Raw genomic sequence first — 72,089 nt, forward strand, 5'->3', positions numbered from 1 at the left:
CGATGACAATCATACAATTACTACTATACAATAACAATCATACAAAAACAACCATACAATCACAATCATACAATCACAATCATACAACCACAATCATACAATCACAATCATACAATCACAATCATACAATCACAATCGTACATTCACAATCATACAATCACAATCATACAATCAGAATCATACAATCACAATAATACAATCACAATCATACAATCTCAATCATACAATCGCAATCATACAATCACAATCATACAATCCCAATCATACTATCGCAATCATACAATCACAATCATACAATCACAATCGTACAATCACAATTATACAATCACAATCATTCAATCACAATCATGCAATCACAATCATACAATCACAATCATACAATCACAATCATACAATCACAATCATATAAAAACAATCATACAATCACAATCATACAATCACAATCATACAATCACAATCATACAATCACAATCATACAATCACAATCATACAATCACAATCATACTATCACAATCATACGATCACAATCATACGAAGACAATCATACAATTACTACTATACAATCACAATCATACAAAAACAATCATACAAACACAATCATACGATGGCAAACATACAATTACTACTATACAATCACAATCATACAAAAACAATCATACAATCACAATCACACATTCACAATCATACAATCACAATCATACAATCACAATCACAATAATACAATCACAATCATACAATCTCAATCATACAATCACAATCATACAATCACAATCACACAATCCCAATCATACTATGGCAATCATACAATCGCAATCATACAATCACAATCATACAATCACAATCATACTATCGCAATCATACTATCGCAATGATACAATCACAATCATACAACCACAATCATACAATCACTATCATACAATCACAATCATACTATCGCAATCATACAATCACAATCATACAAAAACGATCATACAATCACAATCATACAATCACAATCATATGATCACAATCAAACAATCACAATGATACAATCACAATCATACAATGACAATCATACAATCACAATCATACAATCACAATCATACAATCACAATAATACAATCACAATCATACAATCTCAATCATACAATCGCAATCATCCAATCACAATCATACAATCCCAATCATACTATCGCAATCATACAATGACAATCATACAATCACAATCATACAATCACAATCATACAAAAACAATCATACAATCACAATCATACAATCATAATCATATAATCACACTCATAAAATTGCAATCATACAATCGCAATCATACAATCACAATAATACCATCACAATCGTACAGGCACAATCATACAATCACAATCATGAAATCACAATCATACAAAAACAATCATGCAATCACAATGATACAATCACAATCATACTATCGCAATCATACAATCACAATCATACAATCACAATCATACAATCACAATCACACATTCACAATCATACAATCACAATCATACAATCACAATCACAATAATACAATCACAATCATACAATCTCAATCATACAATCACAATCATACAATCACAATCACACAATCCCAATCATACTATGGCAATCATACAATCGCAATCATACAATCACAATCATACAATCACAATCATACAATCACAATCATACTATCGCGATGATACAATCACAATCATACAACCACAATCATACGAAGACAATCATACAATTACTACTATACAATCACAATCATACAAAAACAATCATACAATCACAATCATACCATGACAATCCTACAATTACTACTATACAATCACAATCACACAAGAACAATCATACAATCACAATCATACAATCACAATCATACAATCACAATCATACAATCACAATCATACATTCACAATCATACATTCACAATCATACAATCACAATCATACAATCACAATCATACAATCACAATAATACAATCACAATCATACAATCTCAATCATACAATCGCAATCATACAATCGCAATCATACAATCACAATCATGCAATCACAATCATACAAACACAATCATACAATCACAATCATACTATCGCAATCATACAATCACAATCGTACAATCACAATCATACAATCACAATCATTCAATCACAATCATGCAATCACAATCATACAATCACAATCATACAATCACAATCATACGATCACAATCATACGAAGACAATCATACAATTACTACTATACAATCACAATCATATAAAAACAATCATACAATCACAATCATACGATGACAATCATTCAATTACTACTATACAATCACAATCATACAAAAACAATCATACAATCACAATCATACAATCACAATCATACATTCACAATCATACAATCACAATCATACAATCACAATCATACAATCACAATCATACAATCACAATAATACAATCACAATCATACAATCTCAATCATACAATCACAATCATACAATCACAATCATACAATCACAATCATACAATCACAATAATACAATCACAATCATACAATCACAATCATACAATCACAATCATACAATCACAATCATACAGTCACAATCATACAAAAACAATCATACAATCACAATCATACAATCACAATCATACGATCACAATCATACAATCACAATGATACAATCACAATCATACAATCACAATCATACAATCACAATCATACAATCACAATCATACGATCACAATCATACGAAGTCAATCATACAATTACTACTATACAATCACAATCATACAAAAACAATCATACAATCACAATCATACGATGACAATCATACAATTACTACTATACAATCACAATCATACAAAAACAATCATACAATCACAATCATGCAATCACAATGATATGATCACAATCGTACAATCACAATGATACAATCACAATCATACAATCACAATCATACAATCACAATCATACAATCACAATCATACGATCACAATCATACGAAGACAATCATACAATTACTACTATACAATCACAATCATACAATCATAATCATACGATGACAATCATACAATTACTACTATACAATCACAATCATACAAAATAATCATACAATCACAATCATACAATCACAATCATACATTCACAATCATACAATCACAATCATACAATCACAATCATACAATCACAATAATACAATCACAATCATACAATCTCAATCATACAATCACAATCATACAATCACAATCATACAATCACAATCATACAATCACAATCATACTATCGCAATCATACAATCACAATAATACAATCACAATCATACAATCACAATCATACAATCACAATCATACAATCACAATCATACAATCACAATCATACAATCACAATCATACAATCACAATCATACAATCACAATCATACAATCACAATCATACAATCACAATCATACAATCACAATCATACAATCACAATCATACAATCACAATCATACTATCGCAATCATACAATCACAATCATACAATCACAATCATACAATCACAATCATACAATCACAATTATACAATCACAATCATGCAATTACAATCATACGATCATAATCATACAAGAACAATCATACAATCACAATAATAGAACCATAATTATACAACCACAATCAAACGATCACAATCATACAATCACAATCATACGATCACAATCGTACGATCACAATCATACAATCACAATCATACAATAACAATCATACAATCACAATCATACACTCACAATCATACGCTCACAATCATTCAATCACAATGATACAATCACAATCATACAATCACAATCATACGATCACAATCATACGATCACAATCATACGATCACAATCATACGAAGACAATCATACAATTACTACTATACAATCACAATCATACAAAAACAATCATACAATCACAATCATACGATGACAATCATACAATTACTACTATACAATCACAATCATACAAAAACAATCATACAATCTCAATCATACAATCACAATCATACAATCACTATCATACATTCACAATCATACAATAACAATCATACAATCACAATCACACAATCACAATAATACAGTCGCAATCATACAATCTCAATCATACAATCACAATCATACAATCACAAACATACAATCACAATCATGCTATCGCAATCATACAATCACAATCATACAATCACAATCATACAATCGCAATCATGCAATTACAATCATACGATCATAATCATACAAGAACAATCATACAATCACAATCATACAAAAACAATCATGCAATCACAATCATACAATCATAATCATATAATCACACTCATAAAATTGCAATCATACAATCGCAATCATACAATCACAATCATACCATCACAATCATACAGGCACAATCATACAATCACAATCATACAATCACAATCATACTATCGCGATGATACAATCACAATCATACAACCACAATCATACGAAGACAATCATACAATTACTACTATACAATCACAATCATACAAAAACAATCATACAATCACAATCATACCATGACAATCCTACAATTACTACTATACAATCACAATCACACAAGAACAATCATACAATCACAATCATACAATCACAATCATACAATCACAATCATACAATCACAATCATACATTCACAATCATACATTCACAATCATACAATCACAATCATACAATCACAATCATACAATCACAATAATACAATCACAATCATACAATCTCAATCATACAATCGCAATCATACAATCGCAATCATACAATCACAATCATGCAATCACAATCATACAAACACAATCATACAATCACAATCATACTATCGCAATCATACAATCACAATCGTACAATCACAATCATACAATCACAATCATTCAATCACAATCATGCAATCACAATCATACAATCACAATCATACAATCACAATCATACGATCACAATCATACGAAGACAATCATACAATTACTACTATACAATCACAATCATATAAAAACAATCATACAATCACAATCATACGATGACAATCATTCAATTACTACTATACAATCACAATCATACAAAAACAATCATACAATCACAATCATACAATCACAATCATACATTCACAATCATACAATCACAATCATACAATCACAATCATACAATCACAATCATACAATCACAATAATACAATCACAATCATACAATCTCAATCATACAATCACAATCATACAATCACAATCATACAATCACAATCATACAATCACAATAATACAATCACAATCATACAATCACAATCATACAATCACAATCATACAATCACAATCATACAGTCACAATCATACAAAAACAATCATACAATCACAATCATACAATCACAATCATACGATCACAATCATACAATCACAATGATACAATCACAATCATACAATCACAATCATACAATCACAATCATACAATCACAATCATACGATCACAATCATACGAAGTCAATCATACAATTACTACTATACAATCACAATCATACAAAAACAATCATACAATCACAATCATACGATGACAATCATACAATTACTACTATACAATCACAATCATACAAAAACAATCATACAATCACAATCATGCAATCACAATGATATGATCACAATCGTACAATCACAATGATACAATCACAATCATACAATCACAATCATACAATCACAATCATACAATCACAATCATACGATCACAATCATACGAAGACAATCATACAATTACTACTATACAATCACAATCATACAATCATAATCATACGATGACAATCATACAATTACTACTATACAATCACAATCATACAAAATAATCATACAATCACAATCATACAATCACAATCATACATTCACAATCATACAATCACAATCATACAATCACAATCATACAATCACAATAATACAATCACAATCATACAATCTCAATCATACAATCACAATCATACAATCACAATCATACAATCACAATCATACAATCACAATCATACTATCGCAATCATACAATCACAATAATACAATCACAATCATACAATCACAATCATACAATCACAATCATACAATCACAATCATACAATCACAATCATACAATCACAATCATACAATCACAATCATACAATCACAATCATACAATCACAATCATACAATCACAATCATACAATCACAATCATACAATCACAATCATACTATCGCAATCATACAATCACAATCATACAATCACAATCATACAATCACAATCATACAATCACAATTATACAATCACAATCATGCAATTACAATCATACGATCATAATCATACAAGAACAATCATACAATCACAATAATAGAACCATAATTATACAACCACAATCAAACGATCACAATCATACAATCACAATCATACGATCACAATCGTACGATCACAATCATACAATCACAATCATACAATAACAATCATACAATCACAATCATACACTCACAATCATACGCTCACAATCATTCAATCACAATGATACAATCACAATCATACAATCACAATCATACGATCACAATCATACGATCACAATCATACGATCACAATCATACGAAGACAATCATACAATTACTACTATACAATCACAATCATACAAAAACAATCATACAATCACAATCATACGATGACAATCATACAATTACTACTATACAATCACAATCATACAAAAACAATCATACAATCTCAATCATACAATCACAATCATACAATCACTATCATACATTCACAATCATACAATAACAATCATACAATCACAATCACACAATCACAATAATACAGTCGCAATCATACAATCTCAATCATACAATCACAATCATACAATCACAAACATACAATCACAATCATGCTATCGCAATCATACAATCACAATCATACAATCACAATCATACAATCGCAATCATGCAATTACAATCATACGATCATAATCATACAAGAACAATCATACAATCACAATCATACAAAAACAATCATGCAATCACAATCATACAATCATAATCATATAATCACACTCATAAAATTGCAATCATACAATCGCAATCATACAATCACAATCATACCATCACAATCATACAGGCACAATCATACAATCACAATCATACAATCACAATCATACAAAAACAATCATGCAATCACAATCATATAATCACAATCATACAATCACAATGATACAATCACAATCATACAATCACAATCATACAATCACAATCATACAATCACAATCATACAATCACAATCATACAATCACAATCATACAATCACAATCATACAATCACAATCATACAATCACAATCATACAATCACAATCATACTATCGCAATCATACAATCACAATCATACAATCACAATCATACAATCACAATCATACAATCACAATTATACAATCACAATCATGCAATTACAATCATACGATCATAATCATACAAGAACAATCATACAATCACAATAATAGAACCATAATTATACAACCACAATCAAACGATCACAATCATACAATCACAATCATACGATCACAATCGCACGATCACAATCATACAATCACAATCATACAATAACAATCATACAATCACAATCATACACTCACAATCATACGCTCACAATCATTCAATCACAATGATACAATCACAATCATACAATCACAATCATACGATCACAATCATACGATCACAATCATACGAAGACAATCATACAATTACTACTATACAATCACAATCATACAAAAACAATCATACAATCACAATCATACGATGACAATCATACAATTACTACTATACAATCACAATCATACAAAAACAATCATACAATCTCAATCATACAATCACAATCATACAATCACTATCATACATTCACAATCATACAATAACAATCATACAATCACAATCACACAATCACAATAATACAGTCGCAATCATACAATCTCAATCATACAATCACAATCATACAATCACAAACATACAATCACAATCATGCTATCGCAATCATACAATCGCAATCATACAATCACAATCATACAATTACAATCATGCAGTTACAATCATACGATCATAATCATACAAGAACAATCATACAATCACAATCATACAAAAACAATCATGCAATCACAATCATAAAATCATAATCATATAATCACACTCATAAAATTGCAATCATACAATCGCAATCATACAATTACAATCATACCATCACAATCATACAGGCACAATCATACAATCACAATCATACAATCACAATCATACAAAAACAATCATGCAATCACAATCATATAATCACAATCATACAATCACAATGATACAATCACAATCATACAATCACAATCATACAATCACAATCATACAATCACAATCATACAATCACAATCATACAATCACAATCATACAATCACAATCATACAATCACTATCGTACGATCACAATCATACGAAGACAATCATACAATTACTACTATACAATCACAATCATACGATCACAATCATACGAAGACAATCATACGATGACAATCATACAATTACTACTATACAATAACAATCATACAAAAACAACCATACAATCACAATCATACAATCACAACCATACAATCACAATCATACAATCACAATCATACAATCACAATCATACAATCACAATCATACATTCACAATCATACAATCACAATCATACAATCAGAATCATACAATCACAATAATACAATCACAATCATACAATCTCAATCATACAATCGCAATCATACAATCACAATCATACAATCCCAATCATACTATCGCAATCATACAATCACAATCATACAATCACAATCGTACAATCACAATTATACAATCACAATCATTCAATCACAATCATGCAATCACAATCATACAATCACAATCATACAATCACAATCATACAATCACAATCATATAAAAACAATCATACAATCACAATCATACAATCACAATCATACAATCACAATCATACAATCACAATCATACAATCACAATCATACAATCACAATCATACAATCACAATCATACTATCACAATCATACGATCACAATCATACGAAGACAATCATACAATTACTACTATACAATCACAATCATACAAAAACAATCATACAAACACAATCATACGATGGCAAACATACAATTACTACTATACAATCACAATCATACAAAAACAATCATACAATCACAATCACACATTCACAATCATACAATCACAATCATACAATCACAATCATACAATCACAATCACAATAATACAATCACAATCATACAATCTCAATCATACAATCACAATCATACAATCACAATCACACAATCCCAATCATACTATGGCAATCATACAATCGCAATCATACAATCACAATCATACAATCACAATCATACAATCACAATCATACTATCGCAATGATACAATCACAATCATACAACCACAATCATACAATCACTATCATACGATCACAATCATACGAAGACAATCATACAATTACTACTATACAATCACAATCATACAAAAACAATCATACAATCAGAATCACACAACCACTATCATACAATCACAATCATACATTCACAATCATACAATCACAATCATACAACCGCAATCATACAATCACAATAATACAATCACAATCATACAATCTCAATCATACAATCACAATTATACAATCACAATCATACAATCACAATCATACAATCACAATCATACTATCGCAATCATACAATCACAATCATACAATCACAATCATACAATCACAATAATACAATCACAATCATACAATCACAATCATACAATCACTATCATACGATCACAATCATACGAAGACAATCATACAATTACTACTATACAATCACAATCATACAAAAACAATCATACAATCACAATCATACGATGACAATCATACAATTACTACTATACAATCACAATCATACAAAAACAATCATACAATCAGAATCACACAATCACTATCATACAATCACAATCATACATTCACAATCATACAATCACAATCATACAATCACAATCATACAATCACAATAATACAATCACAATCATACAATCTCAATCATAAGATCACAATTATACAATCACAATCATACAATCACAATCATACAATCACAATCATACTATCACAATCATACAATCACAATCATACTATCGCAATCATACAATCACAATCATACAATCACAATCATACAATCACAATCATACAATTACAATCATACAATTACAATCATACAATCACAATCATACAATCACAATCATACAATCACAATCATACAATCACAATCATACAATCACAATCATACAATCACAATCATACGATCACAATCATACGAAGACAATCATACAATTACTACTATACAATCACAATCATGCAAAAACAATCACACAATCACATTCATACGATGACAATCATACAATTACTACTATACAATCACAATCATACAAAAACAATCATACAATCACAATCATACAATCACAATCATATGATCACAATCATACAATCACAATGATACAATCACAATCATACAATCACAATCATACAATCACAATCATACAATCACAATCATACGATCACAATCATACGATCACAATCATACGAAGACAATCATACAATTACTACTATACAATCACAATCATACAATCACAATCATACGATGACAATCATGCAATTACTACTATACAATCACAATCATACAAAAACAATCATACAATCACAATCATACAATCACAATTATACATTCACAATCATACAATCACAATCATACAATCACAATAATACAATCACAATCATACAATCTCAATCATACAATCACAATCATACAATCACAATCATACAATCACAATCATACAATCACAATCATACTATCGCAATCATACAATCACAATAATACAATCACAATCATACAATCACAATCATACAATCACAATCATACAATCACAATCATACAATCACAATCATACAATCACAATCATACAATCACAATCATACAATCACAATCATACTATCGCAATCATACAATCACAACCATACAATCACAATCATACAATCACAATCATACAATCACAATCATACAATCACAATCATGCAATTACAATCATACGATCATAATCATACAAGAACAATCATACAATCACAATAATAGAACAATAATTATACAACCACAATCAAACGATCACAATCATACAATCACAATCATACGATCACAATCGTACGATCACAATCATACAATCACAATCATACAAAAACAATCATTCAATTACAATCATACACTCACAATCATACGCTCACAATCATTCAATCACAATGATACAATCACAATCATACAATCACAATCATACGATCACAATCATACGATCACAATCATACGAAGACAATCATACAATTACTACTATACAATCACAATCATACAAAAACAATCATACAATCACAATCATATGATGACAATCATACAATTACTACTATACAATCACAATCATACGAAAAAAATCATACAATCTCAATCATACAATCACAATCATACAATCACAATCATACATTCACAATCATACAATAACAATCATACAATCACAATCACACAATCACAATAATACAATCACAATCATACAATCTCAATCATACAATCACAATCATACAATCACAAACATACAATCACAATCATGCTATCGCAGTCATACAATCACAATCATACAATCACAATCATACAATCACAATAATACAATCACAATCATACAATCACAATCATACAATCACAATCATACAATCACTATCATACGATCACAATCATACGAAGACAATCATACAATTACTACTATACAACCACAATCATACAAAAACAATCATACAATCACAATCATACGATGACAATCATACAATTGCTACTATACAATCACAATCATACAGAAACAATCATACAATCAGAATCACACAATCACTATCATACAATCACAATCATACATTCACTATCATACAATCACAATCATACAATCACAATCATACAATCACAATAATACAATCACAATCATACAATCTCAATCATACAATCACAATTATACAATCACAATCATACAATCACAATCATACAATCACAATCATACTATCGCAATCATACAATCACAATCATACAATCACAATCATACAATCACAATCATACTATCGCAATCATACAATCACAATCGTACAATCACAATCATACAATCACAATAATACAATCACAATCATACAATCACAATCATACAATCACAATCATACAATCACAATCACACAATCACAATCATACAATCACAATCATACAAAAACAATCATACAATCACAATCATACAATCACAATCATATGATCACAATCAAACAATCACAATGATACAATCACAATCATACAATGACAATCATACAATCACAATCATACAATCACAATCATACAATCACAATAATACAATCACAGTCATACAATCTCAATCATACAATCGCAATCATCCAATCACAATCATACAATCCCAATCATACTATCGCAATCATACAATGACAATCATACAATCACAATCATACATTCACAATCATACAAAAACAATCATACAATCACAATCATACAATCATAATCATATAATCACACTCATAAAATTGCACTCATACAATCGCAATCATACAATCACAATAATACCATCACAATCATACAGGCACAATCATACAATCACAATCATGAAATCACAATCATACAAAAACAATCATGCAATCACAATGATACAATCACAATCATACTATCGCAATCATACAATCACAATCATACAATCACAATCATACAATCACAATCATACAATCACAATCATACTATCGCAATCATACAATCTCAATCATACAATCACAATTATACAATCACAATCATACAATCACAATCATACAATCACAATCATACTATCGCAATCATACAATCACAATCATACAATCACAATCATACAATCACAATCATACTATCGCAATCATACAATCACAATCGTACAATCACAATCATACAATCACAATCATACAATCACAATAATACAATCACAATCATACAATCACAATCATACTATCGCAATGATACAATCACAATCATACAATCACAATCATACAATCACAATCATACTATCGCAATCATACTATCGCAATCATACAATCACAATCATACAATCACAATCATACTATCAGAATCATACAATCACAATCATACAATTAGAATCATACAAAAACAATCATACAATCAAAATCATACAATCACAATCATACAATCACAATCATGCAATCACAATCATACAATCACAATCATATGATCACAATCATACAATCACAATGATACAATCGCAATCATACAATCACAATCATACAATCACAATCATACAATCTCAATCATACAATCGCAATCATACAATCACAATCATACAATCCCAATCATACTATCGCAATCATACAATCACAATCATACAATCACAATCGTACAATCACAATTATACAATCACAATCATTCAATCACAATCATTCAATCACAATCATGCAATCACAATCATACAATCACAATCATACAATCACAATCATACGATCACAATCATACGAAGACAATCATACAATTACTACTATACAATCACAATCATACAAAAACAATCATACAATCACAATCATACGATGACAATCATTCAATTACTACTATGCAATCACAATCATACAAAAACAATCATACAATCACAATCATACAATCACAATCATACATTCACAATCATACAATCACAATCATACAATCACAATCATACAATCACAATAATACAATCACAATCATACAATCTCAATCATACAATCACAATCATACAATCACAATCATACAATCACAATCATACAATCACAATCATACAATCACAATCATACAATCACAATCATACGATCACAATCATACGAAGTCAATCATACAATTACTACTATACAATCACAATCATACAAAAACAATCATACAATCACAATCATACGATGACAATCATACAATTACTACTATACAATCACAATCATACAAAAACAATCATACAATCACAATCATGCAATCACAATAATATGATCACAATCATACAATCACAATGATACAATAACAATCATACAATCACAATCATACAATCACAATCATACAATCACAATCATACGATCACAATCATACGAAGACAATCATACAATTACTACTATACAATCACAATCATACAATCACAATCATACGATGACAATCATACAATTACTACTATACAATCACAATCATACAAAATAATCATACAATCACAATCATACAATCACAATCATACATTCACAATCATACAAACACAATCATACAATCACAATCATACAATCACAATAATACAATCACAATCATACAATCTCAATCATACAATCACAATCATACAATCACAATCATACAATCACAATCATACAATCACAATCATACTATCGCAATCATACAATCACAATAATACAATCACAATCATACAATCACAATCATACAATCACAATCATACAATCACAATCATACAATCACAATCATACAATCACAATCATACAATCACAATCATACAATCACAATCATACAATCACAATCATACAATCACAATCATACTATCGCAATCATACAATCACAATCATACAATCACAATCATACAATCACAATTATACAATCACAATCATGCAATTACAATCATACGATCATAATCATACAAGAACAATCATACAATCACAATCATACAATCACAATCATACAAAAACAATCATACAATCACAATCATACAATCATAATCATATAATCACACTCATAAAATTGCAATCTTACAATCGCAATCATACAATCACAATCATACCATCACAATCATATATTCACAATCATACAATAACAATCATACAATCACAATCACACAATCACAATAATACAGTCGCAATCATACAATCTCAATCATACAATCACAATCATACAATCACAAACATACAATCACAATCATGCTATCGCAATCATACAATCACAATCATACAATCACAATCATACAATCACAATCATGCGATTACAATCATACGATCATAATCATACAAGAACAATCATACAATCACAATCATACAATCACAATCATACAAAAACAATCATACAATCACAATCATACAATCATAATCATATAATCACACTCATAAAATTGCAATCTTACAATCGCAATCATACAATCACAATCATACCATCACAATCATACAGGCACAATCATACAATCACAATCATACAATCACAATCATACAAAAACAATCATGCAATCACAATCATATAATCACAATCATACAATCACAATCATACAATCACAATCATACGATCACAATCATACGAAGACAATAATACAATTACTACTATATAATCACAATCATACAATCACAATCATACTATCGCAATCATACAATCACAATCGTACAATCACAATCATACAATCACAATCGTACAATCACAATCATACAATCGCAATCATTCAATCACAATCATGCAATCACAATCATACAATCACAATCATGCAATCACAATCATACAAAAACAATCATACAATCACAATCATACAAACACAATCATACAATCATAATCATATAATCACACTCATAAAATTGCAATCATACAATCGCAATCATACAATCACAATAATACAATCACAATCATGCAATCTCAATCATACAATCACAATCATACGATCACAATCACACAATCCCAATCATACTATCGCAATCATACAATCACAATCATACAATCACAATCATACAATCACAATCATACTATCGCAATGATACAATCACAATCATACAACCACAATCATACGAAGACAATCATACAATTACTACTATACAATCACAATCATACAAAAACAATCATACAATCACAATCATACGATGACAATCCTACAATTACTACTATACAATCACAATCACACAAAAACAATCATACAATGACAATCATACAATCACAATCATACAATCACAATCATACATTCACAATCATACAATCACAATCATACAATCACAATCATACAATCACAATAATACAATCACAATCATACAATCTCAATCATACAATCCCAATCATACAATCACAATCATACAATCACTATCATACAATCACAATCATACAACCACAATCATACAATCACAATCATACTATCACAATCAAACAATCACAATCATACAATCACAATCATACAATCACAATCATACAAAAACAATCATACAATCAAAATCATACAATCACAATCATACAATCACAATCATGCAATCACAATCATACAATCACAATCATATGATCACAATCAAACAATCACAATGATACAATCACAATCATACAATCACAATCATACGATCACAATCATACGAAGACAATCATACAATTACTACTATACAATCACAATCATACAAAAGCAATCGTACAATCACAATCATACGATGACAATCATACAATTACTACTATACAATCACAATCATACAAAAACAATCATACAATCACAATCATACATCACAATCATACAATCACAAATATACATTCACAATCATACAATCACAATCATACAATCACAATCATACAATCACAATAATACAATCACAATCATACAATCTCAATCATACAATCGCAATCATACAATCACAATCATACAATCACAATCATACAATCACAATCATACAAACACAATCATACAATCACAATCATACTATCGCAATCATACAATCACAATCGTACAATCACAATCATACAATGACAATCATTCAATCACAATCATGCAATCACAATCATACAATCACAATCATACAATCACAATCATACAATCACAATCATGCAATCACAATCATACAATCACAATCATACAATCACAATCATACCATCCCAATCATACAATCACAATCATACAATCACAATCATACAATCACAATCGTACAATCACAATCATACAATCACAATCGTACAATCACAATCATACAATCGCAATCATTCAATCACAATCATGCAATCACAATCATACAATCACAATCATACAATCACAATCATACAAAAACAATCATACAATCACAATCATACATTCACAATCATACAATCACAATCATACAATCACAATCATACAATCACAATCATACAATCACAATAATACAATCACAATCATACAATCTCAATCACACAATCGCAATCATACAATCACAATCATGCAATCACAATCATACAATCACAACCATACAAACACAATCATACAATCACAATCATACTATCGCAATCATACAATCACAATCGTACAATCACAATCATACAATCACAATCATTCAATCACAATCATGCAATCACAATCATACAATCACAATCATACAATCACAATCATACAATCACAATCATGCAATCACAATCATACAATCACAATCATACAATCACAATCATACCATCCCAATCATACAATCACAATCATACAATCACAATCATACAATCACAATCACACAATCGCAATCATAAAATCACAATCATACAAACACAATTATACAATCATAATCATATAATCACACTCATAAAATTGCAATCATACAATCGCAATCATACAATCACAATCATACCATCACAATCATACAACCACAATCACACAATCGCAAACATACAATCACAATCATACAATCACAATCATGCAATTACAATTATACGATCATAATCATACAAGAATAATCATACAATCACAATAATAGAACCATAATTATACAACCACAATCAAACGATAACAATCATACAATCACAATCATACAATCATAATCATATAATCACACTCATAAAATTGCAATCATACAATCGCAATCATACAATCACAATCATACCATCACAATCCTACAGGCACAATCATAAAACCACAATCATAGAATCACAATCATACAAAAACAATCATGCAATCACAATCATGCAATCACAATCATACAATCGCAATCATACAATCACATTCATACAAAAACAATGATACAATCACAATCATACAATCACAATCATGCAATCATAATCATATAATCACACTCATAAAATTTCAATCATACAATCGCAATCATACAATCACAATCATACCATCACAATCATACAGGCACAATCATAAAATCACAATCATAGAATCACAATCATACAAAAACAATCATGCAATCACAATCATGCAATCGCAATCATACAATCGCAATCAAACAATCACAATCATACGATCGCAATCATACAATCGCAATCATACACTCACAATCATTCAATCACAATGATACAATCACAACCATACAATGACAATCATACGATGACAATCATACAATTACTACTATACAATCACAATCATACAAAAACAATCATACAATCACAATCATACAATCACAATCGTACAATCACAATCGTACAATCACAATCATACAATCACAATCATACTATCGCAATCATACAATCACAATCATACAATCACAATCATACAATCACAATCATACAATCACAATCATACAATCACGATCATACTATCGCAATCATACAATCACAATAATACAATCACAATCATACAATCACAATCATACAATCACAATCATACAATCACAATCATACAATCACAATCATACAATCACAATCAATCAATCACAATCATACTATCGCAATCATACAATCACAATCATACAATCACAATCATACAATCACAATCATACAATCACAATCATGCAATTACAATGATACAATCACAATCATACAATCACAATCATACGATCACAATCATACGATCACAATCATACGGAGACAATCATACAATTACTACTATACAATCACAATCATACAAAAACAATCATACAATCACAATCATACAATCACAATCATACAATCACAATGATACAATCACAATCATACAATCACAATCATACAATCACAATCATACAATCACAATCATACGATCATAGCATACGAAGACAATCATACAATTACTACTATACAATCACAATCATACGAAAGCAATCATACAATCAGAATCATATGATGACAATCATACAATTACTACTATACAATCACAATCATACAAAAACAATCATACAATCACAATCATACAATCACAATCATACAATCACAATCATACAATCACAATCATACATCCACAATCATACAATCACAATCATACAATCACAATCATACAATCACAATAATACAATCACAATCATACAATCTCAATCATACAATCGCAATCATACAATCACAATCATACAATCCCAATCATACTATCGCAATGATACAATCACAATCATACAACCACAATCATACGAAGACAATCATACAATTACTACTATACAATCACAATCATACAAAAACAATCATACAAACACAATCATACGATGACAATCGTACAATTACTACTATACAATCACAATCATACAAAAACAATCATACAATCACAATCACACATTCACAATCACACAATCACAATCATACATTCACAATCATACAATCACAATCATACAATCACAATCATACAATCACAATAATACAATCACAATCATGCAATCTCAATCATACAATCAAAATCATACAATCACAATCACACAATCCCAATCATACTATCGCAATCATACAATCACAATCATACAATCACAATCATACCATCACAATCATACTATCGCAATGATACAATCACAATCATACAACCACAATCATACGAAGACAATCTTACAATTACTACTATACAATCACAATCATACAAAAACAATCATACAATCACAATCATACGATGACAATCCTACAATTACTACTATACAATCACAATCACACAAAAACAATCATACAATGACAATCATACAATCACAATCATACAATCACAATCATACATTCACAATCATACAATCACAATCATACAATCACAATCATACAATCACAATAATACAATCACAATCATACAATCTCAATCATACAATCACAATCATACATTCACAATCATACAATCACAATCATACAATCACAAGCATACGATCACAATCATACAATCGCAATCATACAATCACAATCATACAATCACAATCATACAAACACAATCATACAATCACAATCATACTATCGCAATCATACAATCACAATCGTACAATCACAATCATACAATCACAATCATTCAATCACAATCATGCAATCACAATCATACAATCACAATCATACAATCACAATCATACAATCACAATCATGCAATCACAATCATACAATCACAATCATACAGTCACAATCATACCATCCCAATCATACAATCACAATCATACAATCACAATCATACAATCACATTCATACAATCACAATCACACAATCGCAATCATAAAATCACAATCATACAAAAACAATGATACAATCACAATCATACAATCACAATCATACAATCACAATCATACAATCACAATCATACGATCACAATCATACGAAGACAATCATACAATTACTACTATACAATCACAATCATACTATCGCAATCATACAATCACAATCGTACAATCACAATCATACAATCACAATCGTACAATCACAATCATACAATCGCAATCATTCAATCACAATCATGCAATCACAATCATACAATCACAATCATACAATCACAATCATACAAAAACAATCATACAATCACAATCATACATTCACAATCATACAATCACAATCATACAATCACAATCATACAATCACAATAATACAATCACAATCATACAATCTCAATCACACAATCGCAATCATACAATCACAATCATACAATCACAATCATACAATCACAACCATACAAACACAATCATACAATCACAATCATACTATCGCAATCATACAATCACAATCGTACAATCACAATCATACAATCACAATCATTCAATCACAATCATGCTATCACAATCATACAATCACAATCATACAATCACAATCATACAATCACAATCATGCAATCACAATCATACAATCACAATCATACAATCACAATCATACCATCCCAATCATACAATCACAATCATACAATCACAATCATACAATCACAATCACACAATCGCAATCATAAAATCACAATCATACAAAAACAATGATACAATCACAATCATACAATCACAATCATACAATCACAATCATACAATAACAATCATACGATCACAATCATACGAAGACAATCATACAATTACTACTATATAATCACAATCATACAATCACAATCATACTATCGCAATCATACAATCACAATCGTACAATCACAATCATACAATCACAATCGTACAATCACAATCATACAATCGCAATCATTCAATCACAATCATGCAATCACAATCATACAATCACAATCATACAATCACAATCATACAAAAACAATCATACAATCACAATCATACAAACACAATCATACAATCATAATCATATAATCACACTCATAAAATTGCAATCATACAATCGCAATCATACAATCACAATAATACAATCACAATCATGCAATCTCAATCATACAATCACAATCATACAATCACAATCACACAATCCCAATCATACTATCGCAATCATACAATCACAATCATACAATCACAATCATACAATCACAATCATACTATCGCAATGATACAATCACAATCATACAACCACAATCATACGAAGACAATCATACAATTACTACTATACAATCACAATCATACAAAAACAATCATACAATCACATTCATACGATGACAATACTACAATTACTACTATACAATCACAATCACACAAAAACAATCATACAATGACAATCATACAATCACAATCATACAATCACAATCATACATTCACAATCATACAATCACAATCATACAATCACAATCATACAATCACAATAATACAATCACAATCATACAATCTCAATCATACAATCCCAATCATACAATCACAATCATACAATCACTATCATACAATCACAATCATACTATCGCAATGATACAATCACAATCATACAACCACAATCATACGAAGACAATCATACAATTACTACTATATAATCACAATCATACAATCACAATCATACTATCGCAATCATACAATCACAATCGTACAATCACAATCATACAATCACAATCGTACAATCACAATCATACAATCGCAATTATTCAATCACAATCATGCAATCACAATCATACAATCACAATCATACAATCACAATCATACAATCACAATCATACAAAAACAATCATACAATCACAATCATACAAACACAATTATACAATCATAATCATATAATCACACTCATAAAATTGCAATCATACAATCGCAATCATACAATCACAATCATACCATCACAATCATACAACCACAATCACACAATCGCAAACATACAATCACAATCATACAATCACAATCATGCAATTACAATTATACGATCATAATCATACAAGAATAATCATACAATCACAATAATAGAACCATAATTATACAACCACAATCAAACGATAACAATCATACAATCACAATCATACAATCACAATCATGCAATCATAATCATATAATCACACTCATAAAATTTCAATCATACAATCGCAATCATACAATCACAATCATACCATCACAATCATACAGGCACAATCATAAAATCACAATCATAGAATCACAATCATACAAAAACAATCATGCAATCACAATCATGCAATCGCAATCATACAATCGCAATCAAACAATCACAATCATACGATCGCAATCATACAATCGCAATCATACACTCACAATCATTCAATCACAATGATACAATCACAACCATACAATGACAATCATACGATGACAATCATACAATTACTACTATACAATCACAATCATACAAAAACAATCATACAATCACAATCATACAATCACAATCGTACAATCACAATCGTACAATCACAATCATACAATCACAATCATACTATCGCAATCATACAATCACAATCATACAATCACAATCATACAATCACAATCATACAATCACAATCATACAATCACGATCATACTATTGCAATCATACAATCACAATAATACAATCACAATCATACAATCACAATCATACAATCACAATCATACAATCACAATCATACAATCACAATCATACAATCACAATCATACAATCACAATCATACAATCACAATCATACAATCACAATCAATCAATCACAATCATACTATCGCAATCATACAATCACAATCATACAATCACAATCATACAATCACAATCATACAATCACAATCATGCAATTACAATGATACAATCACAATCATACAATCACAATCATACGATCACAATCATACGATCACAATCATACGGAGACAATCATACAATTACTACTATACAATCACAATCATACAAAAACAATCATACAATCACAATCATACAATCACAATCATACAATCACAATGATACAATCACAATCATACAATCACAATCATACAATCACAATCATACAATCACAATCATACGATCACAGCATACGAAGACAATCATACAAATACTACTATACAATCACAATCATACGAAAGCAATCATACAATCAGAATCATATGATGACAATCATACAATTACTACTATACAATCACAATCATACAAAAACAATCATACAATCACAATCATACAATCACAATCATACAATCACAATCATACAATCACAATCATACATCCACAATCATACAATCACAATCATACAATCACAATCATACAATCACAATAATACAATCACAATCATACAATCTCAATCATACAATCGCAATCATACAATCACAATCATACAATCCCAATCATACTATCGCAATGATACAATCACAATCATACAACCACAATCATACGAAGACAATCATACAATTACTACTATACAATCACAATCATACAAAAACAATCATACAAACACAATCATACGATGACAATCGTACAATTACTACTATACAATCACAATCATACAAAAACAATCATACAATCACAATCACACATTCACAATCACACAATCACAATCATACATTCACAATCATACAATCACAATCATACAATCACAATCATACAATCACAATAATACAATCACAATCATGCAATCTCAATCATACAATCAAAATCATACAATCACAATCACACAATCCCAATCATACTATCGCAATCATACAATCACAATCATACAATCACAATCATACCATCACAATCATACTATCGCAATGATACAATCACAATCATACAACCACAATCATACGAAGACAATCATACAATCACTACTATACAATCACAATCATACAAAAACAATCATACAATCACAATCATACGATGACAATCCTACAATTACTACTATACAATCACAATCACACAAAAACAATCATACAATGACAATCATACAATCACAATCATACAATCACAATCATACATTCACAATCATACAATCACAATCATACAATCACAATCATACAATCACAATAATACAATCACAATCATACAATCTCAATCATACAATCACAATCATACATTCACAATCATACAATCACAATCATACAATCACAAGCATACGATCACAATCATACAATCGCAATCATACAATCACAATCATACAATCACAATCATACAAACACAATCATACAATCACAATCATACTATCGCAATCATACAATCACAATCGTACAATCACAATCATACAATCACAATCATTCAATCACAATCATGCAATCACAATCATACAATCACAATCATGCAATCACAATCATACAATCACAATCATACAGTCACAATCATACCATCCCAATCATACAATCACAATCATACAATCACAATCATACAATCACAATCATACAATCACAATCATACAATCACAATCACACAATCGCAATCATAAAATCACAATCATACAAAAACAATGATACAATCACAATCATACAATCACAATCATACAATCACAATCATACAATCACAATCATACGATCACAATCATACGAAGACAATCATACAATTACTACTATACAATCACAATCATACTATCGCAATCATACAATCACAATCGTACAATCACAATCATACAATCACAATCGTACAATCACAATCATACAATCGCAATCATTCAATCACAATCATGCAATCACAATCATACAATCACAATCATACAATCACAATCATACAAAAACAATCATACAATCACAATCATACATTCACAATCATACAATCACAATCATACAATCACAATCATACAATCACAATAATACAATCACAATCATACAATCTCAATCACACAATCGCAATCATACAATCACAATCATACAATCACAATCATACAATCACAACCATACAAACACAATCATACAATCACAATCATACTATCGCAATCATACAATCACAATCGTACAATCACAATCATACAATCACAATCATTCAATCACAATCATGCTATCACAATCATACAATCACAATCATACAATCACAATCATACAATCACAATCATGCAATCACAATCATACAATCACAATCATACAATCACAATCATACCATCCCAATCATACAATCACAATCATACAATCACAATCATACAATCACAATCACACAATCGCAATCATAAAATCACAATCATACAAAAACAATGATACAATCACAATCATACAATCACAATCATACAATCACAATCATACAATAACAATCATACGATCACAATCATACGAAGACAATCATACAATTACTACTATATAATCACAATCATACAATCACAATCATACTATCGCAATCATACAATCACAATCGTACAATCACAATCATACAATCACAATCGTACAATCACAATCATACAATCGCAATCATTCAATCACAATCATGCAATCACAATCATACAATCACAATCATACAATCACAATCATACAAAAACAATCATACAATCACAATCATACAAACACAATCATACAATCATAATCATATAATCACACTCATAAAATTGCAATCATACAATCGCAATCATACAATCACAATAATACAATCACAATCATGCAATCTCAATCATACAATCACAATCATACAATCACAATCACACAATCCCAATCATACTATCGCAATCATACAATCACAATCATACAATCACAATCATACAATCACAATCATACTATCGCAATGATACAATCACAATCATACAACCAAAATCATACGAAGACAATCATACAATTACTACTATACAATCACAATCATACAAAAACAATCATACAATCACATTCATACGATGACAATACTACAATTACTACTATACAATCACAATCACACAAAAACAATCATACAATGACAATCATACAATCACAATCATACAATCACAATCATACATTCACAATCATACAATCACAATCATACAATCACAATCATACAATCACAATAATACAATCACAATCATACAATCTCAATCATACAATCCCAATCATACAATCACAATCATACAATCACTATCATACAATCACAATCATACAATCACAATCATACAAAAACAATCATACAATCAAAATCATACAATCACAATCATACAATCACAATCATGCAATCACAATCATACAATCACAATCATATGATCACAATCAAACAATCACAATGATACAATCACAATCATACAATCACAATCATACAATCGCAATCATACGAAGACAATCATACAATTACTACTATACAATCACAATCATACAAAAGCAATCGTACAATCACAATCATACGATGACAATCATACAATTACTACTATACAATCATAATCATACAAAAACAATCATACAATCACAATCATACAATCACAAATATACATTCACAATCATACAATCACAATCATACAATCACAATCATACATTCACAATAATACAATCACAATCATACAATCTCAATCATACAATGGCAATCATACAATCACAATCATACAATCACAATCATACAATCACAATCATACAAACACAATCATACAATCACAATCATACTATCGCAATCATACAATCACAATCGTACAATCACAATCATACAATCACAATCATTCAATCACAATCATGCAATCACAATCATACAATCACAATCATACAATCACAATCATACAATCACAATCATGCAATCACAATCATACAATCACAATCATACAATCACAATCATACCATCCCAATCATACAATCACAGTCATAAAATCACAATCATACAATCACAATCGTACAATCACAATCATACAATCACAATCGTACAATCACAATCATACAATCGCAATCATTCAATCACAATCATGCAATCACAATCATACAATCACAATCATACAATCACAATCATACAAAAACAATCATACAATCACAATCATACATTCACAATCATACAATCACAATCATACAATCACAATCATACAATCACAATAATACAATCACAATCATACAATCGCAATCACACAATCGCAATCATACAATCACAATCATACAATCACAATCATACAATCACAACCATACAAACACAATCATACAATCACAATCATACTATCGCAATCATACAATCACAATCGTACAATCACAATCATACAATCACAATCATTCAATCACAATCATGCAATCACAATCATACAATCACAATCATACAATCACAATCATACAATCACAATCGTGCAATCACAATCATACAATCACAATCATACAATCACAATCATACCATCCCAATGATACAATCACAATCATACAATCACAATCATACAATCACAATCACACAATCGCAATCATAAAATCACAATCATACAAAAACAATGATACAATCACAATCATACAATCACAATCATACAATCACAATCATACAATCACAATCATACGATCACAATCATACGAAGACAATAATACAATTACTACTATATAATAACAATCATACAATCACAATCATACTATCGCAATCATACAATCACAATCGTACAATCACAATCATACAATCACAATCGTACAATCACAATCATACAATCGCAATCATTCAATCACAATCATGCAATCACAATCATACAATCACAATCATGCAATCACAATCATACAATCACAATCATACAATCACAATCATACCATCCCAATCATACAATCACAATCGTACAATCACAATCATACAATCGCAATCATTCAATCACAATCATGCAATCACAATCATACAATCACAATCATACAATCACAATCATACAAAAACAATCATACAATCACAATCATACATTCACAATCATACAATCACAATCACACAATCACAATCATACAATCACAACCATACAAACACAATCATACAATCACAATCATACTATCGCAATCATACAATCACAATCGTACAATCACAATCATACAATCACAATCATTCAATCACAATCATGCAATCACAATCATACAATCACAATCATACAATCACAATCATACAATCACAATCATGCAATCGTAATCATATAATCACACTCATAAAATTGCAATAATACAATCGCAATGATACAATCACATTCATACAATCACAATCATACAATCACAATCATACAATCACAATCATACGATCACAATCATACGAAGACAATCATACAATTACTACTATACAATCACAATCATACAAAAGCAATCGTACAATCACAATCATACGATGACAATCATACAATTACTACTATACAATCACAATCATACAAAAACAATCATACAATCACAATCATACAATCACAATCATACAATCACAATCATACATTCACAATCATACAATCACAATCATACAATCACAATCATACAATCACAATAATACAATCACAATCATACAATCTCAATCATACAATCGCAATCATACAATCACAATCATACAATCACAATCATACAAACACAATCATACAATCACAATCATACTATCGCAATCATACAATCACAATCGTACAATCACAATCATACAATCACAATCATTCAATCGCAATCATGCAATCACAATCATACAATCACAATCATACAATCACAATCATGCAATCACAATCATACAATCACAATCATACAATCACAATCATACCATCCCAATCATACAATCACAATCATACAATCACAATCATACAATCACAATCATACAATCACAATCACACAATCGCAATCATAAAATCACAATCATACAAAAACAATGATACAATCACAATCATACAATCACAATCATACAATCACAATCATACGATCACAATCATACGAAGACAATCATACAATTACTACTATACAATCACAATCATACAATCACAATCATACTATCGCAATCATACAATCACAATCGTACAATCACAATCATACAATCACAATCGTACAATCACAATCATACAATCGCAATCATTCAATCACAATCATGCAATCACAATCATACAATCACAATCATACAATCACAATCATACAAAAACAATCATACAATCACAATCATACATTCACAATCATACAATCACAATCATACAATCACAATCATACAATCACAATCATACAATCACAATCATACAATCACAATAATACAATCACAATCATACAATCTCAATCACACAATCGCAATCATACAATCACAATCATACAATCACAATCATACAATCACAACCATACAAACACAATCATACAATCACAATCATACTATCGCAATCATACAATCACAATCGTACAATCACAATCATACAATCACAATCATTCAATCACAATCATGCTATCACAATCATACAATCACAATCATACAATCACAATCATACAATCACAATCATGCAATCACAATCATACAATCACAATCATACAATCACAATCATACCATCCCAATCATACAATCACAATCATACAATCACAATCATACAATCACAATCACACAATCGCAATCATAAAATCACAATCATACAAAAACAATGATACAATCACAATCATACAATCACAATCATACAATCACAATCATACAATCACAATCATACGATCACAATCATACGAAGACAATCATACAATTACTACTATATAATCACAATCATACAATCACAATCATACTATCGCAATCATACAATCACAATCGTACAATCACAATCATACAATCGCAATCATTCAATCACAATCATGCAATCACAATCATACAATCACAATCATACAATCACAATCATACAAAAACAATCATACAATCACAATCATACAAACACAATCATACAATCATAATCATATATTCACACTCATAAAATTGCAATCATACAATCGCAATCATACAATCACAATAATACAATCACAATCATGCAATCTCAATCATACAATCACAATCATACAATCACAATCACACAATCCCAATCATACTATCGCAATCATACAATCACAATCATACAATCACAATCATACAATCACAATCATACTATCGCAATGATACAATCACAATCATACAACCACAATCATACGAAGACAATCATACAATTACTACTATACAATCACAGTCATACAAAAACAATCATACAATCACAATCATACGATGACAATACTACAATTACTACTATACAATCACAATCACACAAAAACAATCATACAATGACAATCATACAATCACAATCACACAATCACAATCATACATTCACAATCATACAATCACAATCATACACTCACAATCATACAATCACAATAATACAATCACAATCATACAATCTCAATCATACAATCCCAATCATACAATCACAATCATACAATCACTATCATACAATCACAATCATACAATCACAATCATACAAAAACAATCATACAATCAAAATCATACAATCACAATCATACAATCACAATCATGCAATCACAATCATACAATCACAATCATATGATCACAATCAAACTATCACAATGATACAATCACAATCATACAATCACAATCATACAATCACAATCATACAATCACAATCATACGATCACAATCATACGAAGACAATCATACAATTACTACTATACAATCACAATCATACAAAAGCAATCGTACAATCACAATCATACGATGACAATCATACAATTACTACTATACAATCACAATCATACAAAAACAATCATACAATCACAATCATACAATCACAATCATACAATCACAAATATACATTCACAATCATACAATCACAATCATACTATCGCAATCATACAATCACAATCGTACAATCACAATCATACAATCACAATCGTACAATCACAATCATACAATCGCAATCATACAATCACAATCATGCAATCACAATCATACAATCACAATCATACAATCACAATCATACAAAAACAATCATACAATCACAATCATACATTCACAATCATACAATCACAATCATACAATCACAATCATACAATCACAATCATACAATCACAATAATACAATCACAATCATACAATCTCAATCACACAATCGCAATCATACAATCACAATCATACAATCACAATCATACAATCACAACCATACAAACACAATCATACAATCACAATCATACTATCGCAATCATACAATCACAATCGTACAATCACAATCATACAATCACAATCATTCAATCACAATCATGCTATCACAATCATACAATCACAATCATACAATCACAATCATACAATCACAATCATGCAATCACAATCATACAATCACAATCATACAATCACAATCATACCATCCCAATCATACAATCACAATCATACAATCACAATCATACAATCACAATCACACAATCGCAATCATAAAATCACAATCATACAAAAACAATGATACAATCACAATCATACAATCACAATCATACAATCACAATCATACAATCACAATCATACGATCACAATCATACGAAGACAATCATACAATTACTACTATATAATCACAATCATACAATCACAATCATACTATCGCAATCATACAATCACAATCGTACAATCACAATCATACAATCGCAATCATTCAATCACAATCATGCAATCACAATCATACAATCACAATCATACAATCACAATCATACAAAAACAATCATACAATCACAATCATACAAACACAATCATACAATCATAATCATATATTCACACTCATAAAATTGCAATCATACAATCGCAATCATACAATCACAATAATACAATCACAATCATGCAATCTCAATCATACAATCACAATCATACAATCACAATCACACAATCCCAATCATACTATCGCAATCATACAATCACAATCATACAATCACAATCATACAATCACAATCATACTATCGCAATGATACAATCACAATCATACAACCACAATCATACGAAGACAATCATACAATTACTACTATACAATCACAATCATACAAAAACAATCATACAATCACAATCATACGATGACAATACTACAATTACTACTATACAATCACAATCACACAAAAACAATCATACAATGACAATCATACAATCACAATCATACAATCACAATCATACATTCACAATCATACAATCACAATCATACAATCACAATCATACAATCACAATAATACAATCACAATCATACAATCTCAATCATACAATCCCAATCATACAATCACAATCATACAATCACTATCATACAATCACAATCATACAATCACAATCATACAAAAACAATCATACAATCAAAATCATACAATCACAATCATACAATCACAATCATGCAATCACAATCATACAATCACAATCATATGATCACAATCAAACAATCACAATGATACAATCACAATCATACAATCACAATCATGCAATCACAATCATACAATCACAATCATACATTCACAATCATACGATCACAATCATACGAAGACAATCATACAATTACTACTATACAATCACAATCATACAAAAGCAATCGTACAATCACAATCATACGATGACAATCATACAATTACTACTATACAATCACAATCATACAAAAACAATCATACAATCACAATCATACAATCACAATCATACAATCACAAATATACATTCACAATCATACAATCACAATCATACAATCACAATCATACAATCACAATCATACAATCACAATAATACAATCACAATCATACAATCTCAATCATACAATCGCAATCATACAATCACAATCATACAATCACAATCATACAAACACAATCATACAATCACAATCATACTATCGCAATCATACAATCACAATCGTACAATCACAATCATACAATCACAATCATTCAATCACAATCATGCAATCACAATCATACAATCACAATCATACAATCACAATCATACAATCACAATCATGCAATCACAATCATACAATCACAATCATACAATCACAATCATACCATCCCAATCATACAATCACAGTCATACAATCACAATCATACAATCACAATCGTACAATCACAATCATACAATCACAATCGTACAATCACAATCATACAATCGCAATCATTCAATCACAATCATGCAATCACAATCATACAATCACAATCATACAATCACAATCATACAAAAACAATCATACAATCACAATCATACATTCACAATCATACAATCACAATCATACCATCACAATCATACAATCACAATCATACGATCACAATCATACGAAGACAATAATACAATTACTACTATACAATCACAATCAAACAAAAGCAATCATACAATCACAATCATACGATGACAATCATACAATTACTACTATACAATCACAATCATACAAAAACAATCATACAATCACAATCATACAATCACAATCATACAATCACAATCATACATTCACAATCATACAATCACAATCATACAATCTCAATCATACAATCGCAATCATACAATCACAATCATACAATCCCAATCATACTATCGCAATCATACAATCACAATCATACAATCACGATCGTACAATCACAATTATACAATCACAATCATACAATCACAATCATACAATCACAATCATACAATCACAATCATACAATCACAATCATACATTCACAATCATACAATCACAATCATACAATCACAATCATACAATCACAATAATGCAATCACAATCATACAATCACAATCACACATTCACAATCATACAATCACAATCATACTTTCACAATCATACAATCACAATCATACAATCACAATCATACAATCACAATCATACAATCACAATAATACAATCACAATCATGCAATCTCGATCATACAACCACAATCATACAATCACAATCACACAATCCCAATCATACTATCGCAATCATACAATCACAATCATACAATCACAATCATACAATCACAATCATACTATCGCAATGATACAATCACAATCATACAACCACAATCATACGAAGACAATCATACAATTACTACTATACAATCACAATCATACAAAAACAATCATACAATCACAATCATACGATGACAATCCTACAATTACTACTATACAATCACAATCACGCAAAAACAATCATTCAATCACAATCATGCAATCACAATCATACAATCACAATCACACAATCACAATCATACAATCACAATCATACAATCACAATCATACAATCACAATAATACAATCACAATCATACAATCTCAATCATACAATCACAATCATACAATCACAATCATACAATCACAATCATACCATCCCAATCATACAATCACAATCATACAATCACAATCATACAACCACAATCACACAATCGCAAACATACAATCACAATCATACAATCACAATCATGCAATTACAATTATACGATCATAATCATACAAGAATAATCATACAATCACAATAATAGAACCATAATTATACAACCACAATCAAACGATGACAATCATACAATCACAATCATACAATCACAATCATACAATCACAATCATACAATCACAATAATACAATCACAATCATACAATCTCAATCATACAATCGCAATCATACAATCACAATCATACGATCACAATCATACGAAGACAATCATACAATTACTACTATACAATCACAGTCATACAAAAGCAATCATACAATCACAATCATACAATCACAATCATACAATCACAATCATACAATCACAATCATACATTCACAGTCATACAATCACAATCATACAATCACAATCACACAATCGCAATCATACAATCACAATCATACAAAAACAATGATACAATCACAATCATACAATCACAATCATACAATCACAATCATACAATCACAATCATACAATCACAATCATACAATCACAATCATACGATCACAATCATACGAAGACAATCATACTATTACTACTATACAATCACAATCATACAAAAACAATCATACAATCACAGGCATACAATCACAATCATACAATCACAATCATACAATCACAATAATACAATCACAATCATACAATCTCAATCATACAATCGCTATCATACAATCACAATCATACAATCACAATCATACAATCACAATCATACAAACACAATCATACAATCACAATCATACTATCGCAATCATACAATCACAATCGTACAATCACAATCATACAATCACAATCATTCAATCACAATCATACAATCACAATCATACAATCACAATCATACAATCACAATCATACAATCACAATCACACAATCGCAATCATACAATCACAATCATACAAAAACAATGATACAATCACAATCATACAATCACAATCATACAATCACAATCATACAATCACAATCATACGATCACAATCATACGATCACAATCATACGAAGACAATCATACAATTACTACTATACAATCACAATCATACAAAAACAATCATACAATCACAGGCATACAATCACAATCATACAATCACAATCATACATTCACAATCATACAATCACAATCATACAATCACAATCATACAATCACAATCATACAATCACAATAATACAATCACAATCATACAATCTCAATCATACAATCACAATCATACAATCACAATCATTCAATCAAAATCGGACAATCACTATCATACAATCACAATCATACAATCACAATCATACTATCGCAATCATACAATCACAATCGTACAATCACAATCATACAATCACAATCATTCAATCACAATCATGGAATCACAATCATACAATCACAATCATACAATCACAATCATACAATCACAATCATACAAAAACAATGATACAATCGCAATCATACAATTCAAATCATACAATCACAATCATACAATCACAATCATACAATCACAATCATACGATCACAATCATACAATCACAATCATACGATCACAATCATACGAAGACAATCATACAATTACTACTATACAATCACAATCATACAAAAGCAATCATACAATCACAATCATACGATGACAGTCATACAATTACTACTATACAATCACTATCATACAAAAACAATCATACAATCACAATCATACAATCACAATCATACAATCACAATCATACATTCACAATCATACAATCACAATCATACAATCTCAATCATACAAACGCAATCATACAATCACAATCATACAATCACAATCATACAATCACAATCATACATTCACAATCATACAATCACAATCATACAATCACAATCATACAATCACAATAATGCAATCACAATCATACAATCACAATCACACATTCACAATCATACAATCACAATCATACATTCACAATCATACAATCACAATCATACAATCACAATCATACAATCACAATAATACAACCACAATCATACGAAGACAATCATACAATTACTACTATACAATCACAATCATACAAAAACAATCATACAATCACAATCATACGATGACAATCCTACAATTACTACTATACAATCACAATCACACAAAAACAATCATTCACTCACAATCATGCAATCACAATCATACAATCACAATCATACAATCACAATCATACAAAAAGAATCATACAATCACAATCATACAATCACAATCATACAATCACAATCATACAATCATAATCATATAATCACACTTATAAAATTGCAATCATACAATCGCAATCATACAATCACAATCATACCATCACAATCATACAGGCACAATCATAAAATCACAATCATAGAATCACAATCATACAAAAACAATCATGCAACCACAATCATGCAATCACAATCGTACAATCGCAATCGAACAATCAGAACCATATGATCACAATCATACAATCACAATCATACAATCTCAATCATACACGCGCCATCTTACAATCACAATCATACAATCACAATCATACAATCTCAATCATACACGCGCCATCTTACAATCACAATCATACAATCACAATCATACAATCACAATCATGCAATTACGATCATACGGTCATAATCATACGAGACCAATCATACAATCACAATAATAGAACCATAATCATACAACCACAATCAAACGATCGCAATCATACAATCACAATCATACAATCACAATCATACAATCGCAATCATACTATCGCAATCATACAATCACAATCATACAATCACAATCATACAATCACAATCATACAATCGCAATCATGCAATTACAATCATACAATCACAATCATACAATCACAATAATACAATCACAATAATACAATCACAATCATACAATCTCAATCATACAATCGCAATCATACAATCACAATCATACAATCACAATCATACAATCGCAATCATACAATCGCAATCATGCAATTACAATCATACGATCATAATCATACAATCACAATCATACATTCACAATCATACAATCACAATCATACAATCACAATCATACAATCACAATAATACAATCACAATAATACAATCACAATCATATAATCTCAATCATACAATCACAATCATACAATCACAATCATACAATCACAATCATACCATCCCAATCATACAATCACAATCATACAATCACAATCATACAATCTCAATCATACAATCCCAATCATACAATCACAATCATACAATCACTATCATACAATCACAATCATACAACCACAATCATACAATCACAATCATACTATCACAATCATACAATCACAATCATACAATCACAATCATACAATCACAATCATACAATCACAATCATACAATCACAATCATGCAATTACAATCATACGATCATAATCATACAATCACAATCATGCAATCACAATCATACAATCACAATCATATGATCACAATCAAACAATCACAATGATACAATCACAATCATACAATCACAATCATACAATCACAATCATACAATCACAATCATACAATCACAATCATACAATCACAATCATACAATCACAATCATACAATCACAATCATACTATCACAATCATACAATCACAATCATACAATCACAATCATACAATCACAATCACACAATCGCAATCATACAATCACAATCATACAATCACAATCATGCAATTACAATCATACGATCATAATCATACAAGAATAATCATACAATCACAATAATAGAACCATAATTATACAACCACAATCAAACGATAACAATCATACAATCACAATCATACAATCACAATCATACAATCACAATCATACAATCACAATCATACAATCACAATCATACAATCACAATCATACAATCACAATCATACAATCACAATCATACAATCACAATCATACCATCCCCATCATACAATCACAATCATAAAATCACAATCATACGATCACAATCATACGAAGACAATCATACAATTACTACTATACAATCACAATCATACAAAAGCAATCATACAATCACAATCATACGATGACAATCATACAATTACTACTATACAATCACAATCATACAAAAACAATCATACAATCACAATCATACAATCACAATCATACAATCACAATCATACATTCACAATCATACAATCCCAATCATACAATCACAATCATACAATCACAATAATACAATCACAATCATACAATCTCAATCATACAATCGCAATCATACAATCACAATCATACAAACACAATCATACAATCACAATCACACTATCGCAATCATACAATCACAATCGTACAATCACAATCATACAATCACAATCATTCAATCCACAATCATGCAATCACAATCATACAATCACAATCATACACTCACAATCATACACTCACAATCATTCAATCACAATGATACAATCGCAATCATACCATCACAATCATACGACCACAATCATACGAAGACAATCATACAATTACTACTATACAATCACAATCAGACGAAAACAATCATACAATCACAATCATACGATGACAATCATACAATTACTACTATACAATCACAGTCATACAAAAACAATCATACAATCACAATCATACAATCACTATCATACAATCACAATCATACATTCACAATCATACAATCACAATCATACAATCACAATCATACAATCACAATAATACAATCACAATCATACAATCTCAATCATACAATCACAATCATACAATCACAATCATACAATCACAATCATACTATCGCAAACATACAATCACAATCATACAATCACAATCATACTATCGCAATCATACAATTACAATCATACAATCACAATCATACAATCACAATAATACAATCACAATCATACAATCACAATCATACAATCGCAATCATACAATCACAATCATACAATCACAATCATACATTCACAATCATACAATCACAATCATACAATCACAATCATACAATCACAATCATACAATCCCAATAATACAACCACAATCATACAATCTCAATCATACAATCACAATCATACAATCACAATCATACAATCACAATCATACAATCACAATCATACAATCACAATCATACAATCACAATCATACAATCACAATCATACAATCACAATCATACTATCGCAATCATACAATCACAATCGTACAATCACAATCATACAATCACAATCATTCAATCACAATCATGCAATCACAATCATACAATCACAATCATACAATCACAATCATACAATCACAATCATGCAATCACAATCATACAATCACAATCATACAATCACAATCATACCATCCCAATCATACAATCACAATCATACAATCACAATCATACAATCACAATCACACAATCACAATCATATAAAAACAATGATACAATCACGATCATACAATCACAATCATACAATCACAATCATACAATCAGAATCATACAATCACAATCATACCATCCCAATCATACAATCACAATCATACAATCACAATCATACAATCACAATCACACAATCACAATCATATAAAAACAATGATACAATCACGATCATACAATCACAATCATACAATCACAATCATACAATCAGAATCATACAATCACAATCATACCATCCCAATCATACAATCACAATCATACAATCACAATCATTCAATCACAATCACACAATCGCAATCATACAATCACAATCATACAAAAACAATGATACAATCACAATCATGCAATCACAATCATACAATCACAATCATACGATCACAATCATACGAAGACAATCATACAATTACTACTATACAATCACAATCATACAATCACAATAATACAATCACAATCATACAATCACAATCATACAATCACAATCATACAATCACAGTCATACAATCACAATCATACATTCACAATCATACAATCACAATCATACAATCACAATCATACAATCACAATCATACAATCCCAATAATACAACCACAATCATACAATCTCAATCATACAATCACAATCATACAATCACAATCATACAATCACAATCATACAATCACAATCATACTATCGCAATCATACAATCACAATCGTACAATCACAATCATACAATCACAATCATTCAATCACAATCATGCAATCACAATCATACAATCACCATCATACAATCACAATCATACAATCACAATCATGCAATCACAATCATACAATCACAATCATACAATCACAATCATACCATCCCAATCATACAATCACAATCATACAATCACAATCATACAATCACAATCACACAATCACAATCATACAAAAACAATGATACAATCACGATCATACAATCACAATCATACAATCACAATCATACAATCAGAATCATACAATCACAATCATACCATCCCAATCATACAATCACAATCATACAATCACAATCATACAATCACAATCACACAATCGCAATCATACAATCACAATCATACAAAAACAATGATACAATCACAATCATGCAATCACAATCATACAATCACAATCATACGATCACAATCATACGAAGACAATCATACAATTACTACTATACAATCACAATCATACAAAAACAATCATACAAACACAATCATACGATGACAATCATACAATTACTACTATACAATCACAATCATACAAAAACAATCATACAATCACAATCATACAATCACAATCATACTATCACAATCATACAATCACAATCATACAATCACAATCATACAATCACAATCATACAAAAACAATCATACAATCAAAATCATACAATCACAATCATACTATCACAATCATACAATCACAATCATACAATCACAATCATACAAAGACAATCATACAATCAAAATCATACAATCACAATCATACAATCACAATCATGCAATCACAATCATACAATCACAATCATATGATCACAATCAAACAATCACAATGATACAATCACAATCATACAATCACAATCATACAATCACAATCATACAATCACAATCATACGATCACAATCATACGAAGACAATCATACAATTACTACTATCCAATCACAATCATACAAAAGCAATCATACAATCACAATCATACGATGACAATCATACAATTACTGCTATATAATCACAATCATACAAAAACAATCATACAATCACAATCATACAATCACAATCATACATTCACAATCATACAATCACAATCATACGATCACAATCATACAATCACAATCATACGATCACAATCATACGAAGGCAATCATACAATTACTACTATACAATCACAATCATACAAAAGCAATCATACAATCACAATCATACGATGACAATCATACAATTACTGCTATATAATCACAATCATACAAAAACAATCATACAATCACAATCATACAATCACAATCATACTATCACAATCATACAATCACAATCATACAATGACAATCATACCATCCCCATCATACAATCACAATCATAAAATCACAATCATACAATCACAATCATACTATCACAATCATACGAAGACAATCATACAATTACTACTATACAATCACAATCATACAAAAGCAATCATACAATCACAATCATACGATGACAATCATACAATTACTGCTATATAATCACAATCATACAAAAACAATCTTACAATCACAATCATACAATCACAATCATACAATCACAATCATACAATCACAATCATACGATCACAATCATACGAAGACAATCATACAATTACTACTATACAATCACAATCATACAAAAACAATCATATAATCACAATCATACGATGACAATCATACAATTACTACTATACAATCACAATTATACAAAAACAATAATACAATTACAATCATACAATCACAATCATACATTCACAATCATACAATCACAATCATACGATCACAATCATACAATCACAATCATACGATCACAATCATACGAAGGCAATCATACAATTACTACTATACAATCACAATCATACAAAAGCAATCATACAATCACAATCATACGATGACAATCATACAATTACTGCTATATAATCACAATCATACAAAAACAATCATACAATCACAATCATACAATCACAATCATACTATCACAATCATACCATCCCCATCATACAATCACAATCATAAAATCACAATCATACAATCACAATCATACGATCACAATCATACGAAGACAATCATACAATTACTACTATACAATCACAATCATACAAAAGCAATCATACAATCACAATCATACGATGACAATCATACAATTACTACTATACAATCACAGTCATACAAAAACAATCATACAATCACAATCATACAATCACTATCATACAATCACAATCATACATTCACAATCATACAATCACAATCATACAATCACAATCATACAATCACAATAATACAATCACAATCATACAATCACAATCATACAATCAGAATCATACAATCACAATCATACCATCCCAATCATACAATCACAATCATACAATCACAATCATACAATCACAATCATACCATCCCAATCATACAATCACAATCATACAATCACAATCATACAATCACAATCACACAATCACAATCATACAAAAACAATGATACAATCACGATCATACAATCACAATCATACAATCACAATCATACAATCAGAATCATACAATCACAATCATACCATCCCAATCATACAATCACAATCATACAATCACAATCATACAATCACAATCACACAATCGCAATCATACAATCACAATCATACAAAAACAATGATACAATCACAATCATGCAATCACAATCATACAATCACAATCATACGATCACAATCATACGAAGACAATCATACAATTACTACTATACAATCACAATCATACAATCGCAATAATACAATCACAATCATACAATCACAATCATACAATCACAATCATACAATCACAGTCATACAATCACAATCATACATTCACAATCATACAATCACAATCATACAATCACAATCATACAATCACAATCATACAATCCCAATAATACAACCACAATCATACAATCTCAATCATACAATCACAATCATACAATCACAATCATACAATCACAATCATACAATCACAATCATACTATCGCAATCATACAATCACAATCGTACAATCACAATCATACAATCACAATCATTCAATCACAATCATGCAATCACAATCATACAATCACAATCATACAATCACAATCATACAATCACAATCATGCAATCACAATCATACAATCACAATCATACAATCACAATCATACCATCCCAATCATACAATCACAATCATACAATCACAATCATACAATCACAATCACACAATCACAATCATACAAAAACAATGATACAATCACGATCATACAATCACAATCATACAATCACAATCATACAATCAGAATCATACAATCACAATCATACCATCCCAATCATACAATCACAATCATACAATCACAATCATACAATCACAATCACACAATCGCAATCATACAATCACAATCATACAAAAACAATGATACAATCACAATCATGCAATCACAATCATACAATCACAATCATACGATCACAATCATACGAAGACAATCATACAATTACTACTATACAATCACAATCATACAATCACAATCATACAATCACAATCATACAAAGACAATCATACAATCAAAATCATACAATCACAATCATACAATCACAATCATGCAATCACAATCATACAATCACAATCATATGATCACAATCAAACAATCACAATGATACAATCACAATCATACAATCACAATCATACAATCACAATCATACAATCACAATCATACGATCACAATCATACGAAGACAATCATACAATTACTACTATCCAATCACAATCATACAAAAGCAATCATACAATCACAATCATACGATGACAATCATACAATTACTGCTATATAATCACAATCATACAAAAACAATCATACAATCACAATCATACAATCACAATCATACAATCACAATCATACAATCACAATCATACGATCACAATCATACGAAGACAATCATACAATTACTACTATACAATCACAATCATACAAAAACAATCATATAATCACAATCATACGATGACAATCATACAATTACTACTATACAATCACAATTATACAAAAACAATCATACAATCACAATCATACATTCACAATCATACAATCACAATCATACGATCACAATCATACAATCACAATCATACGATCACAATCATACGAAGGCAATCATACAATTACTACTATACAATCACAATCATACAAAAGCAATCATACAATCACAATCATACGATCACAATCAAACAATCACAATGATACAATCACAATCATACAATCAGAATCATACAATCACAATCATACAATCACAATCATACAATCACAATCATACGATCACAATCATACGAAGACAATCATACAATTACTACTATACAATCACAATCATACAAAAGAAATCATACAATCACAATCATACGATGACAATCATACAATTACTGCTATATAATCACAATCATACAAAAACAATCATACAATCACAATCATGCAATTACAATCATACGATCATAATCATACAAGAATAATCATACAATCACAATAATAGAACCATAATTATACAACCACAATCAAACGATAACAATCATACAATCACAATCATACAATCACAATCATACAATCGCAATCATACAATCACAATCATACAAAAACAAACATACAATCACAATCATACAATCACTATCATACAATCACAATCATACATTCACAATCATACAATCACAATCATACAATCACAATCATACAATCACAATAATACAATCACAATCATACAATCTCAATCATACAATCACAATCATACAATCACAATCATACAATCACAATCACACTATCGCAAACATACAATCACAATCATACAATCACAATCATGCAATCACAATCATACTATCGCAATCATACAATTACAATCATACAATCACAATCATACAATCACAATAATACAATCACAATCATACAATCACAATCATACAATCACAATCATACAATCACAATCATACAATCACAATCATACATTCACAATCATACAATCACAATCATACAATCACAATCATACAATCACAATCATACAATCCCAATAATACAACCACAATCATACAATCTCAATCATACAATCACAATCATACAATCACAATCATACAATCACAATCATACAATCACAATCATACAATCACAATCATACTATCGCAATCATACAATCACAATCGTACAATCACAATCATACAATCACAATCATTCAATCACAATCATGCAATCACAATCATACAATCACAATCATACAATCACAATCATACAATCACAATCATGCAATCACAATCATACAATCACAATCATACAATCACAATCATACCATCCCAATCATACAATCACAATCATACAATCACAATCATACAATCACAATCACACAATCACAATCATACAATCACAAGCATACAATCGCAATCATACAAAAACAATCATGCAATCACAATCATGCAATCACAATCGTACAATCGCAATCGAACAATCAGAACCATATGATCACAATCATACAATCACAAACATACAATCTCAATCATACACGCGCCATCTTACAATCACAATCATACAATCACAATCATACAATCACAATCATACAATCACAATCATGCAATTACGATCATACGATCATAATCATACGAGAACAATCATACAATCACAATAATAGAACCATAATCATACAACCACAATCAAACGATCGCAATCATACAATCACAATCATACAATCACAATCATACAATCGCAATCATACTATCGCAATCATACAATCACAATCATACAATCACAATCATACAATCACAATCATACAATCGCAATCATGCAATTACAATCATACGATCATAATCATACAATCACAATCATACATTCACAATCATACAATCACAATCATACAATCACAATCATACAATCACAATCATACAATCACAATAATACAATCACAATCATACAATCTCAATCATACAATCACAATCATACAATCACAATCATACAATCACAATCATACCATCCCAATCATACAATCATAATCATACAATCACAATCATACAATCACAATCACACAATCGCAATCATAAAATCACAATCATACAATCACAATCATGCAATTACAATCATACGATCATAATCATACAAGAATAATCATACAATCACAATAATAGAACCATAATTATACAACCACAATCAAACGATAACAATCATACAATCACAATCATACAATCACAATCATACAATCACAATCATACAATCACAATCATACAATCACAATCATACAATCACAATCATACAATCACAATCATACAATCACAATCATACAATCACAATCATACAATCACAATCATACAATCACAATCATACAATCACAATCATACAATGACAATCATACCATCCCCATCATACAATCACAATCATAAAATCACAATCATAAAATCACAATCATACAATCACAGTCATACGATCACAATCATACGAAGACAATCATACAATTACTACTATACAATCACAATGATACAAAAGCAATCATACAATCACAATCATACGATGACAATCATACAATTACTACTATACAATCACAATCATACAAAAACAATCATACAATCACAATCATACAATCACAATCATACAATCACAATCATACATTCACAATCATACAATCCCAATCATACAATCACAATCATACAATCACAATAATACAATCACAATCATACAATCTCAATCATACAATCGCAATCATACAATCACAATCATACAATCACAATCATACAATCACAATCATACAAACACAATCATACAATCACAATCATACTATCGCAATCATACAATCACAATCGTACAATCACAATCATACAATCACAATCATTCAATCCACAATCATGCAATCACAATCATACAATCACAATCATACACTCACAATCATACACTCACAATCATTCAATAACAATGATACAATCGCAATCATACCATCACAATCATACGACCACAATCATACGAAGACAATCATACAATTACTACTATACAATCACAATCATACGAAAACAATCATACAATCACAATCATACGATGACAATCATACAATTACTACTATACAATCACAGTCATACAAAAACAATCATACAATCACAATCATACAATCACTATCATACAATCACAATCATACATTCACAATCATACAATCACAACCATACAATGACAATCATACAATCACAATAATACAATCACAATCATACAATCTCAATCATACAATCACAATCATACAATCACAATCATACTGTCGCAATCATACAATTACAATCATACAATCACAATCATACAATCACAATAATACAATCACAATCATACAATCACAATCATACAATCACAATCATACAATCACAATCATACAATCACAATCATACATTCACAATCATACAATCACAATCATACAATCACAATCATACAATCACAATCATACAATCCCAATAATAAAACCACAATCATACAATCTCAATCATACAATCACAATCATACAATCACTATCATACAATCACAATCATACAATCACAATCATACAATCACAATCATGCTATCGCAATCATACAATCACAATCGTACAATCACAATCATACAATCACAATCATTCAATCACAATCATGCAATCACAATCATACAATCACAATCATACAATCACAATCATACAATCACAATCATGCAATCACAATCATACAATCACAATCATACAATCACAATCATACCATCCCAATCATACAATCACAATCATACAATCACAATCATACAATCACAATCACACAATCACAATCATACAAAAACAATGATACAATCACGATCATACAATCACAATCATACAATCACAATCATACAATCAGAATCATACAATCACAATCATACCATCCCAATCATACAATCACAATCATACAATCACAATCATACAATCACAATCACACAATCGCAATCATACAATCACAATCATACAAACACAATGATACAATCACAATCATGCAATCACAATCATACAATCACAATCATACGATCACAATCATACGAAGACAATCATACAATTACTACTATACAATCACCATCATACAATCACAATAATACAATCACAATCATACAATCACAATCATACAATCACAATCATACAATCACAATCATACAATCACAATCATACATTCACAATCATACAATCACAATCATACAATCACAATCATACAATCACAATCATACAATCACAATCATACAATCCCAATAATACAACCACAATCATACAATCTCAATCATACAATCACAATCATACAATCACAATCATACAATCACAATCATACAATCACAATCATACTATCGCAATCGTACAATCACAATCGTACAATCACAATCATACAATCACAATCATTCAATCACAATCATGCAATCACAATCATACAATCACAATCATACAATCACAATCATACAATCACAATCATGCAATCACAATCATACAATCACAATCATACAATCACAATCATACCATCCCAATCATACAATCACAATCATACAATCACAATCATACAATCACAATCACACAATCACAATCATACAAAAACAATGATACAATCACGATCATACAATCACAATCATACAATCACCATCATACAATCAGAATCATACAATCACAATCATACCATCCCAATCATACAATCACAATCATACAATCACAATCATACAATCACAATCACACAATCGCAATCATACAAACACAATCATACAAAAACAATGATACAATCACAATCATGCAATCACAATCATACAATCACAATCATACGATCACAATCATACGAAGACAATCATACAATTACTACTATACAATCACAATCATACAAAAACAATCATACAAACACAATCATACGATGACAATCATACAATTACTACTATACAATCACAATCATACAAAAACAATCATACAATCACAATCACACATTCACAATCATACAATCACAGTCATACATTCACAATCATACAATCACAATCATACAATCACAATCATACAGTCACAATAATACAATCACAATCTTGCAATCTCAATCATACAATCACAATCATACAATCACAATCACACAATCCCAATCATACTATCGCAATCATACAATCACAATCATACAATCACAATCATACAATCACAATCATACTATCGCAATGATACAATCACAATCATACAACCACAATCATACGAAGACAATCATACAATTACTACTATACCATCACAATCATACAGAAACAATCATACATTCACAATCATATAATCACAATCATACAATCACAATCATACAATCACAATAATACAATCACAATCATACAATCACAATCATACAAAAACAATCATACAATCAAACTCATACAATCACAATCATACAATCACAATCATGCAATCACAATCATACAATCACAATCATATGATCACAATCAAACAATCACAATGATATTATCACAATCATACAATCACAATCATACAATCACAATCATACAATCACAATCATACGATCACAATCATACGAAGACAATCATACAATTACTACTATACAATCACAACCATACAAAAACAATCATACAATCTCAATCATACAATCACAATCATACAATCACAATCATACAATCACAATCATACAATCACAATCATACAATCACAATCATACTATCGCAATCATACAATCACAATCGTACAATCACAATCATACAATCACAATCATTCAATCACAATCATGCAATCACAATCATACAATCACAATCATACAATCACAATCATACAATCACAATCATGCAATCACAATCATACAATCACAATCATACAATCACAATCATACCATCCCAATCATACAATCACAATCATACAATCACAATCATACAATCACAATCACACAATCACAATCATACAAAAACAATGATACAATCACAATCATACAATCACAATCATACATTCACAATCATACAATCACAATCATACAATCACAATCATACAATCACAATAATACAATCACAATCATACAATCTCAATCATACAATCACAATCATACAATCACAATCATACAATCACAATCATACAATCACAATCATACAATCACAATCATACAATCACAATCATACAATCACAATCATACAATCACAATCATACAATCACAATCATACTATCGCAATCATTCAATCACAATCGTACAATCACAATCATACAATCACAATCATTCAATCACAATCATGCAATCACAATCATACAATCACAATCATACAATCACAATCATACAATCACAATCATACATTCACAATCATACAATCACAATCATACAATCACAATCATACAATCACAATAATACAATCACAATCATACAATCTCAATCATACAATCCCAATCATACAATCACAATCATACAATCACTATCATACAATCACAATCATACAATCGCAATCATACAATCACATTCATACAATCACAATCATACAATCACAATCATACAAATACAATCCTACAATCACAATCATACTATCGCAATCATACAATCACAATCGTACAATCAGAATCACACATTCACAATCATACAATCACCGTCATACATTCACAATCATACAATCACAATCATACAATCACAATCATACAATCACAATAATACAATCACAATCTTGCAATCTCAATCATACAATCACAATCATACAATCACAATCACACAATCCCAATCATACTATCGCAATCATACAATCACAATCATACAATCACAATCATACAATCACAATCATACAATCACAATCATACAATCACAATCATACTATCGCAATGATACAATCACAATCATACAACCACAATCATACGAAGACAATCATACAATTACTACTATACCATCACAATCATACAGAAACAATCATACAATCACAATCATACGATGACAATCCTACAATTACTACTATACAATCACAATCACACAAAAACAATCATACAATCACAATCATACAATCACAATCATACAATCACAATCATACAATCACAATCATACAATCACAATCATACAATCACAATCATACAATCACAATCATACAATCACAATCATACAATCACAATCATACAATCACAATCATACTATCGCAATCATTCAATCACAATCGTACAATCACAATCATACAATCACAATCATTCAATCACAATCATGCAATCACAATCATACAATCACAATCATACAATCACAATCATACAATCACAATCATACATTCACAATCATACAATCACAATCATACAATCACAATCATACAACCACAATAATACAATCACAATCATACAATCTCAATCATACAATCCCAATCATACAATCGCTATCATACAATCACAATCATACAATCGCAATCATACAATCACATTCATACAATCACAATCATACAATCACAATCATACAAATACAATCATACAATCACAATCATACTATCGCAATCATACAATCACAATCGTACAATCACAATCATACAATCACAATCATTCAATCACAATCATGCAATCACAATCATACAATCACAATCATACAATCACAATCATACAATCACAATCATACAATCACAATCATACAATCACAATCATGCTATCGCAATCATACAATCACAATCGTACAATCACAATCATACAATCAGAAACATTCAATCACAATCATGCAATCACAATCATACAATCACAATCATACAATCACAATCATACAATCACAATCATACAAAAACAATGATACAATCACGATCATACAATCACAATCATACAATCACAATCATACTATCGCAATGATACAATCACAATCATACAACCACAATCATACGAAGACAATCATACAATTACTACTATACCATCACAATCATACAGAAACAATCATACAATCACAATCATACGATGACAATCCTACAATTACTACTATACAATCACAATCACACAAAAACAATCATACAATCACAATCATACAATCACAATCATACAATCACAATCATACAATCACAATCATACAATCACAATCATACAATCACAATCATACAATCACAATCATACAATCACAATCATACAATCACAATCATACTATCGCAATCATTCAATCACAATCGTACAATCACAATCATACAATCACAATCATTCAATCACAATCATGCAATCACAATCATACAATCACAATCATACAATCACAATCATACAATCACAATCATACAATCAGAATCATACAGTCACAATCATACCATCCCAATCATACAATCACAATCATACAATCACAATCATACAATCACAATCACACAATCGCAATCATACAATCACAATCATACAAAAACAATGATACAATCACAATCATGCAATCACAATCATACAATCACAATCATACGATCACAATCATACGAAGACAATCATACAATTACTACTATACAATCACAATCATACAATCACAATAATACAATCACAATAATACAATCACAATCATACAATCACAATCATACAATCACAATCATACAATCACAATCATACAATCACAATCATACATTCACAATCATACAATCACAATCATACAATCACAATCATACAATCACAATCATACAATCACAATCATACAATCCCAATAATACAAACACAATCATACAATCTCAATCATACAATCACAATCATACAATCACAATCATACAATCACAATCATACTATCGCAATCATACAATCACAATCGTACAATCACAATCATACAATCACAATCTTGCAATCTCAATCATATAATCACAATCATACAATCACAATCACACAATCCCAATCATACTATCGCAATCATACAATCACAATCATACAATCACAATCATACAATCACAATCATACTATCGCAATGATACAATCACAATCATACAACCACAATCATACGAAGACAATCATACAATTCCTACTATACCATCACAATCATACAGAAACAATCATACATTCACAATCATATAATCACAATCATACAATCACAATCATACAATCACAATAATACAATCACAATCATACAATCTCAATCATACAATCCCAATCATACAATCACAATCATACAATCACTATCATACAATCAAAATCATACAACCACAATCATACAATCACAATCATACTATCACAATCATACAATCACAATCATACAATCACAATCATACAATCTCAATCATACAATCACAATCATACAATCACAATCATACTATCGCAATCATTCAATCACAATCATACAATCACAATCATACAATCACAATAATACAACCACAATCATACAATCTCAATCATACAATCACAATCATACAATCACAATCATACAATCACAATCATACAATCACAATCATACAATCAGAATCATACTATCGCAATCATACAATCACAATCGTACAATCACAATCATACAATCACAATCATTCAATCACAATCATGCAATCACAATCATACAATCACAATCATACAATCACAATCATACAATCACAATCATGCAATCACAATCATACAATCACAATCATACAATCACAATCATACCATCCCAATCATACAATCACAATCATACAATCACAATCATACAATCACAATCACACAATCACAATCATACAAAAACAATGATACAATCGCAATCATACAATCACAATCATACAATCAGAATCATACAATCACAATCATACCATCCCAATCATACAATCACAATCATACAATCACAATCATACAATCACAATCACACAATCGCAATCATACAATCACAATCATACAAAAACAATGATACAATCACAATCATGCAATCACAATCATACAATCACAATCATACGATCACAATCATACGAAGGCAATCATACAATTACTACTATACAATCACAATCATACAAAAGCAATCATACAATCACAATCATACGATGACAATCATACAATTACTGCTATATAATCACAATCATACAAAAACAATCATACAATCACAATCATACAATCACAATCATACTATCACAATCATACAATCACAATCATACAATCACAATCATACAATCACAATCATACAAAAACAATCATACAATCAAAATCATACAATCACAATCATACTTTCACAATCATACAATCACAATCATACAATCACAATCATACAATCACAATCATACAAAGACAATCATACAATCAAAATCATACAATCACAATCATACAATCACAATCATGCAATCACAATCATACAATCACAATCATATGATCACAATCAAACAATCACAATGATACAATCACAATCATACAATCAGAATCATACAATCACAATCATACAATCACAATCATACAATCACAATCATACGATCACAATCATACGAAGACAATCATACAATTACTACTATACAATCACAATCATACAAAAGAAATCATACAATCACAATCATACGATGACAATCATACAATTACTGCTATATAATCACAATCATACAAAAACAATCATACAATCACAATCATGCAATTACAATCATACGATCATAATCATACAAGAATAATCATACAATCACAATAATAGAACCATAATTATACAACCACAATCAAACGATAACAATCATACAATCACAATCCTACAATCACAATCATACAATCGCAATCATACAATCACAATCATACAATCACAATCATACAATCACAATCATACAATCACAATCATACAATCACAATCATACAATGACAATCATACCATCCCCATCATACAATCACAATCATAAAATCACAATCATACAATCACAATCATACGATCACAATCATACGAAGACAATCATACAATTACTACTATACAATCACAATCATACAAAAGCAATCATACAATCACAATCATACGATGACAATCATACAATTACTACTATACAATCACAGTCATACAAAAACAAACATACAATCACAATCATACAATCACTATCATACAATCACAATCATACATTCACAATCATACAATCACAATCATACAATCACAATCATACAATCACAATAATACAATCACAATCATACAATCTCAATCATACAATCACAATCATACAATCACAATCATACAATCACAATCATACTATCGCAAACATACAATCACAATCATACAATCACAATCATACAATCACAATCATACTATCGCAATCATACAATTACAATCATACAATCACAATCATACAATCACAATAATACAATCACAATCATACAATCACAATCATACAATCACAATCATACAATCACAATCATACAATCACAATCATACATTCACAATCATACAATCACAATCATACAATCACAATCATACAATCACAATCATACAATCCCAATAATACAACCACAATCATACAATCTCAATCATACAATCACAATCATACAATCACAATCATACAATCACAATCATACAATCACAATCATACAATCACAATCATACTATCGCAATCATACAATCACAATCGTACAATCACAATCATACAATCACAATCATTCAATCACAATCATGCAATCACAATCATACAATCACAATCATACAATCACAATCATACAATCACAATCATGCAATCACAATCATACAATCACAATCATACAATCACAATCATACCATCCCAATCATACAATCACAATCATACAATCACAATCATACAATCACAATCACACAATCACAATCATACAAAAACAATGATACAATCACGATCATACAATCACAATCATACAATCACAATCATACAATCACAATCATACAATCAGAATCATACAATCACAATCATACCATCCCAATCATACAATCACAATCATACAATCACAATCATACAATCACAATCACACAATCGCAATCATACAATCACAATCATACAAAAACAATGATACAATCACAATCATGCAATCACAATCATACAATCACAATCATACGATCACAATCATACGAAGACAATCATACAATTACTACTATACAATCACAATCATACAATCACAATCATGCAATCACAAACATACAAAAACAATGATACAATCACGATCATACAATCACAATCATACAATCACAATCATACAATCAGAATCATACAATCACAATCATACCATCCCAATCATACAATCACAATCATACAATCACAATCATACAATCACAATCACACAATCGCAATCATACAATCACAATCATACAAAAACAATGATACAATCACAATCATGCAATCACAATCATACAATCACAATCATACGATCACAATCATACGAAGACAATCATACAATTACTACTATACAATCACAATCATACAAAAACAATCATACAAACACAATCATACGATGACAATCATACAATCACAATCATACAATCACAATCATACAATCGCAATCATACTATCGCAATCATACAATCACAATCATACAATCACAATCATACAATCACAATCATACAATCGCAATCATGCAATTACAATCATACGATCATAATCATACAATCACAATCATACATTCACAATCATACAATCACAATCATACAATCACAATCATACAATCACAATCATACAATCACAATAATACAATCACAATCATACAATCTCAATCATACAATCACAATCATACAATCACAATCATACAATCACAATCATACCATCCCAATCATACAATCATAATCATACAATCACAATCATACAATCACAATCACACAATCGCAATCATAAAATCACAATCATACAATCACAATCATGCAATTACAATCATACGATCATAATCATACAAGAATAATCATACAATCACAATAATAGAACCATAATTATACAACCACAATCAAACGATAACAATCATACAATCACAATCATACAATCACAATCATACAATCACAATCATACAATCACAATCATACAATCACAATCATACAATCACAATCATACAATCACAATCATACAATCACAATCATACAATCACAATCATACAATGACAATCATACCATCCCCATCATACAATCACAATCATAAAATCACAATCATAAAATCACAATCATACAATCACAATCATACGATCACAATCATACGAAGACAATCATACAATTACTACTATACAATCACAATCATACAAAAGCAATCATACAATCACAATCATACGATGACAATCATACAATTACTACTATACAATCACAATCATACAAAAACAATCATACAATCACAATCATACAATCACAATCATACAATCACAATCATACATTCACAATCATACAATCCCAATCATACAATCACAATCATACAATCACAATAATACAATCACAATCATACAATCTCAATCATACAATCGCAATCATACAATCACAATCATACAATCACAATCATACAATCACAATCATACAAACACAATCATACAATCACAATCATACTATCGCAATCATACAATCACAATCGTACAATCACAATCATACAATCACAATCATTCAATCCACAATCATGCAATCACAATCATACAATCACAATCATACACTCACAATCATACACTCACAATCATTCAATAACAATGATACAATCGCAATCATACCATCACAATCATACGACCACAATCATACGAAGACAATCATACAATTACTACTATACAATCACAATCATACGAAAACAATCATACAATCACAATCATACGATGACAATCATACAATTACTACTATACAATCACAGTCATACAAAAACAATCATACAATCACAATCATACAATCACTATCATACAATCACAATCATACATTCACAATCATACAATCACAACCATACAATGACAATCATACAATCACAATAATACAATCACAATCATACAATCTCAATCATACAATCACAATCATACAATCACAATCATACTATCGCAATCATACAATTACAATCATACAATCACAATCATACAATCACAATAATACAATCACAATCATACAATCACAATCATACAATCACAATCATACAATCACAATCATACAATCACAATCATACATTCACAATCATACAATCACAATCATACAATCACAATCATACAATCACAATCATACAATCCCAATAATAAAACCACAATCATACAATCTCAATCATACAATCACAATCATACAATCACTATCATACAATCACAATCATACAATCACAATCATACAATCACAATCATGCTATCGCAATCATACAATCACAATCGTACAATCACAATCATACAATCACAATCATTCAATCACAATCATGCAATCACAATCATACAATCACAATCATACAATCACAATCATACAATAACAATCATGCAATCACAATCATACAATCACAATCATACAATCACAATCATACCATCCCAATCATACAATCACAATCATACAATCACAATCATACAATCACAATCACACAATCACAATCATACAAAAACAATGATACAATCACGATCATACAATCACAATCATACAATCACAATCATACAATCAGAATCATACAATCACAATCATACCATCCCAATCATACAATCACAATCATACAATCACAATCATACAATCACAATCACACAATCGCAATCATACAATCACAATCATACAAAAACAATGATACAATCACAATCATGCAATCACAATCATACAATCACAATCATACGATCACAATCATACGAAGACAATCATACAATTACTACTATACAATCACCATCATACAATCACAATAATACAATCACAATCATACAATCACAATCATACAATCACAATCATACAATCACAATCATACAATCACAATCATACATTCACAATCATACAATCACAATCATACAATCACAATCATACAATCACAATCATACAATCACAATCATACAATCCCAATAATACAACCACAATCATACAATCTCAATCATACAATCACAATCATACAATCACAATCATACAATCACAATCATACAATCACAATCATACTATCGCAATCGTACAATCACAATCGTACAATCACAATCATACAATCACAATCATTCAATCACAATCATGCAATCACAATCATACAATCACAATCATACAATCACAATCATACAATCACAATCATGCAATCACAATCATACAATCACAATCATACAATCACAATCATACCATCCCAATCATACAATCACAATCATACAATCACAATCATACAATCACAATCACACAATCACAATCATACAAAAACAATGATACAATCACGATCATACAATCACAATCATACAATCACCATCATACAATCAGAATCATACAATCACAATCATACCATCCCAATCATACAATCACAATCATACAATCACAATCATACAATCACAATCACACAATCGCAATCATACAAACACAATCATACAAAAACAATGATACAATCACAATCATGCAATCACAATCATACAATCACAATCATACGATCACAATCATACGAAGACAATCATACAATTACTACTATACAATCACAATCATACAAAAACAATCATACAAACACAATCATACGATGACAATCATACAATTACTACTATACAATCACAATCATACAAAAACAATCATACAATCACAATCACACATTCACAATCATACAATCACAGTCATACATTCACAATCATACAATCACAATCATACAATCACAATCATACAGTCACAATAATACAATCACAATCTTGCAATCTCAATCATACAATCACAATCATACAATCACAATCACACAATCCCAATCATACTATCGCAATCATACAATCACAATCATACAATCACAATCATACAATCACAATCATACTATCGCAATGATACAATCACAATCATACAACCACAATCATACGAAGACAATCATACAATTACTACTATACCATCACAATCATACAGAAACAATCATACATTCACAATCATATAATCACAATCATACAATCACAATCATACAATCACAATAATACAATCACAATCATACAATCACAATCATACAAAAACAATCATACAATCAAACTCATACAATCACAATCATACAATCACAATCATGCAATCACAATCATACAATCACAATCATATGATCACAATCAAACAATCACAATGATATTATCACAATCATACAATCACAATCATACAATCACAATCATACAATCACAATCATACGATCACAATCATACGAAGACAATCATACAATTACTACTATACAATCACAACCATACAAAAACAATCATACAATCTCAATCATACAATCACAATCATACAATCACAATCATGCAATCACAATCATACAATCACAATCATACAATCACAATCATACTATCGCAATCATACAATCACAATCGTACAATCACAATCATACAATCACAATCATTCAATCACAATCATGCAATCACAATCATACAATCACAATCATACAATCACAATCATACAATCACAATCATGCAATCACAATCATACAATCACAATCATACAATCACAATCATACCATCCCAATCATACAATCACAATCATACAATCACAATCATACAATCACAATCACACAATCACAATCATACAAAAACAATCATACAATCACAATCATACAATCACAATCATACATTCACAATCATACAATCACAATCATACAATCACAATCATACAATCACAATAATACAATCACAATCATACAATCTCAATCATACAATCACAATCATACAATCACAATCATACAATCACAATCATACAATCACAATCATACAATCACAATCATACAATCACAATCATACAATCACAATCATACAATCACAATCATACTATCGCAATCATTCAATCACAATCGTACAATCACAATCATACAATCACAATCATTCAATCACAATCATGCAATCACAATCATACAATCACAATCATACAATCACAATCATACAATCACAATCATACAATCACAATCATACATTCACAATCATACAATCACAATCATACAATCACAATCATACAATCACAATAATACAATCACAATCATACAATCTCAATCATACAATCCCAATCATACAATCACAATCATACAATCACTATCATACAATCACAATCATACAATCGCAATCATACAATCACATTCATACAATCACAATCATACAATCACAATCATACAAATACAATCCTACAATCACAATCATACTATCGCAATCATACAATCACAATCGTACAATCAGAATCACACATTCACAATCATACAATCACCGTCATACATTCACAATCATACAATCACAATCATACAATCACAATCATACAATCACAATAATACAATCACAATCTTGCAATCTCAATCATACAATCACAATCATACAATCACAATCACACAATCCCAATCATACTATCGCAATCATACAATCACAATCATACAATCACAATCATACAATCACAATCATACAATCACAATCATACAATCACAATCATACTATCGCAATGATACAATCACAATCATACAACCACAATCATACGAAGACAATCATACAATTACTACTATACCATCACAATCATACAGAAACAATCATACAATCACAATCATACGATGACAATCCTACAATTACTACTATACAATCACAATCACACAAAAACAATCATACAATCACAATCATACAATCACAATCATACAATCACAATCATACAATCACAATCATACAATCACAATCATACAATCACAATCATACAATCACAATCATACAATCACAATCATACAATCACAATCATACAATCACAATCATACAATCACAATCATACTATCGCAATCATTCAATCACAATCGTACAATCACAATCATACAATCACAATCATTCAATCACAATCATGCAATCACAATCATACAATCACAATCATACAATCACAATCATACAATCACAATCATACAACCACAATCATACGAAGACAATCATACAATTACTACTATACCATCACAATCATATAATCACAATCATACAATCACAATCATACAATCACAATAATACAATCACAATCATACAATCTCAATCATACAATCCCAATCATACAATCACAATCATACAATCACTATCATACAATCACAATCATACAACCACAATCATACAATCACAATCATACTATCACAATCATACAATCACAATCATACAATCACAATCATACAATCACAATCATACAAAAACAATCATACAATCAAAATCATACAATCACAATCATACTATCATAATCATACAATCACAATCATACCATCACAATCATACAATCACAATCATACAAAGACAATCATACAATCAAAATCATACAATCACAATCATACAATCACAATCATGCAATCACAATCATACAATCACAATCATATGATCACAATCAAACAATCACAATGATACAATCACAATCATACAATCACAATCATACAATCACAATCATACAATCACAATCATACAATCACAATCATACAATCACAATCATACAATCTCAATCATACGATCACAATCATACGAAGAAAATCATACAATTACTACTATACAATCACAATCATACAAAAGCAATCATACAATCACAATCATACGATGACAATCATACAATTACTGCTATATAATCACAATCATACAAAAACAATCATACAATCACAATCATACAATCACAATCATACAATCACAATCATACGATCACAATCATACGAAGACAATCATACAATTACTACTATACAATCACAATCATACAAAAACAATCATATAATCACAATCATACGATGACAATCATACAATTACTACTATACAATCACAATCATACAAAAACAATCATACAATCACAATCATACAATCACAATCATACATTCACAATCATACAATCACAATCATACAATCACAATCATACAATCACAATCATACGATCACAATCATACGAAGACAATCATACAATTACTACTATACATTCACAATCATACAAAAGCAATCATACAATCACAATCATACGATGACAATCATACAATTACTGCTATATAATCACAATCATACAAAAACAATCATACAATCACAATCATACAATCATAATCATACTATCACAATCATACAATCACAATCATACAATCACAATCATACAATCACAATCATACAATCACAATCATACAATCACAATCATACAAAAACAATCATACAATCAAAATCATACAATCACAATCATACTATCACAATCATACAATCACAATCATACAATCACAATCATACAATCACAATCATACAATCACAATCATACAAAGACAATCATACAATCAAAATCATACAATCACAATCATACAATCACAATCATGCAATCACAATCATACAATCACAATCATATGATCACAATCAAACAATCACAATGATACAATCACAATCATACACTCACAATCATACAATCACAATCATACAATCACAATCATACGATCACAATCATACGAAGACAATCATACAATTACTACTATACAATCACAATCATACAAAAGCAATCATACAATCACAATCATACGAAGACAATCATACAATTACTGCTATATAATCACAATCATACAAAAACAATCATACAATCACAATCATACAATCACAATCATACAATCACAATCATACAATCACAATCATACGATCACAATCATACGAAGACAATCATGCAATTACTACTATACAATCACAATCATACAAAAACATTCATACAATCACAATCATACGATGACAATCATACAATTACTACTATACAATCACAATCATACAAAAACAATCATACAATCACAATCATACAATCACAAACATACATTCACAATCATACAATCACAATCATACAATCACAATCATACAATCACAATAATACAATCACAATCATACTATCGCAATCATTCAATCACAATCATACAATCACAATCACACAATCACAATAATACAACTACAATCATTCAATCTCAATCATACAATCACAATCATACAATCACAATCATACAATCACAATCATACAATCACAATCATACAATCACAATCATACAATCACAATCATACTATCGCAATCATACAATCACAATCGTACAATCACAATCATACAATCACAATCATTCAATCACAATCATGCAATCACAATCATACAATCACAATCATACGACCACAATCATACGAAGACAATCATACAATTACTACTATACAATCACAATCATACAAAAACAATCATACAAACACAATGATACGATGACAATCATACAATTACTACTATACAATCACAATCATACAAAAGCAATCATACAATCACAATCACACATTCACAATCATACAATCACAGTCATACATTCACAATCATACAATCACAATCATACAATCACAATCATACAATCACAATAATACAATCACAATCTTGCAATCTCAATCATACAATCACAATCATACAATCACAATCACACAATCCCAATCATACTATCGCAATCATACAATCACAATCATACAATCACAACCATACAATCACAATCATACAATCACAATCATACTATCGCAATGATACAATCACAATCATACAACCACAATCATACGAAGACAATCATACAATTACTACTATACCATCACAATCATACAGAAACAATCATACATTCACAATCATATAATCACAATCATACAATCACAATCATACAATCACAATAATACAATCACAATCATACAATCACAATCATACAAAAACAATCATACAATCAAAATCATACTATCACAATCATACAATCACAATCATGCAATCACAACCATACAATCACAATCATATGATCACAATCAAACAATCACAATGATATTATCACAATCATACAATCACAATCATACAATCACAATCATACAATCACAATCATACGATCACAATCATACGAAGACAATCATACAATTACTACTATACAATCACAACCATACAAAAACAATCATACAATCTCAATCATACAATCACAATCATACAATCACAATCATACAATCACAATCATACAATCACAATCATACAATCACAATCATACTATCGCAATCATACAATCACAATCGTACAATCACAATCATACAATCACAATCATTCAATCACAATCATGCAATCACAATCATACAATCACAATCATACAATCACAATCATACAATCACAATCATGCAATCACAATCATACAATCACAATCATACAATCACAATCATACCATCCCAATCATACAATCACAATCATACAATCACAATCATACAATCACAATCACACAATCACAATCATACAAAAACAATGATACAATCACAATCATACAATCACAATCATACATTCACAATCATACAATCACAATCATACAATCACAATCATACAATCACAATAATACAATCACAATCATACAATCTCAATCATACAATCACAATCATACAATCACAATCATACAATCACAATCATACAATCACAATCATACAATCACAATCATACAATCACAATCATACAATCACAATCATACAATCACAATCATACTATCGCAATCATTCAATCACAATCGTACAATCACAATCATACAATCACAATCATTCAATCACAATCATGCAATCACAATCATACAATCACAATCATACAATCACAATCATACAATCACAATCATACATTCACAATCATACAATCACAATCATACAATCACAATCATACAATCACTATAATACAATCACAATCATACAATCTCAATCATACAATCCCAATCATACAATCCCAATCATACAATCACAATCATACAATCACTATCATACAATCACAATCATACAATCGCAATCATACAATCACATTCATACAATCACAATCATACAATCACAATCATACAAATACAATCCTACAATCACAATCATACTATTGCAATCATACAATCACAATCGTACAATCAGAATCACACATTCACAATCATACAATCACAGTCATACATTCACAATCATACAATCACAATCATACAATCACAATCATACAATCACAATAATACAATCACAATCTTGCAATCACAATCATACAATCACAATCATACAATCACAATCACACAATCCCAATCATACTATCGCAATCATACAATCACAATCATACAATCACAATCATACAATCACAATCATACAATCACAATCATACAATCACAATCATACTATCGCAATCATACAATCACAATCATACGATCACAATCATACGAAGACAATCATACAATTACTACTATACAATCACAATCATACAAAAACAATCATACAAACACAATCATACGATGACAATCATACAATTACTACTATACAATCACAATCATACAATCACAATCATACAATCACAATCATACAATCACAATCATACTATCGCAATCATACAATCACAATCGTACAATCACAATCATACAATCACAATCATTCAATCACAATCATGCAATCACAATCATACAATCACAATCACACAATCCCAATCATACTATCGCAATCATACAATCACAATCATACAATCACAACCATACAATCACAATCATACAATCACAATCATACTATCGCAATGATACAATCACAATCATACAACCACAATCATACGAAGACAATCATACAATTACTACTATACCATCACAATCATATAATCACAATCATACAATCACAATCATACAATCACAATAATACAATCACAATCATACAATCACAATCATACTATCGCAATCATACAATCACAATCGTACAATCACAATCAAACAATCACAATCATTCAATCACAATCATGCAATCACAATCATACAATCACAATCATACAATCACAATCATACAATCACAATCATGCAATCACAATCATACAATCACAATCATACAATCACAATCATACCATCCCAATCATACAATCACAATCATACAATCACAATCATACAATCACAATCATACAATCACAATCACACAATCACAATCATACAAAAACAATGATACAATCACAATCATACAATCACAATCATACATTCACAATCATACAATCACAATCATACAATCACAATCATACAATCACAATAATACAATCACGATCATACAATCTCAATCATACAATCACAATCATACAATCACAATCATACAATCACAATCATACAATCACAATCATACAATCACAATCATACAATCACAATCATACAATCACAATCATACAATCACAATCATACTATCGCAATCATTCAATCACAATCGTACAATCACAATCATACAATCACAATCATTCAATCACAATCATGCAACCACAATCATACAATCACAATCATACAATCACAATCATACAATCACAATCATACATTCACAATCATACAATCACAATCATACAATCACAATCATACATTCACAATCATACAATCACAATCATACAATCACAATCATACAATCACAATCATACAATCCCAATAATACAACCACAATCATACAATCTCAATCATACAATCACAATCATACAATCACAATCATACAATCACAATCATACAATCACAATCATACAATCACAATCATACAATCACAATCATACAATCACAATCATACAATCACAATCATACAATCACAATCATGCAATCACAATCATACAATCACAGTCATACAATCACAATCATACCATCCCAATCATACAATCACAATCATACAATCACAATCATACATTCACAACCATACAATCACAATCATACAATCACAATCATACAATCACAATCATACAATCACAATCATACAATCCCAATAATACAACCACAATCATACAATCTCAATCATACAATCACAATCATACAATCACAATCATACAATCACAATCATACAATCACAATCATACAATCACAATCACACAATCGCAATCATACAATCACAATCATACAAAAACAATGATACAATCACAATCATGCAATCACAATCATACAATCACAATCATACGATCACAATCATACGAAGACAATCATACAATTACTACTATACAATCACAATCATACAAAAACAATCATACAAACACAATCATACGATGACAATCATACAATTACTACTATACAATCACAATCATACAAAAACAATCATACAATCACAATCACACATTCACAATCATACAATCACAGTCATACATTCACAATCATACAATCACAATCATACAATCACAATCATACAATCACAATCATACAATCACAATAATACAATCACAATCTTGCAATCTCAATCATACAATCACAATCATACAATCACAATCACACAATCCCAATCATACTATCGCAATCATACAATCACAATCATACAATCACAACCATACAATCACAATCATACAATCACAATCATACTATCGCAATGATACAATCACAATCATACAACCACAATCATACGAAGACAATCATACAATTACTACTATACCATCACAATCATATAATCACAATCATACAATCACAATCATACAATCACAATAATACAATCACAATCATACAATCTCAATCATACAATCCCAATCATACAATCACAATCATACAATCACTATCATACAATCACAATCATACAACCACAATCATACAATCACAATCATACTATCACAATCATACAATCACAATCATACAATCACAATCATACAATCACAATCATACAAAAACAATCATACAATCAAAATCATACAATCACAATCATACTATCATAATCATACAATCACAATCATACCATCACAATCATACAATCACAATCATACAAAGACAATCATACAATCAAAATCATACAATCACAATCATACAATCACAATCATGCAATCACAATCATACAATCACAATCATATGATCACAATCAAACAATCACAATGATACAATCACAATCATACAATCACAATCATACAATCACAATCATACAATCACAATCATACAATCTCAATCATACGATCACAATCATACGAAGAAAATCATACAATTACTACTATACAATCACAATCATACAAAAGCAATCATACAATCACAATCATACGATGACAATCATACAATTACTGCTATATAATCACAATCATACAAAAACAATCATACAATCACAATCATACAATCACAATCATACAATCACAATCATACAATCACAATCATACGATCACAATCATACGAAGACAATCATACAATTACTACTATACAATCACAATCATACAAAAACAATCATATAATCACAATCATACGATGACAATCATACAATTACTACTATACAATCACAATCATACAAAAACAATCATACAATCACAATCATACAATCACAATCATACATTCACAATCATACAATCACAATCATACAATCACAATCATACAATCACAATCATACGATCACAATCATACGAAGACAATCATACAATTACTACTATACAATCACAATCATACAAAAGCAATCATACAATCACAATCATACGATGACAATCATACAATTACTGCTATATAATCACAATCATACAAAAACAATCATACAATCACAATCATACAATCACAATCATACAATCACAATCATACAATCACAATCATACGATCACAATCATACGAAGACAATCATGCAATTACTACTATACAATCACAATCATACAAAAACATTCATACAATCACAATCATACGATGACAATCATACAATTACTACTATACAATCACAATCATACAAAAACAATCATACAATCACAATCATACAATCACAAACATACATTCACAATCATACAATCACAATCATACAATCACAATCATACAATCACAATAATACAATCACAATCATACAATCTCAATCATACAATCACAATCATACAATCACAATCATACTATCGCAATCATTCAATCACAATCATACAATCACAATCACACAATCACAATAATACAACCACAATCATTCAATCTCAATCATACAATCACAATCATACAATCACAATCATACAATCACAATCATACAATCACAATCATACAATCACAATCATACAATCACAATCATACTATCGCAATCATACAATCACAATCGTACAATCACAATCATACAATCACAATCATTCAATCACAATCATGCAATCACAATCATACAATCACAATCATACGACCACAATCATACGAAGACAATCATACAATTACTACTATACAATCACAATCATACAAAAACAATCATACAAACACAATCATACGATGACAATCATACAATTACTACTATACAATCACAATCATACAAAAACAATCATACAATCACAATCACACATTCACAATCATACAATCACAGTCATACATTCACAATCATACAATCACAATCATACAATCACAATCATACAATCACAATAATACAATCACAATCTTGCAATCTCAATCATACAATCACAATCATACAATCACAATCACACAATCCCAATCATACTATCGCAATCATACAATCACAATCATACAATCACAATCATACAATCACAATCATACTATCGCAATGATACAATCACAATCATACAACCACAATCATACGAAGACAATCATACAATTACTACTATACCATCACAATCATACAGAAACAATCATACATTCACAATCATATAATCACAATCATACAATCACAATCATACAATCACAATAATACAATCACAATCATACAATCACAATCATACAAAAACAATCATACAATCAAAATCATACAATCACAATCATACAATCACAATCATGCAATCACAATCATACAATCACAATCATATGATCACAATCAAACAATCACAATGATATTATCACAATCATACAATCACAATCATACAATCACAATCATACAATCACAATCATACGATCACAATCATACGAAGACAATCATACAATTACTACTATACAATCACAACCATACAAAAACAATCATACAATCTCAATCATACAATCACAATCATACAATCACAATCATACAATCACAATCATACAATCACAATCATACAATCACAATCATACTATCGCAATCATACAATCACAATCGTACAATCACAATCATACAATCACAATCATTCAATCACAATCATGCAATCACAATCATACAATCACAATCATACAATCACAATCATACAATCACAATCATGCAATCACAATCATACAATCACAATCATACAATCACAATCATACCATCCCAATCATACAATCACAATCATACAATCACAATCATACAATCACAATCACACAATCACAATCATACAAAAACAATGATACAATCACAATCATACAATCACAATCATACATTCACAATCATACAATCACAATCATACAATCACAATCATACAATCACAATAATACAATCACAATCATACAATCTCAATCATACAATCACAATCATACAATCACAATCATACAATCACAATCATACAATCACAATCATACAATCACAATCATACAATCACAATCATACAATCACAATCATACAATCACAATCATACAATCACAATCATACTATCGCAATCATTCAATCACAATCGTACAATCACAATCATACAATCACAATCATTCAATCACAATCATGCAATCACAATCATACAATCACAATCATACAATCACAATCATACAATCACAATCATACATTCACAATCATACAATCACAATCATACAATCACAATCATACAATCACAATCATACAATCACAATCATACAATCACAATCATACTATCGCAATCATACAATCACAATCGTACAATCACAATCATACAATCACAATCATTCAATCACAATCATGCAATCACAATCATACAATCACAATCATACAATCACAATCATACAATCACAATCATGCAATCACAATCATACAATCACAGTCATACA

The sequence above is a fragment of the Megachile rotundata genome, unplaced genomic scaffold (genome assembly GCF_050947335.1).
Source record: "Megachile rotundata isolate GNS110a unplaced genomic scaffold, iyMegRotu1 scaffold0031, whole genome shotgun sequence".
Taxonomy (NCBI): Eukaryota; Metazoa; Arthropoda; class Insecta; order Hymenoptera; family Megachilidae; genus Megachile; species Megachile rotundata.